Source organism: Phocoena phocoena, chromosome 8 (assembly GCF_963924675.1).
Source record: "Phocoena phocoena chromosome 8, mPhoPho1.1, whole genome shotgun sequence".
In the NCBI taxonomy this organism is placed as follows: domain Eukaryota; kingdom Metazoa; phylum Chordata; class Mammalia; order Artiodactyla; family Phocoenidae; genus Phocoena; species Phocoena phocoena.
Window position 1 is genome coordinate 13,821,654 of NC_089226.1, and position 72,089 is coordinate 13,893,742.

The window sequence follows — 72,089 nt, forward strand, 5'->3', positions numbered from 1 at the left end:
TTAGAGCAGCTTTAGGTTCATAGCAACATTGAACAGAAGGTGCAGAGATTTCCCATACAGCCCGACTCCACGTAGCTTAGCCTCCCCCATTATGAACATGCCCCACCAGATAACACACTTTTCATCAACTTCACAGGAGCGTGGTCTCTCCTTTTATAATTGGACTATTTGGAACCCATTTAGCACAAAACTATGGGGATTGAACCTTAAGACACTTACTGGGTACCTGGATGTCTGCTCCCCCAGTGGGATGTAAGTTTCACAAAGGAGGAGTTCAGTCTGGGCTTCTCAGTGCTGCATCCCTGGTAGCCTATATAATGCTTCCCAGGAGTGGGAGCTGAACTTGAGAAAATGAATAAGACCCGCCACAGAAGCAGAGATCAAGCCACGGGTCAGGAGGCCTAACCAGGTAGCCAGTGATCACAGCCACATCACTTATCCTCAGCGTTAAGGGGAGATCCAGAGGCCAGCAGGCCTCACCCCAGCCCTCTCCTGTGATCACAGGATTCCAAGAAGCCCAAAAAGAAAGACCATGACCTCTCTTACTCCCTGGGGAAAATGGCTCCACAGCTGAACTGCTGGGGGCTCGGCTCTGCCCTCACCCAGGAGCGCTGGGGGTGAGCCCGGTTTCCTCAGTACCCCCAACCTTACCATGATTTATGGAGAAGACAAACCCAGGAAGGAAGCCTCAATCAAGGACCTGCCAAGAAACATAATAAGTTAATGAATTAAGCTCATTTGGATGGCTTGGGGGTTTTCTCCATTACATTTGTATCTTGATTCCAATGGTGTGTCTCTGGTGGGAGCCCCAATACATAGGTGTTTCTGGTGGGGGGGGCCCAATAAATAGTCTGGTTTCTGAACAATTTGAGAAATAAAAGAGTAAAAAAAGAATCCACCAAGATGCAACAGTGGGGACCTTGTTCTCATGCAGGGCCATGTTCTCCCAGGACAGAGAAGGTGGGACAAGGTGACCCCTGTCACATGTGAAAGGTCAGGATAGAGCCCTGGGCGGAGCAGGGAGACGCTCCAGCTGGCACAGGGGTTGGTTTCATGTTACTTTCTGTGTTTATTTCCCCTTCATCATCCCTGAAGCTTGTGCAATGCTTTGTTAAATACCCCAATCTTGACTCAGCTGTGTTTAGGGAAATCGAGGCAATGATCCCAGTTCCAGCTCAGGCTGGACCAGCCACCTAAAGCCAACGGGAGTGGCCACGGAGCTCTTTAGTGACAGAGCCAAAGGAAGCAGAATCCCGGGGGAAATTTGAGACTTCAGAATCCATTCGTGACCTGGAAGGGAAGTTTTGCTCTACACTGCTAAAACCCTGGAGAATTGGGACTCGAATTTATTCTGAGTCAGCCAGACCCTATGTAGAAATTCTCCCGGCATTCAGGTCTGCTCCCTGGCTTTCCTCACCAGGAGATCTCCCAAGGGTCACGTCACTCATGTCTTCTTCCATTCCACACCCCCAGAGGTGGAGGCAGATGCCCTGTTCCCTCCAGGTTCTCCATTGGTAGGAAAATCCTCCTATCTTTCCTTCCTGCCCAACTCCACTCTTCCTGAAGAGCTAGCCTGCAGCCACCCAAACGTGATCTTAAATGAATACGTTCTCACCAGGCAGCTCTCCCACTGGGGGACGGGTGTCTGTCAACAAGGTTACTGTGGATTATGAACTGGATTTTCCACAGACTTCCACTAGGCAAGCAGAGGTGGGTTTCTTCCCAAGAAAGGAGGGCAAAGGAGCAAAGTCTGGGAGTGGGAAAAGAAGTAAGCGAGGCTACATAGAGATCTCATTAACCCAGGATGTGGTTTTAATTCTGTGCTTCCCTTGCAGCCTCTACCCTGCCCCCAAGTTTATTAAGGGCTCCAGATTAAATATACAAGATGTACTTGTAACATGGAGACCCTGAGACTGTCAGGGGAAAGAAAACAACCACAAATTGAGGAACAGAGAAAAAGCAGTCTGTGACTTTCAGAATCTCCTTATTCAGTTAATTGCTTAATAGAATAAATAGAAGGAGGGGTTGGCATATCAACTAGGTACTTGCAGCTCTAAAATCAGCCTTCAAAACACCTATTTGCCAGGTAGAGCATATTCTCTGTGGGCCCCACTCCCATCTGCTAACCTTTCTGGAAGGCCAAAGAAGAGTAGAGAATTTGCCTTTACAATATATTTATTAAGGAGGAGTTGCAAGCAGGAAGGGTGCTTAAATCGTTGAGTCTTTAGATAAGGAGCTTATGCCCTGAATGCTTCTATGAGTGCTTAGCTCCTGATTGAGAGACACATCTAGGGCATTAACAAAAGAGCTCTGATGATGTACCATAGAAAAAATTATCTTTGGGACTTCCCTGGCAATCCAGTGGTTAAGACTCCACGCTCCCAACGCAGGGGGGCATGGGTTTGATTCCTGGTCAGGGAACTAAGATCCCACATGCCATACGGCATGGCGGAAAAAAAAAGAAAAAATTATCTTTCTCCCCAGGGTTTAACCAGGGCCATCAACTGAATAAAGGGTCCCTGGTACCTAGCGTGGTATGAAACATAAAATGACACTCAACAATTTGAAAATCAATGGTTGCATGGATGGATGGATATGTGGATGGATGGATTCATGGATGGATGGATGGATGAAGGTGAAGTAGCTTCCCTTTTTGGGAGTTCCTTCCTTCAGCACTATCCCTAGAAGGGTCCAATCACATAGACACAGATTGGTTCAGCTGAATGAAGACTAGACAGCATATTAGGGTATGTGAAAGGAAGGAGGAGTACAGAGATAGCTTCCAGAATGTATGGAAAGAAGAGACTGTTGCCAACTTATCCTAGTTCTTCATGTATCTATTAATCTAGCACTTTGATTGTCTTTTCTTTTTCAGCCACAGTTAGGAGTGCTACCACCTTTTCCCCACCACCTATCTCCCTTTGTCAGGGGCACCAGAGACTAAGCCAGAGGACTTTATGGACCATCTAGTCCGAAGAAGCACACGGTCCTCAGACATGTTTTGTTTGGCCTCTGCAGTTATTTAAAATTTTGATTTGGATATTAACATGTAAAAATCAGATTTTATGTAAAAATACAGTTTTTTTGTTTTTCTTGGGGAAAAAAACCCCAAAGACCTGGCAATATTTCCTTGGCACTTCTCTTAGTGACAACTGACTGGTGCTGGGAATAGGTTGCCCATGCCAGTCAGGAGTACACTGTCCACTTAGCCACAAGCCCCACCTTGCTCTACTGTACATACTGCCTGCTTCCCTCATTCAACAGTTCCTGTCTGTTTGGTCCCCAAAGTATATGAACCATTTACACAAATCCAATACCCTCACTCTACAGATGAGGAAGCTAAGGCCCAGAGGGGAAATGATTTGACTAAGTTCCCACAACAAGCTATCAGCAGAGCCAGGACAGGAACACTAGTAGCTACTGGTTTGTTTGTTAGTGTGTGGCATGGTGGATCTTTGAAATACTGTGGAATAAGTGAATGTGTGAACTAATTAAACATCCATTTTTCCAGCTACCTTGAAGTTTGCCCCATCTGTGCTATTATAGCTGTACCCTCCATGCCCACTCAAAGCACACGTGCCAGGAGTTATCCTGGGCCAGCTCTCCCTGGACCAGAACTCTCCTGCCGATCTCTGTACCCTGAGATGGTCCCACTGAGATGTGGTGGCTGGGCTTGCCGTTCCAACATTCCTATTATCTACCGTCAAGTCCAAGTGTAAGGGGTTTTCTCATTTTTTGGTTGCCCAGCACCTTTCTCCCCTGCTCTGGTAACTGTCTTTCAATTTTCTCCTCCCCCATTCTCCACCTGTGAGCTTTTCCCTGGAGTTGATGGCCATTCTATTCCCAGAGGTAAGGGGTGAGGGGAGAGGCTGATTGGCTTGAACCAAGACATGGACCCTAAGAAGTCACTTGGGTCTGGTAATAGACACTACTCCATTCAAAGTCAATAAGTCTGGAGCAGGTAGTCACTGTTCCTCTAGGAAAGAGATTCTCTGGAAGCTGCTGACTGTCATTTGGGGGCCATGATGAGAATGTTTATCTGAGAATGGAGCCAACACAGAAGAAGAGGCACTGAGTAAGGGAAAGAGAAACTGGGTCCTATTAAGTAGAACCCTGGGCATAGCCTCACCTGAAGTTGACATACCCCTGGATTGTTCAGCTAGTGGGCCAACAAATTCTCTCTCTTGCCTAAGCCAAGTTGGGACAGGTTTCCTGTCATTTCCAACATAAAGAGAACTCCTGGGGACCAAGGCACTTTCCCAAATATTCTCCTCTAAGGAATAGAGGGTGTACGACTCTCTGGGTTGCAAGTGATGTATGCCACGCGACTGAGCATCGTCTTAGAGAACGTGGCACAGGTCTCTGCTCTGCACTAGGAACTGAGGTTGCAAGGATGACTAAGACATATAGCAGTCACGGCCCAGTAAGGGGAAGTCTCCTCCTGGAAAGTGGATAAGACTCAGCAGGAGAGGACATCTTTGTAAGCCATTTAAAGGAGCTTAGACTAATTTTGGGGGTGGAGGGATGGCCACGATGGCCTGAGCTCACCTCCTCTCACAAGTACACCAAAACTGCAAGTATTTACAGAACAACGATCAATGAGAAGGACCCAAAGACTAGCAGAAGCGATTTTCCACAGCTAAAGATATAAAGAACCACAATGAGATGGGCAGAGAGGTGGAGGCACAGTATGGTCAATACTCACACCCCCAGGTGGGCGACCCACAAATGGGAGGATAAATCACAATTGCAGAGGTTCCCCCCAAGGAGTGAAGGGTCTGAGACCCATATTGGGCTCCCCAGCCAGGAGGTCCTGCACTGGGAGGATGAGTCCCCCAGAACATCTGGCTTTGAAAGCCAGTGCAGCTCATACATGGGAGAGCTGGAGGACTGTAGGAAAGAGACTCCGCTCTTAAAGGAGCACACAAAATCCCACATGCTCTGAGGCTCAGCGCAGAGGCAGTAATTTGAAAAGAGCCTGGGTCACACCTACTAGCTTATCTTGGAGAGCCTTCCAGAGAGGCGGGAGGTAACTGGAGCGCACCGTGGGGACATAGATGCTGGCAGCAGCCATTTGGGGAGCTCATTCTATCATGAGAACAGTGGTGCTGGCAAGCTCCATTTTGGACTCCTCCCTCTAGCCCATTAGCCCCAGGGGCTTACCTGTCCACTAACTGGTCAGCACCAGTCTCAGGAGCCACACCCCCACCAGGCCAAGAAGCCAGACCCACGGTGACCCAGCCCCACACACCAGTGAGCCCGCACCAGCTCTGGAACCCCCTCGGCCCCTGCCAGCCACGCCAGGACCAGCCCTGCCCCCCAGCAAGCAGCCTCTGCGTAAGGCAGAGCCTGGCAGCCAACTGGGCCAGGGCAGGTCCCGCCTACCAGTGTACCCACAGCAGTCACATCCCCAGTGACAGAAGGGCCAATGTAACCCACATACAGGGCACCCCTAGAGCATATAACTCTGATGACCAGAGGGGAGTGTCTTGCCAACCCCCATAGGACATCTCCTACGTAAGGCCACTTCAAGATCAGGAAACGTAACCAACCTACCTAATACATAGAAATAAAAAACAGAGAATTAGGCAAAATAAGGCAACAGAGGTATATGTTCCAAATAGAGGAGCAAGGTAAAACCCCAGAAAAAGAGCTAAGCAAAGTGGAGATAAGTGATCTACCCAATAAAGAGTTCAAGGTAATGATCATAAGGACGCTCAGAGAACTTGGGAGAAGAAGGGATGGACAGAGTGAGAAGTCAGAAGCTTCTAACAAAAAGTGAGAAAATACAAAGGAGAGCCAAACAGAGCTGGAAAATGCAATAACTGAAAAAAAAATACACTAGAAGGAATCGACAGATTATATGATACAGAGGAACGAATCAGTGAACTGGGAGACAGAGCAGTGGAAATCACACAAGCTGAACAGAAAAAAGAAAAAAGAGTTTTTTACATTTTTATTTATTATTTATTTATTGGGGGCTGTACCACGTAGCATGTGGGATCTTAGTTCCACAATCAGGGATCAAACCCACGCCCCCTGCAGTGGAAGTATGGAGTCTTAAACACTGGACCACCAGGGAAGTCCCTAGAGTTGTTTTTTGGGGGGTTTTGGTGGGGGGGGTTTTTTGGCTGTGTTGGGTCTTCGTTGCTGTGCACGGGCTTTCTCTAGTTGCAGCGAGCGGGAGCTACTCTTTGTTGTGGTGTGCGGCCTTCTCATTGCGGTGGCTTCTCTTGTCGCATAGCACAGGATCTAGGCTCATGGGTTTCAGTAGTTGTGGTGTGCCGGCTCAGTAGATGTAGCTTGAGGGCTCTAGAGCGCAGGCTCAGTAGTTGTGGCACAGGGGCTTAGTTGCTCTGCAGCATGTGGGATCTTCCTGAGGCAGGGCTCGAACCTGTGTCCCCTGCATTGGCAGGCGGGTTCTTAACCACTACTCCACCAGGGAAGTCCCTAGAGTTTTTTTCAATAAGGATAGTTTAAGAGACCTCTGCGACAACATCAAGGGTACTAACATTTGCATTATAGGGGTCGCAGAAGGAGAAAAGAGGGCAAAAGCATCAGAGAATTTACTTGAAAAAATAATAGCTGAAAATTTTCCTAACCTGGAATGGAAACAGATACCCAGTCCAGGAATTACAGAGAGTCCCAAAAAAGATGAACCCAAAGAGAATAATACCAAGACACATTGTAATTAAAATGGCAAAACTAAAGAAAACAAGAGAATCTTAAAAGCAGCAAGGAAAAAGCAGCTAGTTACATAGAAGGGAATTCGCATAAGACTCTCAGTTGGCTTTTCAGCAGAAACTTTGCAGGCCAGAGGGAGTGGCATGATATATTTAAAGTGATAAAAGGGAAACACCAAGAATAGTCTATAGCCAGCAAGGCTATAATTCAAATTTAAAGGAGAGATAAAGAGTTTTACAGACAAGCAAAAGCTAAGAGTTCGGCACAACTAAATAGGCTTTACAAGAAATGTTAAAGGGACTTTTCAAAGTGGAAAAGAAAAGACCAAAACTACAGATATGAAAATTACAAAAGGAAATATCTCATTGTGAAATATGATGTCAAAAATATTAAATGTGGGGCTTCCCTGGTGGCGCAGTGGTTGAGAGTCTGCCTGCTGATGCAGGGGACGTGAGTTCGTGCCCCGGTCCGGGAGGGTCCCACATGCCATGGAGCGGCTGGGCCCATGAGCCATGGCCGCTGAGCCTGCACATCGGAGCCTGTGCTCCACAGCGGGAGAGGCCACAACAGTGAGAGGCCCGTGTACTGCAAAAAAAAAAAAAAAATTAAATGTGGAGAGGGATAAAATGCAGTCTTGTTAGAATGTGTTATAACTTAAGAGATCATCAACTTAAAATAGTTAGTTAGTTTGTTATAAACCTCATGGTAACCATGAGGTAATCTATAATAGATACACACACCAAAAAAGGAGAAAGGAATCAAACACAAAGGAAGAGAGCAAAAGCAGAATGAAGACCCATATATATGTTGCCTACAAGAGACTCACTTCAAATCTAATGGCACACACAGACTGAAGGTAAGGAGATGGGAAAAAGGTATTCCAAGTAAATGGAAACAAAAAGAAATCTGGAGCAGCAATACTTACATCGGAGAAAATTGACTTTAAAACAGAGACTCAACCATAGAAAAGAATGAAATCTTGCCATTTGCAACAACATGGATGGACCTGGAGGGTATCACGCTTAAGTAAAATAAATCAGACCGAGAAAAACAATCTACAGATTCAATGGAATCCCTATAAAAAACCAATGGTATTTTTCACAGAACTAGAACAAATAATTCTAATATTTGTATGGAAACACAAAAGACCCCAAATAGCCAAAACATCTTGAGAAAGAACAAAGGTGGAGGTATCATGTGCCCTGATTTAAAACTATATTACATAGTCATAGTAATCAAAACAGTATGGTATGAGAACAGACACATAGATCAATGGAACAGAATAGAGAGCCCAGAAATAAACCCACACTTATATGGTCAATTAATCTATGACAAAGGAGGTAAGAATGTACAATGGAGAAAAGACAGCATCCGGTATTGAGAAAACTGAACAGCTATATTCAAAAGAATCAAACTAGATTACTTTCTCACACCATATACAAAAACAAACTCAAAATGGATTAAAGACTTAAATGTAAGGCCTGAAACCATAAAACTCCTAGAAGAACACAAAGGGAGTACACTCTTTGACATTGATCTTAGTAATATTTTTTCGATATGTCACCTCAGGCAAGGGAAACCAAAGCGAAAATAAACAAATGGGACCTAATCAAACTGAAAAGATTTTGCACAGTGAAGGAAACTATCAACAAAACAAAAAGGCAGCTTACTGAAAGGGAGAAGATATTTGCAACAGATATATCTGATAAAGGTTTCATATCCCAAATATACAAAGAACTCACACAACTCAATGTCAAAAAAAACAAACGAAAACAAACAACAACAACAACAAAAAAAACCCAATTAAAAAATGGGCAGAGGACTGGAACAGACATTTTCCCAAAGAAGACACGTAGATGGCAACAGGTAAATGAAAAGATGCTCAATACCACTAATCATCAGGGGAATGCAAATCAAAACCACAATGAGATTGGAACAGAATAGAGAGCCTAGAAATAAACCCACTTGCCTATGGCCAATTAATCTACAACAAATGAAACAAGGATATACAATAGAGAAAAGACAGTCTCTTCAATAGTGGTGCTGGGAAAACTGGACAGCTACATGTAAAAGAATGAGATTAGAACATTTTTTCACACCATATACAAAAATAAACTCAAAATGAATTAAAGACCTAAATGTAAGACCTGAAACCATAAAACTCCTAGAAGAGAACACAGGCAGAACACTCTTTGACATAAATCATAGCAATATTTTTTTGGATCTCTCTCCTAAGGCAAGAGAAATAAAAGTAAAAATACACAAATGGAATCTAATTAAATTTAAAAGCTTTTGCACAGCAAAGGAAACCACTGACAAAATGAAAAGACAACCTAAGGAATGGGAGAAAATACTTGCAAATGACATGGCCAATAAGGGTCTAATATCCAACATACATAAATAGTTCATACAACTCAGTATCAAATAAAACAAACAACTCAAAAAATGGGTAGAAGACTTGAATGGACATTTTTCCAAAGAAGACATACAGATGGCTAACAGGCACATGAAAAGATGCTTGATATCGCTAATTATTAGAGAAGTGCAAATCAAAACCACAATGAGATATCACCTCACACCTGTCAGAATGGCTAACACTAAAAAGTCTACAAATAACAAATGTTAGCGAGGATATGGAGAAAAGGGAACCCTTGTACACTGTTGGTGGGAATGTAAATTGGTGAAACCACTGTGGAAAACAGTATGGAGTTTCCTCAATAAACTAAAAATATGGACTACCATATGATCCAGCAATTCCACTCCTGGGTACATAACCCCCAAAAGTGAAAACACCAATTGGAAAACATACATGAACCCCATTGTTCATAGCAGCATTGTTTACGATTGCCAAGATATGGAAGCAACCGAATGTCCATCAACAGACAAGTGGATAAAGAAGTGAGATATATAGATATAGATATAGATATATATAGATAGATAGATATAGATATATAAATGGAATATTACTTGGCCATAAGAAAGAATGAAATTCTGCCATTTGCAACAATGTGGATGGACCTAGAGGGTATTAGGCTCAGTGAAATAAGTGAGATAAAGAAAGACAAATACTGTATATTATCACTTATATGTGGAATCTAAAAAATAAACAAACCAATGAATTTAACAAAATAGAAACAGACTCATAGATACAGAGAACAAGCTAGCGTTACCAGGGGAGAAGGAAGGGGAAGGGGCAAGATAGGGGTATGGGATTAAGAGCTACAAACCACTGTGTATAAAATAAATAAGCAACAAGGATATATTGTACAGCACAAGGAAATACAGCCATTATTTTATAATAACTTTCAGTGGACTATGATCTATAAAAATATTGAGTCACTATACATATACCTGAAACTAATATAACATTGTAAATCAACTATATTTCAAATAAAAAAAACAATCTCATAAAGACAACAAATAACAAGTGGTGAGGATATGGTGGGAATGTACACTGCTGATGGGAATGTAAATTGGTGCAGCCACTATGGAAAACAGTATGGAGCTTCCTCAAAAAATTAAAAATAGGACTACCAAACAATCAAGTGCTTCCACTTCTGGGTATCTTTCCAATGAAAACAAAAACACTAACCCAAAAAGATATATGCACTCCTACGTTCACTGCAGCATTATTTATAATATCCAATGTATGGAAGCAACCTAAGTGTCCTTCAATAGAAAAATGGGTAAAGGATGTGTGGTATATATGTACAGCGGAATATTACTCAGCCATAAAGAAAAGAAATGAAATCTTGCCATTTGCAACAAGATGGATGGACCTGACGGGTATTATGCTAAGTGAAATAAGTCAGACAGAGAAAGACAGATACCATTGATTTCATTTACATGAGGAATCTAAAAAACAAAACAAATGAACAAACATAACAAAACATAAAGAGACTCATAGATACAGAGAAGCAACGGGTGGTTGCCCGAGGGGCGGGGGTGGAGGAGGAGAGAAATAGGTGAGGGAAATTAAGAGGTACAAATTCCCAGTTACAAAATAAATGAGTCATGGGGATGAAACGCACAGCATGGGGAATATAGTCAACAATATAGTAACTTTGTGTCTGATGATAACTAGACTTGTTGTGGTGATCATTTTCTAATGTATGGAATCTCTATGTTGTACACCTGGAACTTACATAGTATTGTAGGTCAATTATACTTCAGTTAAAAACAGTAATAATGAATAAACAAACAAATAAATAAAGGAGTTAAGACTAGTCAAAGGGTAGCAATTCAGGATTTTTTTATTTTTCCAGTATAAAAATAATCCTCGGGCTTCCCTGGTGGCGCAGTGGTTGAGAGTCCGCCTGCCGATGCAGGGGACGGGACACTGGTTCGTGCCCCTGTCCGGGAGGATCCCGTGTGCCGCGGAGCGGCTGGGCCTGTGGGCCATGGCCACTGAGCCTGCGCGTCTGGAGCCTGTGCTCCGCAGCGGGAGAGGCCACAGCAGTGAGAGGCCCGCGTACCGCAAAAAAATAATAATAATAATAATAATACTCATTTGTTTAAAATTCAAAAACTATACTAAAAAGTATAGATATTTTAAATCACCCAAAGCCCTACAAATCAGAGTAATCACTGTTAGCATTTTTTGTGTATTTCCTTCCAGTCTTTTTTCCTTTGCATAATTTTTTAAATTTTATTTTATTGTGGCAAGAACACTTAGCATGAGGTCTACCCTCTTAACAAATTTTAAGTGTACAGTAAAGTTAACTATACATGAGTTGTACAGCAGATCTCTTGAACTTATTCATCTTGCAAAACTGAAACTTTATGTCCATTGATTAGTAACTCTTCTTTTCCCCCTTCCCCTCCAGCCCCTGGCAACCACCATTTTACTGTGTTTCTAAGAGTTTGAATATTTTAGATACATAATATAAGTGGAATCATACAGTATTTGTCTTTTTGTGACTGGTTTATTTCACTTAGCATAATGTCCTCAAGGTTCATCCCTGTTGTCACATATTGCAGAATTTCCTTCTCTTTTATGGCTGAATAATATTCCATTGTATGTATAGACCATATTTTGCTTATCCATTCATTGGTTGATAGACATTTACGTTGTTTCTACATCTTGGCTATTGTAAATAGTGCTGTAATGTACAAGGGGTGCTAATATCTCTTTGAGATCCTGATTTCAGTTCTCTTGGATAAATACCCAGAAGTGTGATTGCTGGATCACATGGTAGATCTATTTTGGATTTTTTGTGGAACTGCCATACTGTTTTCCATAGCAGCTGCACCATTTTGCATTCCCACCAACAGCATACAAGAGTTCCAATTTCTCCACATCCTTCCATAGTTCTCATGTTTTGGATTGTTTAAGAATTGTGACCCTAGCCTCTTCCTTCCAACCTGTGATGCCTGAGGTGAAGGTCTGTTTTCTGAGGCCAACTTTGGCAAGGTGGTGGGAGAAATCTTAAATGGTGGCGCACACATCACAGCAGCTGGACGGAGATGGACCACACGCTGGATTGTGTTGGAAAAAGAACTTCTCCTCTGCTTTCCATCGCCTCTCATGGAGGTCGGGAGTCCTGATCTTATTCCCTAAGGAGGCCAATGCAGCAGAAAAACCCGCCACCTCGCTCCTCGCTAGCTAATAAGGTGCTCTGGTGCTTGATGCCATGGGGCCATGTTTTGTCGGCGAGTGGGCCACTGAAGCAGGTGTGGCGTGCCCTATTGCCCCTTCCCCACGTCCTTGAGCACTCCCTGAGCTCTGGCCGTGCTTTTTGTTTGCATGGGGTTCACACACCTGAGCATAGCCCCACCCTACCGTAACCCATGAGAATGCCCGCCATTCCCTGTACCTCATCTGCCCACGTGAGGCAGGCCTGCAGGCCCATTCCACATGGCTGACCCAGTGGGAGGGACACTCTAAGTCTGCTCTGTTGGCCTGTCAGAGCTCCATGGCACGCCACTCCCAAGGTTTAGATTTGTGGGGAGAGAAGGGGCCGCATCTAAACTAGAGATCTAAGCTACATCTTCAAATTTAGCTTGTATCAGAGAACCTAATATCAGATTCCCTATAGGTAGGGAACTATACATCCCAGTTTTCCTGGGATGGTCCCAGCTTATGCTTGTCCTTCTGGCATAATTATTAATAGCATCCCCTTTCACTTTCAGAAGTGTCACAAGTTGCACAATACATTATAGGGTGCTTGTGCATATTAAGAAGATATGAAATTACCTTCTCAGTGGCTGGTGTAATCTCTGGTGGTGGAGGGGAAGGGAGAGGGATACAAGTTGTATCCCCAAGCCCCTTCCAGATGGCACAAGTACCATGGCTTATCGATCCCTGGTTTTAGCAGAAGTCACTGTAACCACAGGAAGTTCCAGGCAAGGAAGCAGGACGGTTCTGCAGGGAACGATCTCAGGGAAGATATTCCTCCATTAAGCCGTCACCCAGCTCCCAGGCGGCACCCACACAACCTCAGGACCCTCTTGCTCTTTGTCTTCTAACTCTGAACCTCTCGCCTCAACCTGCACCTCAAGATTTGCTGCCAGCGCCCCCCAACTTCTGCCCTCATCCCCTTGTCTGGCTGTACTGAACCCTTCACACCTGACTCTACTTCTCAAGGCTCTCGGCCTTGGCCTCCTCCTTGACTACAGCTCAGTCCAGCTCCATCAGGGACCTCCCAGCCTAGGCTGTACCCACAGCAGGGACTTCATCCTGTGCCTCGAAGGCTCTTGATGGAGACCCACACACTAGACAAGACTGTAACCTTCACAGTTTGTCTTCTGAAATTCTGCCTTTGGCTCACTTTAAATTTCTGCCCCGTCTTTAATATTTTCCACTGGCTCCTTCCCTTCACCATTAGACCTTTGTATGTTTATTTATTCATTCATTCATTCAGTGTTAATTACAGGCCTTTCAGGGTGCCAGGCGGAGGATGCAGGTCTTCCCCCTCCTTTGTCACTGCTGTCCCTACCACCCAGCTCTCCTTCCTAACCTAACCTCTCCAGGAAGTGACCTGTTCACAGCTTCCATTTACTTGCTCCCACTTTGCAGCCTTCTGCCCCCACTGATATTCTAAAACTGCCCTTGCTATGCTCACCAGTAACCTCCGCGTTGCCAGACGAGGAACTGTCCCAGCCTCTTGGCCTTGGCACCACTGGCCCATTTCTTCTTCTCTTGGTGACCTGGACGTTGCCTCTCCCTGACTCTTTCCTGCATCCCACTTGCATCCCACCATCTCCACCCACCCAGGATCTCCCATGTGTCTTGAGAGTATACTGACCCAGTCCCTGGAATTGACTTCATTTTATGGTCCAGCTTCTGTGTCTAGGGGAAGGGGGCAGACCCACCTCTGACATACTTCACTTAGTATAATGCTCTCAAGGTCCATCCGTGTTGTCACGATAGCAAGATTTCATTCTTTTTTATGGCTAAGTAATATTACAGTGTGTGTGTACACTAGATAGATAGATGATACATACATACATACATACATACATACCTCATTTTCTTTACCCATTCATCCATCCATCACTGGACACTTAGGTTGTTTCCAGATCTTGGCTATTGTAAATAATGCTGCAGTGAACATGAGGGTGTAGATGTCTTTTCAAGTTAGTGTTTTCATTTTCTTCAGATAAATACCCAGAAGTAAATTGTTGGATCATATGGTAGTTCTATTTTTAATTTTTTGAGGAAACGCTATACTGTTTCCATAGTGACTACACCAATTTACATTCCCACCAAAAGTGCCCAAGGGTTCCCTTTTCTCCACATCCTGACTAATACTTATTATTTGTTCTTTTTGATGATAGCCATTCTGACAGGTGTGAGGTGATATTGTGGTTTTGATTTTCATTTCCCTGATGCTGTGATGTTGAGCATCTTTTCATGTACCTGTTAGCCGTCCATACGTGTTCTTTGCAAAAATGTCTATTCAGATCTTCTGCCCATTTTTTAATTGGATTGTTTGGGTTTTTTGCTATTGAGTTGTATGAGTTCTTCACATATTTTGGATATGAACGCCTTGTCAGACATATGATCTGCAAATATTTTCTTTCATTCAATAGGTTGCCTTCAGTGTGATGTCCCACTTGATTTTTGCTTTTGTTGCCTTTGCTTCTGAATCAGATTCAAAAAATCATCACCAAGACCTCGTAAAAAAGCTTACCGCCTATGTTTTCTTCAAGGAGCTTTACGGTTTCAGGTCTTATGTTCAAGTCTTTAGTCCATTTTGATTTTGTTGTTTTTTTTGGGTTTTTTTGTGGTTTTTTTTGCGGTACGCGGGCCTCTCACTGTTGTGGCCTCTCCCGTTGCGGAGCACAGGCTGCGGACGCACAGGCTCAGCGGCCATGGCTCACGGGCCCAGCCACTCCGCGGCATGTGGGATCTTCCCGGACCAGGGCACGAACCCGTGTCCCCTGCATTGGCAGGTGGACTCTCAACCACTGCGCCACCAGGGAAGCCCCAGGGCATCTATTAAAGCTCTGGGTTGGGCTGCCTCACTGAGAGCAGTGCCATAGCTCAGAATTTTTAGAGGCATAGCAAAGGTATTTACTACATTTTAAATTTTTTTTATGCAGAAATTCTTTTAGGACAGGGACTATGGCTACCTAAGGTCTCATTTTCTTGATGATGCTAAGAAACCGTGTTCCCAAACCAGAATATTTTTTTCTTTTCCATTATGGTTTATTACTATACTGAATATTACTATATACTTATTATTATATTAAATATAGTTCCTGGTGCTATATAATAGGACCTTGTTGTTTATTCACTCGGAATTCTTGTTTTCATTTGGAATTTTTTAATAAACATCTTTTTAGAGCAGCTTTAGGTTCATAGCAACATTGAACAGAAGGTGCAGAGATTTCCCGTACAGCCCGACTCCACGTAGCTTAGCCTCCCCCATTATGAACATGCCCCACCAGATAACACACTTTTCATCAACTTCACAGGAGCGTGGTCTCTCCTTTTATAATTGGACTATTTGGAACCCATTTAGCACAAAACTATGGGGATTGAACCTTAAGACACTTACTGGGTACCTGGATGTCTGCTCCCCCAGTGGGATGTAAGTTTCACAAAGGAGGAGTTCAGTCTGGGCTTCTCAGTGCTGCATCCCTGGTAGCCTATATAATGCTTCCCAGGAGTGGGAGCTGAACTTGAGAAAATGAATAAGACCCGCCACAGAAGCAGAGATCAAGCCACGGGTCAGGAGGCCTAACCAGGTAGCCAGTGATCACAGCCACATCACTTATCCTCAGCGTTAAGGGGAGATCCAGAGGCCAGCAGGCCTCACCCCAGCCCTCTCCTATGATCACAGGATTCCAAGAAGCCCAAAAAGAAAGACCATGACCTCTCTTACTCCCTGGGGAAAATGGCTCCACAGCTGAACTGCTGGGGGCTCGGCTCTGCCCTCACCCAGGAGCGCTGGGGGTGAGCCCGGTTTCCTCAGTACCCCCAACCTTACCATGATTTATGGAGAAGACAAACCCAGGAAGGAAGCCTCGATCAAGGACCTGCCAAGAAACATAAGTTAATGAATTAAGCTCATTTGGATGGCTTGGGGGTTTTCTCCATTACATTTGTATCTTGATTCCAATGGTGTGTCTCTGGTGGGAGCCCCAATACATAGGTGTCTCTGGTGGGGGGGGGGGCAATAAATAGTCTGGTTTCTGAACAATTTGAGAAATAAAAGAGTAAAAAAAGAATCCACCAAGTTGCTACAGTGGGGATCTTGTTCTCATGCAGGGCCATGTTCTCCCAGGACAGAGAAGGTGGGACAAGGTGACCCCTGTCACATGTGAAAGGTCAGGATAGAGCCCTGGGCGGAGCAGGGAGACGCTCCAGCTGGCACAGGGGTTGGTTTCATGTTACTTTCTGTGTTTATTTCCCCTTCATCATCCCTGAAGCTTGTGCAATGCTTTGTTAAATACCCCAATCTTGACTCAGCTGTGTTTAGGGAAATCGAGGCAATGATCCCAGTTCCAGCTCAGGCTGGACCAGCCACCTAAAGCCAACGGGAGTGGCCACGGAGCTCTTTAGTGACAGAGCCAAAGGAAGCAGAATCCCGGGGGAAATTTGAGACTTCAGAATCCATTCGTGACCTGGAAGGGAAGTTTTGCTCTACACTGCTAAAACCCTGGAGAATTGGGACTCGAATTTATTCTGAGTCAGCCAGACCCTATGTAGAAATTCTCCCGGCATTCAGGTCTGCTCCCTGGCTTTCCTCACCAGGAGATCTCCCAAGGGTCACGTCACTCATGTCTTCTTCCATTCCACACCCCCAGAGGTGGAGGCAGATGCCCTGTTCCCTCCAGGTTCTCCATTGGTAGGAAAATCCTCCCATCTTTCCTTCCTGCCCAACTCCACTCTTCCTGAAGAGCTAGCCTGCAGCCACCCAAACGTGATCTTAAATGAATACGTTCTCACCAGGCAGCTCTCCCACTGGGGGACGGGTGTCTGTCAACAAGGTTACTGTGGATTATGAACTGGATTTTCCACAGACTTCCACTAGGCAAGCAGAGATGGGTTTCTTCCCAAGAAAGGAGGGCAAAGGAGCAAAGTCTGGGAGTGGGAAAAGAAGTAAGCGAGGCTACATAGAGATCTCATTAACCCAGGATGTGTTTTTTTTTTTGTTTTTTTTTTTTTTTATAAATTTATCTATTTATTTATTTATTTTTGGCTGCGTTGGGTCTTCGTTGCTGTGCGTGGGCTTTCTCTAGTTGCGGCGAGCGGGGGCTACTCTTCGTTGCGGCGCACAGGCTTCACTTTCGGTGGCTTCTCTTGTTGCGGAGCACGGGCTCTAGGCGCGCGGGCTTCAGTAGTTGTGGCTCGCAGGCTCTAGAGCTCAGGCTCAGTAGCTGTGGCACACGGGCTTAGCTGTTCCGTGGCATGTGGGAAACTTCCTGGACCAGGGCTCGAACCTGTGTCCCCTGCACTGGCAAGCGGATTCTTAACCACTGTGTCACCAGGGAAGTCCCCCAGGATGTGGTTTTAATTCTGTGCTTCCCTTGCAGCCTCTACCCTGCCCCCAAGTTTATTAAGGGCTCCAGATTAAATATACAAGATGTACTTGTAACATGGAGACCCTGAGACTGTCAGGGGAAAGAAAACTACCACAAATCGAGGAACAGAGAAAAAGCAGTCTGTGACTTTCAGAATCTCCTTATTCAGTTAATTGCTTAATAGAATAAATAGAAGGAGGGGTTGGCATATCAACTAGGTACTTGCAGCTCTAAAATCAGCCTTCAAAACACCTATTTGCCAGGTAGAGCATATTCTCTGTGGGCCCCACTCCCATCTGCTAACCTTTCTGGAAGGCCAAAGAAGAGTAGAGAATTTGCCTTTACAATATATTTATTAAGGAGGAGTTGCAAGCAGGAAGGGTGCTTAAATCGTTGAGTCTTTAGATAAGGAGCTTATGCCCTGAATGCTTCTATGAGTGCTTAGCTCCTGATTGAGAGACACATCTAGGGCATTAACAAAAGAGCTCTGATGATGTACCATAGAAAAAATTATCTTTGGGACTTCCCTGGCAATCCAGTGGTTAAGACTCCACGCTCCCAATGCAGGGGGCATGGGTTTGATTCCTGGTCAGGGAACTAAGATCCCACATGCCATACGGCATGGCGGAAAAAAAAAGAAAAAATTATCTTTCTCCCCAGGGTTTAACCAGGGCCATCAACTGAATAAAGGGTCCCTGGTACCTAGCGTGGTATGAAACATAAAATGACACTCAACAATTTGAAAATCAATGGTTGCATGGATGGATGGATATGTGGATGGATGGATTCATGGATGGATGGATGGATGAAGGTGAAGTAGCTTCCCTTTTTGGGAGTTCCTTCCTTCAGCACTATCCCTAGAAGGGTCCAATCACATAGACACAGATTGGTTCAGCTGAATGAAGACTAGACAGCATATTAGGGTATGTGAAAGGAAGGAGGAGTACAGAGATAGCTTCCAGAATGTATGGAAAGAAGAGACTGTTGCCAACTTATCCTAGTTCTTCATGTATCTATTAATCTAGCACTTTGATTGTCTTTTCTTTTTCAGCCACAGTTAGGAGTGCTACCACCTTTTCCCCACCACCTATCTCCCTTTGTCAGGGGCACCAGAGACTAAGCCAGAGGACTTTATGGACCATCTAGTCCGAAGAAGCACACGGTCCTCAGACATGTTTTGTTTGGCCTCTGCAGTTATTTAAAATTTTGATTTGGATATTAACATGTAAAAATCAGATTTTATGTAAAAATACAGTTTTTTTGTTTTTCTTGGGGAAAAAAACCCCAAAGACCTGGCAATATTTCCTTGGCACTTCTCTTAGTGACAACTGACTGGTGCTGGGAATAGGTTGCCCATGCCAGTCAGGAGTACACTGTCCACTTAGCCACAAGCCCCACCTTGCTCTACTGTACATACTGCCTGCTTCCCTCATTCAACAGTTCCTGTCTGTTTGGTCCCCAAAGTATATGAACCATTTACACAAATCCAATACCCTCACTCTACAGATGAGGAAGCTAAGGCCCAGAGGGGAAATGATTTGACTAAGTTCCCACAACAAGCTATCAGCAGAGCCAGGACAGGAACACTAGTAGCTACTGGTTTGTTTGTTAGTGTGTGGCATGGTGGATCTTTGAAATACTGTGGAATAAGTGAATGTGTGAACTAATTAAACATCCATTTTTCCAGCTACCTTGAAGTTTGCCCCATCTGTGCTATTATAGCTGTACCCTCCATGCCCACTCAAAGCACACATGCCAGGAGTTATCCTGGGCCAGCTCTCCCTGGACCAGAACTCTCCTGCCGATCTCTGTACCCTGAGATGGTCCCACTGAGATGTGGTGGCTGGGCTTGCCGTTCCAACATTCCTATTATCTACCGTCAAGTCCAAGTGTAAGGGGTTTTCTCATTTTTTGGTTGCCCAGCACCTTTCTCCCCTGCTCTGGTAACTGTCTTTCAATTTTCTCCTCCCCCATTCTCCACCTGTGAGCTTTTCCCTGGAGTTGATGGCCATTCTATTCCCAGAGGTAAGGGGTGAGGGGAGAGGCTGATTGGCTTGAACCAAGACATGGACCCTAAGAAGTCACTTGGGTCTGGTAATAGACACTACTCCCCTACTCTCCACTACTGTACCACGTAGCATGTGGGATCTTAGTTCCACAATCAGGGATCAAACCCACGCCCCCTGCAGTGGAAGTATGGAGTCTTAAACACTGGACCACCAGGGAAGTCCCTAGAGTTGTTTTTTGGGGGTTTTTGGTGGGGGGGGTTTTTTGGCTGTGTTGGGTCTTCGTTGCTGTGCACGGGCTTTCTCTAGTTGCGGCGAGCGGGAGCTACTCTTTGTTGTGGTGTGCGGCCTTCTCATTGCGGTGGCTTCTCTTGTCGCATAGCACAGGATCTAGGCTCATGGGTTTCAGTAGTTGTGGTGTGCCGGCTCAGTAGATGTAGCTTGAGGGCTCTAGAGCGCAGGCTCAGTAGTTGTGGCACAGGGGCTTAGTTGCTCTGCAGCATGTGGGATCTTCCTGAGGCAGGGCTCGAACCTGTGTCCCCTGCATTGGCAGGCGGATTCTTAACCACTACTCCACCAGGGAAGTCCCTAGAGTTTTTTTCAATAAGGATAGTTTAAGAGACCTCTGCGACAACATCAAGGGTACTAACATTTGCATTATAGGGGTCGCAGAAGGAGAAAAGAGGGCAAAAGCATCAGAGAATTTACTTGAAAAAATAATAGCTGAAAATTTTCCTAACCTGGAATGGAAACAGATACCCAGTCCAGGAATTACAGAGAGTCCCAAAAAAGATGAACCCAAAGAGAATAATACCAAGACACATTGTAATTAAAATGGCAAAATTAAAGATAACGAGAGAATCTTAAAAGCAGCAAGGAAAAAGCAGCTAGTTACATAGAAGGGAATTCGCATAAGACTCTCAGTTGGCTTTTCAGCAGAAACTTTGCAGGCCAGAGGGAGTGGCATGATATATTTAAAGTGATAAAAGGGAAACACCAAGAATAGTCTATAGCCAGCAAGGCTATAATTCAAATTTAAAGGAGAGATAAAGAGTTTTACAGACAAGCAAAAGCTAAGAGTTCAGCACAACTAAATAGGCTTTACAAGAAGTGTTAAAGGGACTTTTCAAAGTGGAAAAGAAAAGACCAAAACTACAGATATGAAAATTACAAAAGGAAATATCTCATTGTGAAATATGATGTCAAAAATATTAAATGTGGGGCTTCCCTGGTGGCGCAGTGGTTGAGAGTCTGCCTGCTGATGCAGGGGACGTGAGCTCGTGCCCCGGTCCGGGAGGGTCCCACATGCCATGGAGCGGCTGGGCCCATGAGCCATGGCCGCTGAGCCTGCACATCGGAGCCTGTGCTCCACAGCGGGAGAGGCCACAACAGTGAGAGGCCCATGTACTGCAAAAAAAAAAAAAAAAAAAAAAATTAAATGTGGAGAGGGATAAAATGCAGTCTTGTTAGAATGTGTTATAACTTAAGAGCTCATCAACTTAAAATAGTTAGTTAGTTTGTTATAAACCTCATGGTAACCATGAGGTATTCTATAATAGATACACACACCAAAAAAGGAGAAAGGAATCAAACACAAAGGAAGAGAGCAAAAGCAGAATGAAGACCCATATATATGTTGCCTACAAGAGACTCACTTCAAATCTAATGGCACACACAGACTGAAGGTAAGGAGATGGGAAAAAGGTATTCCAAGTAAATGGAAACAAAAAGAAATCTGGAGCAGCAATACTTACATCGGAGAAAATTGACTTTAAAACAGAGACTCAACCATAGAAAAGAATGAAATCTTGCCATTTGCAACAACATGGATGGACCTGGAGGGTATCACGCTTAAGTAAAATAAATCAGACCGAGAAAAACAATCTACAGATTCAATGGAATCCCTATAAAAAACCAATGGTATTTTTCACAGAACTAGAACAAATAATTCTAATATTTGTATGGAAACACAAAAGACCCCAAATAGCCAAAACATCTTGAGAAAGAACAAAGGTGGAGGTATCATGTGCCCTGATTTAAAACTATATTACATAGTCATAGTAATCAAAACAGTATGGTATGAGAACAGACACATAGATCAATGGAACAGAATAGAGAGCCCAGAAATAAACCCACACTTATATGGTCAATTAATCTATGACAAAGGAGGTAAGAATGTACAATGGAGAAAAGACAGCATCCGGTATTGAGAAAACTGAACAGCTATATTCAAAAGAATCAAACTAGATTACTTTCTCACACCATATACAAAAACAAACTCAAAATGGATTAAAGACTTAAATGTAAGGCCTGAAACCATAAAACTCCTAGAAGAACACAAAGGGAGTACACTCTTTGACATTGATCTTAGTAATATTTTTTCGATATGTCACCTCAGGCAAGGGAAACCAAAGCGAAAATAAACAAATGGGACCTAATCAAACTGAAAAGATTTTGCACAGTGAAGGAAACTATCAACAAAACAAAAAGGCAGCTTACTGAAAGGGAGAAGATATTTGCAACAGATATATCTGATAAAGGTTTCATATCCCAAATATACAAAGAACTCACACAACTCAATGTCAAAAAAAACAAACGAAAACAAACAACAACAACAACAAAAAAAACCCAATTAAAAAATGGGCAGAGGACTGGAACAGACATTTTCCCAAAGAAGACACGTAGATGGCAACAGGTAAATGAAAAGATGCTCAATACCACTAATCATCAGGGGAATGCAAATCAAAACCACAATGAGATTGGAACAGAATAGAGAGCCTAGAAATAAACCCACTTGCCTATGGCCAATTAATCTACAACAAATGAAACAAGGATATACAATAGAGAAAAGACAGTCTCTTCAATAGTGGTGCTGGGAAAACTGGACAGCTACATGTAAAAGAATGAGATTAGAACATTTTTTCACACCATATACAAAAATAAACTCAAAATGAATTAAAGACCTAAATGTAAGACCTGAAACCATAAAACTCCTAGAAGAGAACACAGGCAGAACACTCTTTGACATAAATCATAGCAATATTTTTTTGGATCTCTCTCCTAAGGCAAGAGAAATAAAAGTAAAAATACACAAATGGAATCTAATTAAATTTAAAAGCTTTTGCACAGCAAAGGAAACCACTGACAAAATGAAAAGACAACCTAAGGAATGGGAGAAAATACTTGCAAATGACATGGCCAATAAGGGTCTAATATCCAACATACATAAATAGTTCATACAACTCAGTATCAAATAAAACAAACAACTCAAAAAATGGGTAGAAGACTTGAATGGACATTTTTCCAAAGAAGACATACAGATGGCTAACAGGCACATGAAAAGATGCTTGATATCGCTAATTATTAGAGAAGTGCAAATCAAAACCACAATGAGATATCACCTCACACCTGTCAGAATGGCTAACACTAAAAAGTCTACAAATAACAAATGTTAGCGAGGATATGGAGAAAAGGGAACCCTTGTACACTGTTGGTGGGAATGTAAATTGGTGAAACCACTGTGGAAAACAGTATGGAGTTTCCTCAATAAACTAAAAATATGGACTACCATATGATCCAGCAATTCCACTCCTGGGTACATAACCCCCAAAAGTGAAAACACCAATTGGAAAACATACATGAACCCCATTGTTCATAGCAGCATTGTTTACGATTGCCAAGATATGGAAGCAACCGAATGTCCATCAACAGACAAGTGGATAAAGAAGTGAGATATATAGATATAGATATAGATATATATAGATAGATAGATATAGATATATAAATGGAATATTACTTGGCCATAAGAAAGAATGAAATTCTGCCATTTGCAACAATGTGGATGGACCTAGAGGGTATTAGGCTCAGTGAAATAAGTGAGATAAAGAAAGACAAATACTGTATATTATCACTTATATGTGGAATCTAAAAAATAAACAAACCAATGAATTTAACAAAATAGAAACAGACTCATAGATACAGAGAACAAGCTAGCGTTACCAGGGGAGAAGGAAGGGGAAGGGGCAAGATAGGGGTATGGGATTAAGAGCTACAAACCACTGTGTATAAAATAAATAAGCAACAAGGATATATTGTACAGCACAAGGAAATACAGCCATTATTTTATAATAACTTTCAGTGGACTATGATCTATAAAAATATTGAGTCACTATACATACACCTGAAACTAATATAACATTGTAAATCAACTATATTTCAAATAAAAAAAACAATCTCATAAAGACAACAAATAACAAGTGGTGAGGATATGGTGGGAATGTACACTGCTGATGGGAATGTAAATTGGTGCAGCCACTATGGAAAACAGTATGGAGCTTCCTCAAAAAATTAAAAATAGGACTACCAAACAATCAAGTGCTTCCACTTCTGGGTATCTTTCCAATGAAAACAAAAACACTAACCCAAAAAGATATATGCACTCCTACGTTCACTGCAGCATTATTTATAATATCCAATGTATGGAAGCAACCTAAGTGTCCTTCAATAGAAAAATGGGTAAAGGATGTGTGGTATATATGTACAGCGGAATATTACTCAGCCATAAAGAAAAGAAATGAAATCTTGCCATTTGCAACAAGATGGATGGACCTGACGGGTATTATGCTAAGTGAAATAAGTCAGACAGAGAAAGACAGATACTATTGATTTCATTTACATGAGGAATCTAAAAAACAAAACAAATGAACAAACATAACAAATCATAAAGAGACTCATAGATACAGAGAAGCAACGGGTGGTTGCCTGAGGGGTGGGGGTGGAGGAGGAGAGAAATAGGTGAGGGAAATTAAGAGGTACAAATTCCCAGTTACAAAATAAATGAGTCATGGGGATGAAACGCACAGCATGGGGAATATAGTCAACAATATAGTAACTTTGTGTCTGATGATAACTAGACTTGTTGTGGTGATCATTTTCTAATGTATAGAAATATAGAATCTCTATGTTGTACACCTGGAACTAACATAGTATTGTAGGTCAATTATACTTCAGTTAAAAACAGTAATAATGAATAAACAAACAAATAAATAAAGGAGTTAAGACTAGTCAAAGGGTAGCAATTCAGGATTTTTTTATTTTTCCAGTATAAAAATAATCCTCGGGCTTCCCTGGTGGCACAGTGGTTGAGAGTCCGCCTGCCGATGCAGGGGACACTGGTTCGTGCCCCTGTCCGGGAGGATCCCGTGTGCCGCGGAGCGGCTGGGCCTGTGGGCCATGGCCACTGAGCCTGCGCGTCTGGAGCCTGTGCTCCGCAGCAGGAGAGGCCACAGCAGTGAGAGGCCCGCGTACCGCAAAAAAATAATAATAATAATAATAATACTCATTTGTTTAAAATTCAAAAACTATACTAAAAAGTATAGATATTTTAAATCACCCAAAGCCCTACAAATCAGAGTAATCACTGTTAGCATTTTTTGTGTATTTCCTTCCAGTCTTTTTTCCTTTGCATAATTTTTTAAATTTTATTTTATTGTGGCAAGAACACTTAGCATGAGGTCTACCCTCTTAACAAATTTTAAGTGTACAGTAAAGTTAACTATACATGAGTTGTACAGCAGATCTCTTGAACTTATTCATCTTGCAAAACTGAAACTTTATGTCCATTGATTAGTAACTCTTCTTTTCCCCCTTCCCCTCCAGCCCCTGGCAACCACCATTTTACTGTGTTTCTAAGAGTTTGAATATTTTAGATACATAATATAAGTGGAATCATACAGTATTTGTCTTTTTGTGACTGGTTTATTTCACTTAGCATAATGTCCTCAAGGTTCATCCCTGTTGTCACATATTGCAGAATTTCCTTCTCTTTTATGGCTGAATAATATTCCATTGTATGTATAGACCATATTTTGCTTATCCATTCATTGGTTGATAGACATTTACGTTGTTTCTACATCTTGGCTATTGTAAATAGTGCTGTAATGTACAAGGGGTGCTAATATCTCTTTGAGATCCTGATTTCAGTTCTCTTGGATAAATACCCAGAAGTGTGATTGCTGGATCACAGGGTAGATCTATTTTGGATTTTTTGTGGAACTGCCATACTGTTTTCCATAGCAGCTGCACCATTTTACATTCCCACCAACAGCGTACAAGAGTTCCAATTTCTCCACATCCTTCCATAGTTCTCATGTTTTGGATTGTTTAAGAATTGTGACCCTAGCCTCTTCCTTCCAACCTGTGATGCCTGAGGTGAAGGTCTGTTTTCTGAGGCCAACTTTGGCAAGGTGGTGGGAGAAATCTTAAATGGTGGCGCACACATCACAGCAGCTGGACGGAGATGGACCACACGCTGGATTGTGTTGGAAAAAGAACTTCTCCTCTGCTTTCCATCGCCTCTCATGGAGGTCGGGAGTCCTGATCTTATTCCCTAAGGAGGCCAATGCAGCAGAAAAACCCGCCACCTCGCTCCTCGCTAGCTAATAAGGTGCTCTGGTGCTTGATGCCATGGGGCCATGTTTTGTCGGCGAGTGGGCCACTGAAGCAGGTGTGGCGTGCCCTATTGCCCCTTCCCCACGTCCTTGAGCACTCCCTGAGCTCTGGCCGTGCTTTTTGTTTGCATGGGGTTCACACACCTGAGCATAGCCCCACCCTACCGTAACCCATGAGAACGCCCGCCATTCCCTGTACCTCATCTGCCCACGTGAGGCAGGCCTGCAGGCCCATTCCACATGGCTGACCCAGTGGGAGGGACACTCTAAGTCTGCTCTGTTGGCCTGTCAGAGCTCCATGGCACGCCACTCCCAAGGTTTAGATTTGTGGGGAGAGAAGGGGCCGCATCTAAACTAGAGATCTAAGCTACATCTTCAAATTTAGCTTGTATCAGAGAACCTGATATCAGATTCCCTATAGGTAGGGAACTATACATCCCAGTTTTCCTGGGATGGTCCCAGCTTATGCTTGTCCTTCTGGCATAATTATTAATAGCATCCCCTTTCACTTTCAGAAGTGTCACAAGTTGCACAATACATTATAGGGTGCTTGTGCATATTAAGAAGATATGAAATTACCTTCTCAGTGGCTGGTGTAATCTCTGGTGGTGGAGGGGAAGGGAGAGGGATACAAGTTGTATCCCCAAGCCCCTTCCAGATGGCACAAGTACCATGGCTTATCGATCCCTGGTTTTAGCAGAAGTCACTGTAACCACAGGAAGTTCCAGGCAAGGAAGCAGGACGGTTCTGCAGGGAACGATCTCAGGGAAGATATTCCTCCATTAAGCCGTCACCCAGCTCCCAGGCGGCACCCACACAACCTCAGGACCCTCTTGCTCTTTGTCTTCTAACTCTGAACCTCTCGCCTCAACCTGCACCTCAAGATTTGCTGCCAGCGCCCCCCCAACTTCTGCCCTCATCCCCTTGTCTGGCTGTACTGAACCCTTCACACCTGACTCTACTTCTCAAGGCTCTCGGCCTTGGCCTCCTCCTTGACTACAGCTCAGTCCAGCTCCATCAGGGACCTCCCAGCCTAGGCTGTACCCACAGCAGGGACTTCATCCTGTGCCTCGAAGGCTCTTGATGGAGACCCACACACTAGACAAGACTGTAACCTTCACAGTTTGTCTTCTGAAATTCTGCCTTTGGCTCACTTTAAATTTCTGCCCCGTCTTTAATATTTTCCACTGGCTCCTTCCCTTCACCATTAGACCTTTGTATGTTTATTTATTCATTCATTCATTCAGTGTTAATTACAGGCCTTTCAGGGTGCCAGGCGGAGGATGCAGGTCTTCCCCCTCCTTTGTCACTGCTGTCCCTACCACCCAGCTCTCCTTCCTAACCTAACCTCTCCAGGAAGTGACCTGTTCACAGCTTCCATTTACTTGCCCCCACTTTGCAGCCTTCTGCCCCCACTGATATTCTAAAACTGCCCTTGCTATGCTCACCAGTAACCTCCGCGTTGCCAGACGAGGAACTGTCCCAGCCTCTTGGCCTTGGCACCACTGGCCCATTTCTTCTTCTCTTGGTGACCTGGACGTTGCCTCTCCCTGACTCTTTCCTGCATCCCACTTGCATCCCACCATCTCCACCCACCCAGGATCTCCCATGTGTCTTGAGAGTATACTGACCCAGTCCCTGGAATTGACTTCATTTTATGGTCCAGCTTCTGTGTCTAGGGGAAGGGGGCAGACCCACCTCTGACATACTTCACTTAGTATAATGCTCTCAAGGTCCATCCGTGTTGTCACGATAGCAAGATTTCATTCTTTTTTATGGCTAAGTAATATTACAGTGTGTGTGTACACTAGATAGATAGATGATACATACATACATACATACCTCATTTTCTTTACCCATTCATCCATCCATCACTGGACACTTAGGTTGTTTCCAGATCTTGGCTATTGTAAATAATGCTGCAGTGAACATGAGGGTGTAGATGTCTTTTCAAGTTAGTGTTTTCATTTTCTTCAGATAAATACCCAGAAGTAAATTGTTGGATCATATGGTAGTTCTATTTTTAATTTTTTGAGGAAACGCTATACTGTTTCCATAGTGACTACACCAACTTACATTCCCACCAAAAGTGCCCAAGGGTTCCCTTTTCTCCACATCCTGACTAATACTTATTATTTGTTCTTTTTGATGATAGCCATTCTGACAGGTGTGAGGTGATATTGTGGTTTTGATTTTCATTTCCCTGATGCTGTGATGTTGAGCATCTTTTCATGTACCTGTTAGCCGTCCATACGTGTTCTTTGCAAAAATGTCTATTCAGATCTTCTGCCCATTTTTTAATTGGATTGTTTGGGTTTTTTGCTATTGAGTTGTATGAGTTCTTCACATATTTTGGATATGAACGCCTTGTCAGACATATGATCTGCAAATATTTTCTTTCATTCAATAGGTTGCCTTCAGTGTGATGTCCCACTTGATTTTTGCTTTTGTTGCCTTTGCTTTTGAATCAGATTCAAAAAATCATCACTAAGACCTCGTAAAAAAGCTTACCGCCTATGTTTTCTTCTAGGAGCTTTACGGTTTCAGGTCTTATGTTCAAGTCTTTAGTCCATTTTGATTTTGTTGTTTTTTTTGGGTTTTTTTGTGTTTTTTTTTGCGGTACGCGGGCCTCTCACTGTTGTGGCCTCTCCCGTTGCGGACCACAGGCTCCAGACGCGCAGGCTCAGCGGCCATGGCTCACGGGCCCAGCCGCTCCGCGGCATGTGGGATCCTCCCGGACCGGGGCACGAACCCGCGTCCCCTGCATTGGCAGGCGGACTCTCAACCACTGTACCACCAGGGAAGTCCTAATTAAAATTTTTTAAAATTTTTGAAAGAACTCTCTTGTAAAAGCCTATAACCTTGTTTTAATGTTATAGCACTATTCAGAATTTTGGTAAGTGACATATCTTCTAGGGATTTGTCCATTTTATCTAACCTCAAATTCATAGATGGTATTATTTGTTGACATTATTTTATTCAACATTGTTGTATCTGTAGCTACATCCTCTTTTCACTCATACTGTTAATTATATATATCTTTTTCTCTCCTTCTCTCTCTCTCTTCCTCCCTCTGTCTCCTCATTACACCAGAGATTTGTCTCTTCGTTTACCTTCTTGAGAAACCAACTTTAACTTTTGTTGAGTCTTTCTGCTGCATCAGTGTTTTCCGTTCCACTGATTTCTGCCCATATTTTCACTACGTCCTTCCTTCTGCTTTCTTTGAGCCTATTCTGTTGTTCTTTTCTCCGCCACTTACTTTGGATACTTATATTAATGTTCTTCAGCCTTTTTTCTTTTCTAATATAAGAATATAAAACCATAAATTTCCCTTGAAACATCTTTGCTGTATCCTACAAGTTTTTATATGTAGTATTTCCATTGTCAGTCTGTTTCAATTACTTTTCTTTTAACGTGACATCTAACGTTGCCAACTTTATCTTGTGCATTTGTGTAAGAACATTTAGTTTACAGGTTTCGGGGTTCTCTCAAACTGTATAATTTGCTTTGAGAAGTACACTCAATACAATTTTTTAATTGTTTAAAGCTGCATTCAACATCAAACTTACCTTGGGTAACTTTTGACATCTGTGGACAAAGCTAATTGTGTTTTTTTAAACATCAACAGCACCTTGCCTGAACAGGACTTTAAAGAAATTAATACATCGAAAAAACGTATTTGAACCCTTATTTGATTACTTTAATTGCACCATTAAAACATTTGACTTAAATTATTGGACCATTCCAGTCAGTGTACTGTTCTGATTTATCATTGTGTAGGCCAATTTGCCTATCAGTGTGCATGTCTTTTTCGCTGGTCTTATAATTTTTGTGCAATAATTAAAGGCAAAGGACCAGATGCACTATTGTGTAAAGAGATTACACATGACTGTACCCTATTGCACTTAATCAAATAGTATGTGGGGATTTACAATCGCTTGCACTGTTTCACAAAATAAATATCTCATGTCAAATACTAGATAAGCATCTAAGTTATTTCTACTTAATCCTGTTTAGATAATAGGAACAGAATAAACTGTGGTACAGAATAAACCTGGGCCCTCAGCTGCCAGTAGCAGCTTCAGTTTCTTTGGTGGTCAGGGGACCCGTTCTGTTAGAGGATCGAAAGTAGACCACACCCTGATATAAGGTAGGCGCTATTATCCTCGATTTGTATTTTTTAAAGTCCTGCTCCTGAGCTAGAGTTTACACCAACTGCCTACTAACCCTGCTAACTTGGGGCCCCCCTCCAGTTATTAAGCACCAAAGCGGCTAGACATGGCACTTGTGCATAACTGCCCTTCAACACGTTCTGCCTTGTACTCAGAAATGATGCACATTTCACCTAAATCCAGGAGGGATCGTTATCATCTAGAAAGTGGCTTACGAAGGAGTGACTGTGCATTTATTTAGGTGCCTATGTTGCGTCCCGCAATGCACAGAACCCTGTCTTTGTGAGCTGTTCAAGCTATCTGGGGCATATCCAAATAAGCAGTTGACCCTAAACGGCGGTTTTTCTAAGTAGTCCGCGAATACACCTCAGCCAGACGAGCTCAGCCCATGCAGCTCAAGGCCGGGAGCCAGTTCGTGTCAAGTGCACTACAGCGCTGTCTGTTCAAGGCCACAGCCGGATTCTCACCTCCCCTCCCTGCAGACACCCTCCACGCCGCGTTTGAATGAACCTGCCCCGTCTCACTGATTTCCACGGAGAGGACAGGACACTCGGACTCACAGGACAGGCACAGGAATAAGCAGAGACTGCAGGACCCCCGAGGTCTTCCCCCGCCCCCAGCCCCGGCAGCCTAGGGCCACAGCCTAGCTCGCTGCTAAAAGAGCCGCCGCCGCGGGACAGACGGCCCCAGTTATGCGCAAGCGCATGCTGCTCTGGCGCTGCAGCCTGATATCCCCGCCCCGCTCCCCCCCCCCCCCCACGACCGGCGCCACGCGCAGGCGCGACGAGGGCTCAAAGGCAGCGCGTTTAATTACTTTTAAATATATGCGATGCTTTCTTCTTGTTCATGAGACAGGTTTTGGTTTTTTTTCCAAATATATAGAAAATGTTTTAAATTGTCCTTTTGTTATAAACTTCTGTTGAATTGTTTTGTAAACAGAGAGTCTATTATAACGCCTACACTTTAAAATATGTAGGGAAATTTTGTCATTAATTTTTATGAATGTTCCATGTATACTTGGGGGAAAAGAATGTTTTCTAATTGTTCGATGCCAAATTTTATATAGGTCCATTAGAAAAAGTCTGTGTTGTGTTTCCATTCATTATACCATTGCTGATATATATTTTTCTACTTACCAATAAACAAGAGAGATGCATTGAAATCTTCCACTAAAATGAAGGATTGTTCATTTTTTCCTTATTGTACTATTAATGATAGATGTGACTTGAATCTCTTTGGATACTGCCTGTCCTTCATTCTTTCTCTTCTCTCCTTTAATTAGACATTTATCAGACCATCTGATTTCTAGCTTCTCTCTCTTAATTTCTCATATTCTCCATCTCCTTTTCCTCTTTGTGGCATTCTGGATAATTTCTCCAAATACACCTTTCCGTTTACTATTTTTTTCTTCAACTGTGTCTGTCAAAACTGTGCTTTTTAAACCTATCCACTGAGTTTTCATTTCAACAATTATTTTTCATTTTGAGGTGATCCTTTTTTGTGAGGTTATATTCATATAACCTGAACTTAACCATTTGAAGTCAGTAGCATTCAGTACATTCACAATATTGTACAACCACCACATTTGGTTTTTTTTATTTCAGATCTCTTTGTTCCTGATGATTTCCTATTATACGCTCTTTGTAATTATATTTCTTTGAAGCACTGCATTTTTATACGTTTAATTCTTTTTATTGTTTTTTGTTTGTTTGTTTGGCCATACCTTGTGGCTTGCGGGATCTTAGTTCCCTGACCAGGGATTGAACCTGGGTCCCGGCAGTGAAAGCACAGAGCCCTAACCTGGAACTCTGGAACACTGGAACACCAGAGAATTCTCTGTTTTGTACTTTTTTAAAAAGGAAATTCTTCTTGCTACATTTAAGATGCTGACAACAGTCCTTCTCTTGTGACAGGGCCAGGATAAAGGTGATGCAAGCAATGTGAATCGTGCAAGTGTTGACTCAGATCCAGTCTTTGTTTCAAAGGCTGGTATCTTGTTCATCATGGCTTTTTTTGCATTTGTTTTGGTTTTTGAAATATTGCCAATAAAATATTGTTTATCTCTGTCACTGAGGTTTTGGGCATCCTCTGAAATGTTGCACCCCAGACAGTGTCTTACCTCACCCTAGTCCCCTCCCTAAATTTCAACCCAGCACCATTGGGAACTGAAGGATATGCAGTCGGAATAGTAGGGGGGAGCTCGCCCCATTCTGCCTCTTCCCGTGAGAATAAGGGGCTTCCTGAAGTGCATCCCTCAGCCTCAGGTGGCACAAACAAGACCCCCACCCTTCTTCCTGACACTCCCCCAAGCCTCCTGACCCCCACAGGTTCCAGGCCCCCAGAGTGAGGCCACATTGCTCAGGAGGCAGGGACGTGAGGCCCCACGCTACCCAGTAAGGAGCTGGATAAAAGGTAGCTGCCAGAGTTTGTACTGGGGAAACCTCAGGGGGACCCTAATAAATGGGCGTGCCCTATTCCCTTCATCCTTAGCAACATTCATTTCTGGAAGTGTTGCTTTCCCTTCTGTTTTCTGAGTGGGCTGAAGTAAGTGCAGGCATCTTGAGAGTGCATTTAAGGAGATGTGTTGGAGGGCGTGGCCTGGCTTGTCCAGTTCTCTCTCTTTCTTACTCTCCTGGGGGATTCGCTTATGAAATCAGATCCTCCCAACATGAAGAAAAAGTTTAACTGTGTTACTCTCCCTTGAATGAAATAGGAATTTTTTAAGTAAATGTCTATGAAGCAGTATATATTTTTTAAATGCAGCAAAGTAGAGATTTCTCAAAAAAATGTGGTGATCTTTAAATATTCAACAATTTAGAATATCCTCTCTAGTTAATAATGGTGTATTCTATAAAGAGAAAACAATATATTTTAGGTACATATTATAAAAGACAATCTATACCACTTATAGATCTACATCTATATGAACATATATATGATATATATACTTTATTTTTAAATGGGATCAAATTCTAGAACAATGTAGTCCAACAGACATTTCTGCAATGATGGCAATGTTTTATATCTGCACTGTCCAACACGGTAGCCGCTAGCCACAGTTGCTACTGAGCACTTGAAATGGAGCTAGTGTGACTGAGGATGAGAATTTCTAATTTTATTTTATTTTAGATAGTTTAAATTTAAATGTATTTAAATAGCCACAGGTGTTACTGTGCTGTATTAAGCAGCGCTGTATAGCATTTCACAAACATTTAATTCACTTAACATTGATTGGCAAGGTCTTTCCAATTCAATAAATATGCTTTTCAAACATCAGTATCTATGTACATGATAACACTAATAGGTTAAAAAGTGTAATGTAAAACTAGGTTAAAAAGTGTAATGTAAGAAAGTGTAATGAAAAAAAACTAGATAAGTTTTTTTTTTAAGACCATACATGACCCAAATAAAGAAACCTAGAAAATCTCATTAAGGTATTTTTTAAAAGGAAGAGGAAGGGCTTCCCTGGTGGCGCAGTGGTAGAGAGTCCGCCTGCCGATGCAGGGGACACGGGTTCGTGCCCCGGTCCGGGAGGATCCCACATGCAGCGGAGCGGCTGGGCCCATGAGCCATGGCCTCTGAGCCTGCGCGTCCGGAGCCTGTGCTCTGCAGCGAGCGGGGCCGCAACAGTGAGAAGCCCGCGTACCGGGAAAAAAAATAAAAATAAAAAATAAAAGGAAGAGGAAGAGGAAGAAGATTAGTAACAGTGGAAGATGAGGTGGGACAGGACTGAAATATCCAAGGACCAAAAGACAGACTGTCAAGCGTGATGTTGGTGAGGAAGATGATGCTAGGTAAGGCAAAGAGAAATGCAGAGCCTACACATGCAGTCCCGTATAGGAATTTGAGTTTTGTTCTAAAAGAAAAGAGAAAATATTGTTATTGAAGAGTTTTATTTTTTTATTTATTTATTTCTAGCAAATGTGGTTTTTTTTCTAATATTTAATTTTTTTTTTTTTTTTTTTTTTTTTTTTTTTTTTTGCGATACGCAGGCCTCTCACTGCTGTGGCCTCTCCCGTTGCGGAACACAGGCCCCGGACGCGCAGGCTCAGCGGTCATGGCTCACGGGCCCAGCCGCTCCGCGGCATGTGGGATCTTCCCAGACCGGGGCACGAACCCGTGTCCCCTGCATCGGCAGGCGGACTCTCAACCACTGCGCCACCAGGGAAGCCCCTAATATTTAATTTTTTAAACATCTTTATTGGAGTACAATTGCTTTACAATGGCGTGTTATTTTCTGCTTTATAACAAAGTGAATCAGCTATACATATATATATATCCCCATATCTTTTCCCTTTAATACTTATTTATTTATTTGGTTGCACCAGGTCTTAGTTACGGCAGATGAGCGCCTTAGTTTTGGCTTGCGGGCTCCTTAGTTGTGGCATGTGAACGCTTAGTTGCAGCATGCATGTGGGATCTAGTTCCCTGACCAGGGGTTGAACCCAGGCCGCCTGCTCCCTCTGGAAGCACAGAGTCCTATCCACTGCGCCACCAGGGAAGTCCCCACTGAAGAGTTTTAAAGAGGAGCAGGACATGATCTGCTCCATGTCTAAAAAGAGCATTGATTTGGAAAATGGCCTGTAAGGGGCACAAGGAAGATTATTTAATAAATTTAAGGAACAGTTGAAAATAGTATTCAAGAGCTCAGCCTCATACCTGTTGATGAACTTCTCTGTGCCTCAGTTCCTCATTTGTAAAACGGGGTTAAAAATGGTACACCTACCTTGAGGGTTATTTTGAGATTAAAAAGAACTAGTGTTTGTAATACACTTAGACAGTGCCCGGCACGTAGAAAGTGCTTTATAAGCCATTTACTCTTATTATGACTGCATTAGTCCAGAGGAAAGATGATGTAAGCTTTGAGTGGTAGCGGTGAAATTATTTTGGTGGAAGACTGCAGCTGTAGGAGGCTGTGGAGTTAAAAGGTTTATGGAAGGTAGATGGGAGACGTGAGTGGGCGGCATGGGAAATGAAGTAATCATAGATGACTTCAGAGTTTTTGGCTTAAGCAACTGTGCTGATGGGGGTCCCATTTATGCAGTAGAAAAGACTGGAGGTCAATTTAGGACATATCAGATCTCCATGTGGCTCTACTAAGTAATAGTTGATCAATGGGCCAGAGCTCAGGGAAGAGTTTGGACTGAAGTTATAAACATGTTCTTCATTTTTGCAAGAGGGAAAATATTTAGTAATATAATTTGAATTGGACATTTAGTAATAATATTTAAAGGCACTCAAATCCTAAGAAATTTGATAGATCAAACACATGTAAAATTATATTTGTATAAATCATTCACTGAAGCATTGTTTGTAATAGTACAGTTTGTAAATCACCTAAATAGCCACTGATAGGGGACTGGTTAAAGAGCCTGTAATATGATCATAAATGGAATGTTATACCACTGATAAGAGAATTAGTCAAATCCATATGTCCTGATATGTCAAGAAAATGATGCTCAAGAGACATTGTTCAGTGAAAAAATAAGATGCACAGCAAAATGTATAAAAGACTATATTTGTGTGTGCTCCATACCTCTCCTCTAAAAAACAGATTTGCAATGTTATATTCATGGATTATTTCAGGAAGGATACATGATTGCTAACAACTGTAGCAATGGCTAGAGGACAGGAGTTGATCAAGATTTACTTTTTACTCCATGTTCTTTGGTATCATTGAATTTAGAACCACATATATGCATTACAAACATTTTAAGTATGTAAAAAAATTTTTTAACATGGTTTCGGGGGAAAAAAATCACTCTGGTAGCATTGTGGAGCCATGTGCAACAAACTGGCATCAGGAGACCAATTAGCAGGCTACTGCAATACTCCAAGTGAGAGAAGATGAGTACTAGCGCTAGGGCTGTGTCAGTGAGGGTGGAAAGAAGAGCTGCCTCCAAGAAGCATTTTACAGGTAGAACTCAAACTCAGAGGAAAGGCTGGTTATGGGGGTGAAAGCAAGAGAGGATGACTCCCAGGGTTTGGGCTAAGAAAGATTTTGTACTCGGAGTCACTCCCCACCCAGGTCTACCCATTCCTCTAATAGCTCCTGGAAGGTTGGATGGACAGAGATCTTCCTGGGAAGGCTGAAGAGAGGGGCTGGGGGGAGTGTCTAAGTGAACAGAGAGCTCCAGCCACCACCACTGCCCCCGCCCCCACACACACACAGCATCACACGGACTCCTGGACTGTACCTCATGCTCTCACCAGAGAAGCTGAAACACATGCTTTCCTACTCAGTGCATTCGGAAAAAAGAATACCCATCGACATTCTCCTCCCTTCCTTCCTGCCAACGAGCAGCAGAAATGCCTCCAACATAAAGAAAAGGTTTCTATTTTTTTTTTCATTTTCCCCGTCTAAGAGTTGAATTTCCCCTCTTAGAGAAAATTCCTCCTACTTTGGATTAGCCTGACCCAGAGTAGCTGCAGGATGCTGTATTTGCATGCCGCCATTCTATTGGCCGAAGCCAGCTGGAAAGGGGTGTTGAGTAATTGTCAGCCTCTTCAGAAGGAGTTAACATATTATGAGCTTGCGAGTCAGGAGGTAACAGCTTGCTTACAAGGCAGCTTTGCCCAAGATGTGTCCTGGCTCTGGAAAAGTTAAGGTGGAGGTGGCTTCAGACAGCTGTGGGACCTCTGCCCGTATTTTTTTGTTTTCCCCAAAAGCCAGTAAAAAAAATGCTAACTCTGCTCACATTCCACAAGGATGAGTCTTGTTTATCCCTAGGCACAGCGGTACCCGCCAAAAAACTGCTAATCCGTTTTCCCTTTACTGGAGAGACTGAGTCAGGACTCAGGGGGGCTATTCTCACCTCTCAGACAGCCCTTTCTGGCCCTCCTCTGACTTTGTGCAGACTGAGAAGAGCTGAGCTCAGCCAAGCCAAAACCCTGAGGTTGAGCCTGAAAAAGCCCAGCAGCCCCACAGCCCATGCTCTCGAGCATCTTTGCCAGGCGCTGCTGCCCAGGAGATGGGCACGGGCAAGATCTCACCAGCGGGCAGGTCCTGACCTTCATGGGAGACTCCAGTCCTTTGCTTTGGAAACCAGCAACCCCCCTCACCACCTCTAGCCTCCTATGAGAGAAGAGGAAACCACCAGCAGCCCCTCACATACCAGGTTCACATCCTCAGTCTTTTCCGACTCACTGCCCAACACATGACTATATTAACCAGGTAGTTTATTTTCTGTATTCTGATGCTTTGACATCTGGGGTGACCGCCCCTCCCAGGGGCAGCCAATCCCTGGAAGTAGTAAACCACTCACCCACCAGTGCACCTTTCAAATGCAAACCAACCAATTCAATCAACCAAACAAATTAACCAATCTAATTCAATTAACCAATCGGATTTGAGGGTGCCCACACCCTCAACCATCTCCTTTATCAGGCTCTCACATTCCAGATCACTAGCCACCTGCCCTAATCATCCCATGGCCAGGTACCAGCCAACTGCAGACACCCTTGTGCCCCAGAGACCACTGAGATTATTCAAACTAGCCAATCCTAAACCTGTTTAATCTGCCTTATCTGTCCCTTCCCACAGAAACCACAAAAATGGCTCTTGCCCACAATATCCCATTTGCCTCCGCCTCCAACACTGGTGCCTCCCAGTGCAGCCCCCCCACCCCCCGTAGAGTGGCGTGCATCCCTCTTGAGATCTATGAATATAACCAACTACCTTTTCAGTGGTAGTCATCTCCTCATCTGCTGGCCCTGCCATACCTAAATCATAATAAAACCTATATTTTTAAACAATGACCTCAGACCTCAGCTCCCACCAGCTTCTGAAACTGTCCTCACCCGGTGACCACCCTGTGGTTAAGTCTAGTGAACGCGTTTTAGTCTTTACTTGACATCACTGACCACTTGCCCATTCCTGGGGTGTGGCTCTCTCCTGGCTCTCTCCTGGCACTTCCTCACACTCCTTTGTGGCTTAAACACCAGTGCTCCTTCAGGTCCTGTCCTGGGTTTTGTTTTCTTCTAGGACCACGGTGCCCGCTGGGCGCTCATTACCACCTATTTGCCAACACCTACTAGACATTTGCCCTCCGCTCAGACCTTGCTCCTCAGCCCCAGCCTGGACCTCTGCACTGCGCGTCCCACAGGACCTCAAACTCAACATGGCTGACATTGAACTCATGATCTTTTGCCTCAAAGCTGCCTCATCTCTTCTCTTCTTTCAGAGCAACCACACCAAAAACCTGGGAATTCTTGCCAGACCTCACCAAACACACCTATGAAGTGCCCGTGTGCTGTGAATTCTCCCATGTGGGTCTCTTTCATCTGTCCCACCTCTTCCATCTCCACTGCTCCTGTCCCATTTCAGGTCCTCATCCCCTTCAACCGAACTCCTATGGTCCCAATTGTGCTGCATCCAGTCCTGTGCATCCTTCCAATCCCACACCATCGCATCAGTTTCCACTCATCTCTCCAGAAAGCAAGTCTCATCACACTTCTCCCTGTTTCAGAGCCTGCCATGGCTCCCCACTGCTTACTGCATAAAGTCTAAAACCTTTAGCCTTATAAATCCAGTCTTCTGTGATCTGGCTTCTTCTCCCTCCCCAGCCACATCTCAGGCACCATCCCTCCACTCCCCCTGCCCAATCCATGTGTGAACCACACAGAACTTCAGAATGTGTTGTTCCCCAGACACAGTTCACACTTCCATGCCTTTGTTTCTGAGACTCCCTCTGTTGGAAACGCCTTTCTTCTTCTTTCCAGAAAAATAACCACTACTTTCTCCCAAACTCTCCTTGGAATTTCCTCCCTTTTTTGCCTGACAAATAGCACCAACGATACTTGATTGCTCTTATTTCTTTATATGTTCATTCAAAAATATTTATTAAGAATCTGCTTTGTGCTAGGACCCGGAGGCCCTAGAGATACAACAGTAAATAAGGCAGACACAGACCCTGACCTCAAGGAAGTGTCCATCACACCACACTGTTCCCCCAGAAGCTGCCTTCTGCCGCTCTACCTCTGCTCTGAACCCACTACAAGACGAAAGGACCAGCTGAGCAGGAGACGCTCCATGTGGCCCTCTGTTAATCCCCTACACCGCCCCAGAGTAATCTTTTGAAAGAAGGCATCTCTCTGGCCATTCCACACCCTTCCGATAAAACTCTGATGACCTCACATTACCCACGTTCCTCAAATGGGTCTTCCCCGTTTTGCCAGATATCCCTCTCAACATTCATTGCCACAGGCAACCCCCAAACCACCTGTATTTTCCCACATGCGCTTTGCTTTGCTTTGTCTCTACGCCTTTGTTCATGCCCTCTCCTTCACCTTAAATGCCCTTCCTTCTCTTCACCTGGTTTATTTGTTATCTACTGCTGTGTAACAAACCACTTGGACTAGTAACTAAAGGCAACAACCATTCTGTGAGTCAGCAGTTTGGTCAGGGGTCAGCTGGGACGGCTCATCTGTACTCCATACGGACTTACAGGGCTCACCCATGTATTTGTTGTCAGTTGACAGGTGGACGGGGGGCTGGACGAACTTAGAACGTCTCACTCAATACCTGGCAATTCGGTGGGGCTGTTAACTGGAGCATTTCAGTTCAGCTGTCTCCATGCGGCTAGCTCGGGCTTCCTCACGTGGCAGCTGGGTTCTAAGAAGCAAGCGCTCTTCCCTTTTACAGCCATCGCTGAAGTGCCAGCGGCCAAAATGAAGTTCAATCCCTTTGTGACTTCTGACTGATGGAAAACCGGAAAAGAAATTTCAGTGCACCTTCCCACATTCGCAGGAAGATTATGTCTTCCCCTCTTTCTAAAGAGCTGAGACAGAAGTACGATGTTCGATCCATGCCCATCCGAAAGGATGATGAAGTTCAGGTTGTACGATGGCACTACAAAGGGCAGCAAATGGGCAAAGTAGTCCAGGTTTACAGGAAGAAATATGTCATCTGCAATGAGCGAGTGCAGTGGGAGAAGGCTAATGGTACGACTGTCCATGTGGGCATTCACTCCAGCAAGGTGGTTATCACCAGACTAAAGCTGGATAAAGACCGCAGAAAGATCCTCGAATGTAAAGCCAAATCTCACCAAGTAGGAAAGGAAAAGGGCAAATATAAGAACGAAACAATTGAGAAGATGCAGGAGTAAAGTAATCTTGCATACAACTTTCATTAAAAACCGTTAAAGTGAAAACAAAAAAAAGAAGCAGCAAGCCCTAATGCACAAGCATTTATGAAGTTTCTGCCTGATCACATTTGCTCAAATCCCATTGGCCAACGTATGTCATATAGCTGAGTCCAGAATCAATATGGAAGAGGTGTGACTCCCTGGAGAGCCATGAAGGTAGCAATCTACCACAGTCTGCCCTCTACCCCTAATGATGCACAGCCTTCCCACATGTGAAATATACACCTCCTACCAAAACACCCGAAGTAGTATCCAATCATGACAGCAGGCTCAAAGTCCTTGATCTCATAACATGCAGCAGGTCTGGATGTGGCTGAATCTCCTGGGGTACAACTCCTCGGGTGTGGCTCCTTTTGATCCAGAAGTCTGTGAGCTAACAAGACAAGAAAACTGCTCCCCACGTGCCCAGCATACAATGGTAAATCATGTAGAGGATAACCTCAATAGATGCTCCCCTTAAAAGGGGGGCACATAGCAATCATGGAATTCAAAGCCATTCTGGAATCCAACCAGGCACTATTATCAGGACCCCTACTCCAGAGGCAGGGAATGTTACTTGAATAGAGCTCAGTTCCCCTTGGCTTCTAGTTATATCCTCTGGGCTCTTGGTTCTGCCCTCTGAGAGGATTTTCTTTTCCATAAGAAAAGGCCTGTGTGAATATTGGCCAGCTTACTGTCCATAGATAGTTGGGGGGCCCAAGGCCTCTTTTCATTTTTAACTGTGTCATTCCCTTTGAGTCCAAACTGATAGAGTTTTTGCCAACACAATACTCTTTAAAACTTTATGGGTTTTCTGTGAGTATTATTGGGTTCACTTTGTGCACCAAAAGTCACATGCATAATTAGTTTCAAGAAGACTCTATTTCTGCTATGGGACAGCATCCTTAATTTTCTCAGAAACCCTTTTTCTTAACTGAGAAGGTCTACTAAGCACCGTCTTAAATCTTCCTGGAGTCTGAACGAAGTTTCTACAGTCATACGCTTGATTTAATCTTTACCCTTAGGCTAGTTTTCACTTTGAGAATCTATTGCCTGCTGGAGAGACTGGAAATGAGACCAGTTTTCTTTTCCATCTCAGCAAACTGGACAGCTCCTCATTTAGCTCATCTCTCTTATAATACCTTATCATGCCAGCTAGAAGCACCCAAATGACACTTTCAGCATTCCGTCTCTAGATCCCTTTAGCTAAATCCACACTCAGTAGGTGCGTTTTCTGTTACCAAAAGCAATGTTTTTGCCCATTGTTTCTCCACCGTATATAACATGAGTCGCCCTTGGTCCAGCCTCCAAACAGTTTCCTTACTGCTTTCCCAGCCTCTCCCACTAGTTCATTCACAGCCCCTCCGGCCTGCACTACAGCCTCCTTGCTGCTTATCCTGCAGACCTTTGCCCACCACCCAGCTCCAAAGCCACTGCCCCATGTTTAGGGTTTTAAAGCATGTTTAGGTACCACACTTCTAGGTACCAATTTATGTATCAGGTACCTATTGCTACATAACAAATCACCTAAAACAACAGCTTCAAACAACCACCGTTTTATTAAGTTCACGGATTCTGTGGATCTGGAATTCAGACTTGTCTCTGTCCCGCACTATCTGGGACCTCAGCTTGAAAACTCGAACAGTTAGGCGGACAACTCAAACAGCTTGGGGCTGGATTGTCTGGAAGCTTCTTTATCTACATGACCGGAGCCTGGGCTGAAATGACTCTGAAAGCTAGGTTCACGTGGGTCTAGAGTGTTTACATGGTGCCTCTCCACAGGACGGGGGCTTCAACAGCATAGCCTTAGGGTCGTCAGACATCGCATATGGCGGTTCCAAGAGCAAGTGTCCCAGAAAACAAAGTAAAAGCTATATGGCCTTTCTAAGACCTAAATTCAAAAGTCTTTTAGCATCACTTCTGTCATATTCTGTCGGTGGGAGCAGTCACAAATCCATTAAGACTCGGGTGGGACACAGACTTCACTTCTTGAGAAAGGAAGATCAAAGAATTTCTATCCAGGTTTTAAAACCACCTTCGTAAGCTTATTGGGGGTGGCTCATTTCTGTTCTTGGTGGCATCAGTTAGGATTACACGTGTGTTTGTGATCATGTGGCAGGTTAACTGGGGGCTAGCTGATCCCAAGTGGTGGTTGATACAAACTGAGGCACCTCAGTTCTCTACGTGGTTTTGCTCAAACTTTCTCATGTGGCAACTGGATTCCAAGAAGGCAAGTCCCAACTACAAACACTTAGCAAGCTTCTGCTGGCATCTCATTTGCTGACAGCCCATTGGCCAAAGCAAGGCACATGGCCAAGTCCAGAGTCAATGAAGATGGAGATCACATGAGGGCATGGATATCAGGATACATGATTCACTGGAGGGCAGTACTGTAACAGTCTACTACACCTGGGTAACCCCCATTTTTCTTTAGACTCAGTTCATGCCTCCCCTCTTCCAACAAGGCCTCTCTTGACAGACTGGGTCATTAGTTGTCCCTTCTTTGAGCTGCCACAATACTTTACACACATCTCTACCTCTGCACTTACCCTATTGTTTTCTAACTATCTGTTTACCATTTTCATCTCCCCCACTGGACAAGCCTTCGAAGGCAGACTGTGCTCTATTGATCTTTGTATTCCCAGGGTCTAGTCCTGTGTCTAGAACATTGTGCCTAACAATAATGTCTTTCAGGACTTCCCTGGTGGCGCAGTGGTTAAGAATCCGCCTGCCAGTGCAGGGGACATGGGTTCGAGCCCTGGTCCGGGAAGATCCCACATGCTGCGGAGCAACCAAGCCCATGCGCCACAACTACTGAGCCTGCGTGCCACAACTACTGAAGCCCACGCACCTAGAGCCTGTGCTCCACAACGAGAGAAGCCACTGCAATGAGAAGCCCGCGCACTGCAATGAAGAGTAGCCCCCGCTCACCACAACTAGAGAAAGCCCACACGCAGCAATGAAGACCCAAAGCAGCCAAAAGTAAATAAAGAAATAAAGTTTTAAAAATAAAAAATGTCTTTTAATTATTTGATTAAACATTCATGAATAAACCTTCTTAAATAAATGTTGAAAGTGTTATCTCCATTGGTGCTTTGACCTCTCGCCCTCTGCCCTGCATTCTAAGAGAAACTTCTCTTTTTTGTCATACTCTCCAACCAAACATGCATTTCTTCGGGGAGTGACCTCACTCAAGGAGTTGACCTCAACTAGAGATTAGGAGAGGCAGCAGAGGGTCAAGCAGTGGTTCCAAGATTTTTCAATTACATAGACTACTCATATTTCCAAAGAAGTTTGGGGAGCAACAGAAAGTTACCACTTTTTGTGCCTAGAAGGGACATTAAAAACACACCACCTACCACCATCAGTTCAAAAAAAACGGAAAGGTATAACCTTAGAATGAAAAAATAGACCATTGCAAAGAAGGGCCGGTGTGTGGCCTCAATTAGCCCAAAATTAGAGCTCAAAAGCTGTCTTAACATGTGATCCAACTGGGAAGGTCTCAAGTGGCCTAACCACAAATTCTCCTTCCCAATTATCAGTTTCTGCTGATAAGTTCTTCTGGTCAATTAACCCTCCTTTTCACAGGGACCAGGTATAATCCCTGCTTATCCCTGAGAATCAGGCTTCCGTTCCCTGCCAGCCCACAGAATTATTCAAACAAGCCAATCATATCCTCCTGCGGGAAATGAGCATTCCACCCTTTGGGTACGACAAAGCCTGCCTCACAGCTCCCGCTTTTTCACTGTTCCTGAGTGCAGCTCCTGAGTGGCAGTGCCTGGCATGTGGTGTCTTCCTCCGGGCTGTGAGTACAGGTGACTAATAAACTGCTGTCAGTCACATCTGTCCAGTGTCAGGGGTCATGTGTTCAACCATCTCCAAAACCCTAGGGTGGGAATCTGGGAATCCTCCCTTATCAACAGAGTGAACAGGAGGTGATCAGAACAAAGCAGCAACCTGACAGCTATGTTCAGAGCACCCCACATCGGCCTCGTTTCTCTCATCTCACCATGCACCAGGGAAGCCAGTCTAGCAGAAGTCTGAAGACCCACCCTGGGAGCAGTGGAGAGTACTGTACATGGAGTCAGGGGATCTGGGATCTAGCTAGTCTTGCCTGTGCTCCAAAATCTTTGTCTGACCTTTGACAAATCATTATCCTTTGTGGGTCTCATTTTCCAGCTATAAAATGATGAGATGGCTTCTGCCACCTCTGTGATTAAAAAGACAATCTGATGAAATAGGGAAATAAAAAGAGTGAATGGCTGGTAGTCCCTTGGTCATCCTAAAGGAATGTGCATTTTTATTACTTTGTGGGTTGTTTTTTATATTTATTTATTTATTTGGTTGCGCCGGGTCTTAGTTGTGACAGGTGGGCTCCTTAGTTGTGGCATGCGAACTCTTAGTTGCAGCATGCATGTGGGATCTAGTTCCCTGACCAGGGATCGGACCTGGGCCCCCTGCACTGGGAGCGCAGAGTCTTAACCACTGCGCCACCAGGGAAGTCCCAGAATGTGCATTTTTAGAGGTGTATTTACTCCATGTGTCTCTAGATGAGGCAACTGGAGATGATGGGAGAGGAAAGATCTGAGGGACCAACAGGGCAGCCACAGTCTGCCAGTAAATCTTGCCTTGGGTGGATTCCTCTAAAGCCTTCCTGCTTTCAGCACTCCTATCCTGTGCCATTAGCAAATGGGAGTTTTAAATCTCCTCCCCAACACCACCCTGTGTTCCATCCCAGCCCCTAAATGTCTCACTTGAGCCATTAACTCCATCCAGCCGGAGACCTTGCTTTAGCAGACACACAATTGCCGCACTCTCTAGAGTCCACACTCCCCACCCCTTCCTGAAGTGAAGTGCTTGGGGACCCAGAAAATAGGCCAGGTCCTCATAAATTTATCAAAATAGCACAGCTAGGCCTTCCAACCAGCAACAACACTCAGAGACTGGGCCATAGAGTGGAAAACAGAGCATGCAGGGTCTTGTCCAGACAGAGCCCAGATATCTCCAGTAGTTAAGGGGCCTCTGGGTATCCTCATGTCTTGCCAAAAAAAGTAACCACCTCCAGCCCCATCTGTGTGTGTGTGTGTGTGTGTGTGTGTGTGTGTGTGTGTGTGTGTGTGTTCCAGTGGCGGGGTGGGGGTGGTTAGGCTGAAGCTAAAACAACTAAAGCAACTGAGCTCTGATAGGAAAGATCCCTGGACTGAGAACCAGGAAGCCGTTAAGCAGGAAAGACACTGCGTGGAGTGCCAAGGAGGAGGCTAGCACGTATTGAATGCAGCAGGAAGATGAAAGGGAAAGATGAGGTGGTGGTGGAGGTCGGCTGCCAGAGGCCAGGACATCCAGGGCCTTAAAAATTACCCTCCAGACAATGAGAAGCCAGGTCACCTGATCTTTGAAGAGGGATGGTCCCAGGCCTGGGAGCTTGTGAAAAGTGCAGACTCAGGCAGCTCTACTACTAGACTAGGGAGATCCCAGGGGGGCAGGGGCAGCTGCATTTCTCATAAAGTGCCCCAGGAGCTTCTGTTTTTTAGCAGAGCCAAGGGCCCCTGGACTTGACCATCTGTGAGGCTTGTTCCAGTGAGAAAATTCCATCATTGTAAGCGTTGGGAGGCCACCTAACCTCCAAGGGAGGGAGAGGGAAATGAATCTCCCACTTGCAAGCCCAGGGATGGCTTCCAACAGTGCCATCACACTAATGGAAACTGCAGGGAAGGAGCCAGGACCAATGTCTATGAAAGAATAGGAGAATGGGTAGGCGGGGGTGCAGAGCCAGCCCACAGGATGTCCCCACCAGAATTCACAGAGGCCACAAGGATGCAACTCAATCAAATAAACCTTTGTTCAAAAAACTTCACCTCACCTGTGGCGGGGAGAGACAAGTCATTAGCACTGGCTGTTAAAAAAAAAAATCCAAGGGCCTCTGATGACTTCAAATTAATGGGGCAAGGACAGGTGCCCCAGGGGATTAAAAGCGTGGTATTCCTTTCTAGTTGGTCCTGTCTCCTCCCCTTTCCCACAGTTCCACAATTTCCCCCTCCCACCGGTCTGGGGTGCAGCTGTGGAGTGGCTCAGCACTGAGGACTTGGGGCTCCACACCCCAAGTTGACCGGCCAGCTCTCCCACTTACTAACCATGAAGTGGGATGGAGAGTGGGCTGAGATGAACCCAGCAGATTGTGGCCATGGATGTAATGTGCCCATCAGAACGCTTGATAGAGGGTGGCACCCTTTCCCTTGTCTGAAGACCAAGAAGACAGTACTCAAGGACTTGGGTGGGAGTGGGGGCAGGAGGGGTACATGAAATTGAGAAGAACCTTCTAGCTGTCTGCACCAGGAAGTGCCAGCCCAGGAGCTGAGGGAGACAGTGCCCAAGAGCAGAAAGCCTCTGAGGGGCCGGGTGTTCTAGGTTGGGTGAGGGGGTGGAGCAGGGCTGGGGACCAGGAAAGACCAGTGCTGCCTTGCTTCTGAAGGGCTGTTCCAATGTGGAAAAACACCCTACCATCTTCCTTTGGAGAAAACCTGGACTATTGCAACACCAAAAACCTCTCACTGGCGGCTCCTGTGGAGATGGGCTCCAGCTGAAAAGGAAACGAGGAGGCATGGGCGCTGCCTAAGGGGGCTCAGTTGCCGGCCTCCATCATCCATCCCTTACCCCTTGGTTTTCCCACAGGCTTGTGAAGCCTAGGTCAGAAGAAAGGATTAAAGCCTTAAAAGGGGAGCGATCTTGGCGGGGCTCTGGGAAGCGGCTAGCGGCCCCACCCTGATCTCCAGGGTCCTGAACCCCTCCATCCCTGGTCAGGTCCGCCAGCCACAGTGAGGGCCCCCTTTGGCTGCGGATGGCCACTCTCCCGCACCAATATCGGACCGCCTCCTCCTCCCTCTGCCACCCTTTTTCCGCTACCCACTCAGCCTCTGATTGGCCGAGCCCCCGGGCCCTCCCCGCTCCTCCTCTCCCACCCCTGGTGAAAACTGCGGGCGCCGGGCAGGGTGTAGCAACTGGAGGCGGCAGCGCGTCTGGAGGAGGCTGCTGCGGCCGAGAACCGGAGCCCAGGTAGGAGCCAGAGGCAGGGCGGGACCCGGGTCGCGGGGATAGTAGGCCCCCTGGCGCCCAGGCAGGCCCTCCCGATCCGAGGCTTCGGAAAACGGTCGGAGGGCGCCCTGGGAAGGAGCCGCTCAGTGCTTGAGGAGGGGGCTGCTTGCCAGGCAGGGGCAGGAGCCGGACGCAACTGCTGCAGGCCGGGGGCCGCGGAAACTTTCGCCCGCTGGGGAACGTTCGCCTGGGGCTGGGGTGCTGGAAGGAGAACCGGGAGGAAGGGCGCTAAGGAAAGCCTTGCGTTCTGCTCTCCAGCCAGACGTCCCCAAAGCCAGCCTGCGAAGGCGGGACCAGGGTTGGGGGGCGGTGAAACTGGGGGAGCAGACGACCGCAAACTGAAGGATATCTCTGCCCTGCGACCTCGCTGCGGGCTGGGTGCGGGGCATCCAAGGAACGGGAAACCGCAGTGCCGCGGGCGGGGGCTGGGGCGGGGACTGGGAGGAAGGCTGGCAGACGGGGGAGGCGAGAACTGGAAAAGGATGAGAGAGGGGGAAGAAGGACCTCAATTGGGAAAGGAGAGGATTGGAATAGGGACACGGAATAAGGGTGGGGTTAGTCGAACGCGGGCTGGAGAGGAGGGAGCGCAAAGCTTCTCCGGGTTCTGAGCTGCGGGGACGCAAGGCCGAGGAAAGGCAGACTGCACCTCCCCTCCAGCTGTCTACCCCTCCCTTTGGCTCTACATCCCCTTGAGTCCCAGCCCCATTTCTTCCTTTCTAGTTCTAGCCGCTGCTTCCCCCGCTTCCTCTCCTAGATCCCAAGCTCGCCACCCCCTCTGTAACTCAGCGTATGCTAATCTAAACCAGATGTCGACCCCCCTTTATTCCCCAACGGCACCTCCGGGTCCCTCTCAGCAGGGGTCTGAGAGGGAACCGACTGCAGCCGCAGGCACCCGGCAGCCTCAGTCTCGCCCCTCCCTCCCCCCCTCCCCCCACTGGGCTGAGCGCCTGGGACCCTAGACGCGGCTAGCGGCGCGCCCTGCACAGCAGGGCGCACGCACCAGGGCACGGCCCCGCGCACTCGCAGGCACACGCCCCTGCTGTGGCCTCTCCCTGGCGAGCACTGCTGCAGACGGGCTAGGCTACCCGCTCTGTGTCGCCTCGCCGGGGTATAGATTCAGCCTAGGCTGCAAAAAAAAGACAGGGCAGAGAGCCTAGGCAGGGAGGCTACCGAAGCTGGACTGGAAAGCTGCAGGCCCAGGAATCCTGCCCAGAGAGCTGGACAATTGGAAACATCTTGGTTCTGATGCAGAGAACCTGTGCAATAGGATGGTACTGTCGCCTTCCCCACACACAGTCGGGAACACCCTTAGCGGTGTGCCAAGTACGGTCCTACCTGGGGCCCCACACATACCTGACCACGCTCGTCTAAGAGGCCCGCGACTAAGGCCGTGGATCACTTACTCTCCAGCAGGGCCAGATGTTTGTCATTTTTCTTAATCCCCATCACAACCCTGTGGGTATCTAAAGCCCAGGTTCATTCAGTACCTTTCGGGCATCTGTTGTATGCCAGGAACTGTTTGGGCACTGGGGATTTTCTTCTGAACGAGAAATAGGTAGGCCCTGAATGAGGAGTTTTTGTTTCATGGGTAGAGAGTTCTGATTTTGCAAGATGAAAAGGGTTCTGGAGATTGGAGACTGTACACTTCAAAGTGGTGAAGATAATAAATTGGGTGTTCTGCAAATTTTACAATTAAAAAATTAGGAAGTTCCTGACTTCCTGAAAGAAGAGGAAACGGTCAAGTTAAAGTCACTTACTCAAAGCCACCCAGCTAGTAAGTGTTCAGCACACATATACACCACGGAAGAGTGTGTTCTCCAACCACCTTGCTTTCCCAGATGGGGAAGGGCTGAGTGGCAGTGTCACATTCACTGAGAGGTGGGAGGGGAGAGGGCTGTAGAGAGGGGCTTGGATGCCCACCGTGGCCGTTATGGCATGTCTCCCAGGGGCCCCCAGCCCTGGCAGTAAGTGCGGGCACACCTGCCCCACCTCCTGGCTGATTCCCATCCTGTTGCACCCCCAGATCCAGGACTGAGCTCTCGGCACCATGAACCCTACCACTGGCATCACTCTCTTGCTGACAGGTACCGGGCAAGGGGCAGGGCTGGGATTCCAAGCACCCTGGCTGCCTTCCTTTCAGAGAAGCTAGCTTCTTCCTCGTGACCTCAGAAAGTAGAGGTGACTAAGGGAGAGAGAGGGCTCCTTTTATCCCTAAGTCAGCTGAGCAACCTAGTTGATCTTCTGACTGCCTGGGATGGTTTTTGGAAACTCAATTCACTGAGCCTGCCCCATACTGAGTTGGAATCTCCAAGTGTGAACCAGGATGTTGCATCAACTTCCCCCAAGGGCTCCTGCCCCTGGAACATACTGGTGGGACCCACAACTAGAGTAGAGGGAGGTAGGCTGGGGCCTGCAGTAGGGAAGGTAGACTGGCCCTCAGGGACCTCTGGGCGGGGAGAGGTGCTCAGAGAGCAGACCCTGTGCCCTTCCCTGGCCAGGCCGTTCTCTACTGTTAACGTGGATGGGAGGCCCCCTGCTCTACAGGTCCTCACCAACTTGGAGGGGGCACTGCTGGTGCCAGTCTTACAGGTGGCCCGTGGGCAGAAGGTGACCAGCCTGACAGCCTGCCTGGTGGACCAGAGCCTTCGTCTAGACTGCCGCCATGAGAATACCACCAACCTGCCCATTCAGTACGAGTTCAGCCTGACGCGTGAGACAAAGAAGCACGTGCTCTTTGGCACCATTGGGGTCCCTGAGCACGCATACCGCTCCCGAACCAACTTCTTCAGCAAGTACAATCTCAAGGTCCTCTACCTGTCGGGCTTCACCACCAAGGATGAGGGGACCTACACGTGCGCACTCCACCTCTCTGGCCAGACTCCCATCGTCTCCAACAGGAATGTCTCTGTGCTCAGAGGTGAGGCAAACCCCCAACAAGACCAAGGAAGCTGGGAGAGGCAGGCTGGGGAGGAACGGGCTGGCTGGGACAGCTGGCAGTCCCCTTGGCTGGGCCACAATAGGGAGTGGCCCCATAATTTCTCTCTCCTTCCCCCCACTGCTGCCTGTGCCTGGGGGAATCGCTACCTTCAGCATGAATGGGGGAAGGGCTAAGGGGACAGTCAGACAAGCAGAGTGGTGTGGCAGACGCTTCCCCCATGACTGCGGGCAAATCACTTGGCCTCCCCAAACTTCCTTCTCCCCACCTGGAAAACAGGACGGCACTAGCTACCTCACCCACAGTTTGCTTGTGATGATATTCGTTCAAAGTCTCAGGAACCTGCAAACGGGAAAGATGGTTGGTTCTGTCAGACCAGGTTGGCCCTGGTTCCAGCCAAGACATCATGGCGCCACCCTCCCCAAGGGAAAGCAGCCTTGCCCTGGGCCTGGGCCTGGGCCTGCCCGAGTCCCGGCCGCTCTTCATTCCCGCCCTGCCTCTCTGCCCCGTCCTCTGTCCACAGATACACTGGTCAAGTGCGGAGGCATAAGCCTGCTGATCCAGAACACCTCGTGGCTGCTTCTGCTTCTGCTCTCGCTGCCCCTCCTGCAGGCCATGGATTTCATCTCCCTGTGACTGGCTGGGCCCATGGAGAATACAGGAAGCCACAAGGCCCAGTCCAGAGACCCTGCTTCTCAGAGTCAGTTGACCCCCCTCCCCCCAACCTCCCACATACCTTGGGGAGAAGTGGGGACCCCACCGCCCCTAAGGAATCCCACTGCTGCATGCCATTATCTCCCATCCCCCACTGCCACCCCCTACCCTCTCCGCACGCCACTGCCTATTTGTATCCTTTGTTCCAGAGCTGCTTCTGTCTGGTTTATTTAGGACTTATCCTACCTTTTCTTTGGCAGTTTGCGAAAAGGGAAGCCAGGGTTGGGGACCTGATGGAGAGTGAGGGGATGGGAGGGGTATCAGTCCCTGGGGCCGGTCATCCTTGCCCACCGGGACTAGAGGCCTGGGAGAGACCTGGGCGAGGAGGGGAAGGGGTGTGTTTGGCCCTAGCACATCCCTCAGCAGTAGGGATGGCGCCTGAAGACCCCGGATGTGAGGGCGCTGCCAAGCGTTTGTGGCCCATCCTGTGAGGAGAGAACCGAGCGTCTCCACGAGCACTTTCCGTCACAGAAAAAAGCTGCCTTCTTACCCTACAGAAGTCCCCAACGGGCCTTGGGCCCGGCGTCTGGTCCAGTGAAAATGCAGATTCTGCCCGGGAAGCAGTGCTGATGGGCTGGTGAGGCAGGTGGAAGGCAGGGTCCATCATCCCTCCCCCCACTGAGGAAGCTAAAAATGGGAGCTAGTGTCTCTCACTGGCTCGGCCAGCAGTTGGGAGGTAGCAGAGGAGGACAGGCCCCCTCCCAGGCTATCCCAAGCTCCTAGGAGCTTCCAGAACTCAGACCTGGAGGCAGTAAATCAGGTGGAGCCCCTGGTTGAGCCACACAGAGTTCGGCCCACGTGTTCCCCCAGGAGGCTCTTCCGTCTTCCCCCAGCAGTGCCCGAGCCTTCAGATAGGCCCCCGCCCCAGAGGCCTGCCTTCTTAGGGACCTCTCGGGGGCCTGGGGCTGGCCGTGGGGTGATACCCATAAGTGGACATGCCTCGAGGGGTGGCTTTTCCCAGCAGCCAGCTCTGCACCCGGTGGCTCTTCCCCGTCCTGTGACCGTGTGTAGTGCCACCCCAGCTTATGGCGTCTCACTGAGGAAAAAGAATACTGTACAATAAAACCAAGCCTCTGGAATCTGTCCTCCTGTCTGTCTCTGCTTTGCTCCTCTCTCCCCCAGGCCCGCCCCCCTCCCTTAGCCTTGAGGGCCGACCCACCACCTCCTCGTCTCCCCCATCCCTGCTTTCTGCAGCCCTTCTCCTCCCCCCTGCCCCCCAGGGGTGGACCACTGCATGCCTGGCTTCTCAGAACCACTCTAACACGGCACGTTTGCCCAAATAAACAAATGTTCCCTCTCTGTGGACTCACCTGCCCCATGTGTGGGCCAAGCCGCATGGCGCTGGTTCCAGAACGTGCTAACAGGCACTAAGGCACGGAGTCTGCCTTCTTGGGTCTGGATGTCCTCAGAAATGCCCCGTCAGCTTACAGCTGCTATAGAGAGGGGCACAGAGGGGAGGCTCGGGAAGCGAGGCGGTACGCAGGAGCTGCCGTCATCATCAAGGTGTGAGGACAAGCATCTCTTCTTAACTCCAATATGGCCACATAAAGCACTGGGGGTGGGGAGAGAACACTGAGGCCCGTCCCCAGCTCCCTCCCCGAAAAGTCACTGAGTAGAAAGCGCCCCCTGGTAGAAGGGACTAGAACAGCATCACAGGGTGGTTCTGGGTCTCAGTTGCTGCCAGAGTGAGGCAGCCCCCAGAAGGGAATCTGGGGGAGGACAGTAGTGACTACCCAGAAGCTGACTCATTTGGTATTTAGCGCTGGGTAGGATGGTTTTTCTGAGCATTTACTTAAAGGCCCAGGATCTAAACTCACGCCACTGACTCCCACTCTTGCGACACCTCCCATTGATACCTGAGCTTTGCCAGTGACCCCCGTAGTGGCCAGGCCGGAAGAGGGCAAGAGAAGCCCTCAAGGAAGAGAGGGAGCTGCCCGAGTCACCGACCACGGGGACCCACCCATCCCCACATGGGCTGTTGGCCACTCAGGACAGTGTAGCCAGCCTGGACACAGGGCCCTTTTGCTCTGCCCTGCTTGCAGCCAAAAAATGAAGAGCCTTTGTAGGGGAAGGGAGCTCAAATGCCACCCTCGGGGCAGTAAGAGCTGAAGCTGGAAGGTCTTTCTGGAAGGAACTGGGAAGCCAACTGTGCAGCCTCAACTGTGAGAAGCCATGAGGCCCTGGCACCTGTGTGAGCCTCCTGTGTGGTCTTTGTCACCCTGGCACTGTTCCCCTGAAGAGTTTAGCGGCCCCTCAACATGGGTCTCTTTGCAGCCACGCCTGTGGGAGAACAGCTTAGCTTCAGAAGACACAGAGGCCTCTGAGGCCCAGGGGCTATAGGAAGGCTGGGACAGAGAAGAAAGGAACAGGCCTGGACCTGGGAAGGGGCTCAACGATTTAAAGGCAGAGCCGTCGGGCCTCACAGCACAAGCCAACCCAGAAAGACTGCGGGCCAGGGCTGCGGTGGGCTCCCGGGGCCAGTCCACGACGGCAGCCAGTTCCTCCCCGGTCACGTCAGGAGAGCTGAAGAGGGCTGCGGCACGTCTGCAGGGGCTTGGCTAGTTACAAAGAGGGCTGGGGCCGGCCCTGGTTCCTGCACACATGCCCAGAGCCCACCCCACCGAGCCCCTTCCCATTCCTCCTCACCCCTCCCCCACATCCCCCTTGGCCATCTTGGTCCTTACCTTAGGGCATGGAATCCTTGCTCAGTAGAAAGAGAAAGAAGCCCCTCTCCACACATCCGTCCACTGAGACAGGAGCACCTGCACACGGCGCAGCATGAGGGTCTTCCCAACACCTAGGGGCTCCCTCGGGAAGAACAAGGGGTGTCACCGTGGGGAGACGCAGGGACTTTCTCTAGCCAACCAATAAATGTACCCAGCGTCCAGGGGACCCGTGACACACATCCTCCAGCCCCTGCCCCGCCCCCAGCATGATGTCCCTGTCCTCACTGTGTCTGCAGCTCCCGTGTTGTGATGGGCAGGTTTGTCTTTACATGTGAAAGAAGCAAGTCCCAGGTTAGGAGTAAAGCACTTCCTCATCTACCGCTGAGGAATCAGTGGGCCTGGAGTCCTTCAGAGTTCTGGCAAAGCGTGAGGGTCGTCAGCTGCCTCCTGCTAACCCTGAAGCAGGGCTTCTGGACAAAGGTGGGATTGCCTCCTGCCCAGGGCTCTCAGGCCCCGGATGTGTCCCACCCCTCGGGAGTATCATGTCACGTGAAGACTCCCAGGAGGGGTCTTTGCCTGGCAAAGGGAAGACCTGGGGGCAGGGAAGCTATGGAAGTGGGCACATGCTGTAGAGGGCAGTGTAGGACCAAGGGGAGAGTTCTGCGGAGACCAAGTGTGGCTCTACACCGGAAGGGGCCGTTGACGGCTGGAGCCGCCCAGCTGCAGAGGCAGGAGTGCCTGGCAGTGGGCATGGTCAGTGGAGGCCACCTGTCCAGCCTGCAGGAAAGCAACTTCCTGAATTCAGTGGGAACCTGGGCTAGATGACCCTAGTCATTTCACCCTTCAGTGCCTCATTTTTCTGATTTCTAAAATAAGATGGGGGACGGGAGGTACATCTGGTGGTGCAGTGGTTTAAGAACCCGCCTGCCAATGCAGGGGACACGGGTTCAATCCCTGGTCTGGGAAGATCCCACATTCCACTAAGCCCGTGTGCCACAACTACTGAGCCTGCACTCTAGAGCCTGTGCTCCGCAACAATAGACGGCACTGCAACGAGATGCCCGCGCACCACAATGAAGAATAGCCCCCGCTCGCTGCAACTAGAGAAAGCCCATGTGCAACAACAAAGACCCAACGCAGCCAAAAATAAAATAAATAAATAAAAATAAGATAGGGGAATTCCCTGGCTGTCCAGTGGTTAGGACTCCACACCCCCACTGCAAGGAACTAAGATCCCGCAAGCCGTGCGGTGCAGTCAAAATTAAAATAAAATAAAATAAAAAATAAGATAGTAGTGCTGGAATGATTTATTTGTACAAAAAACGTTAAGTACCTGGCTGTGCTAAGAGGTAAAAGACATAGCCCCTGGCTGAAGGAATCTACAGCCCAGTAAGAAGTGAGGAATTGATTTCAGTGCAGTGATTGGTGCTAGGAGGCAGAGAAGCTGTGGCAGACACTGCTTGAGGGTTTTCCAACATGTATTCTCTCTTTCTTTCTCAGCAATAGGACCCACAAATTAGAACTAGATTATATGGTCCAGAATAAAGACTACATTTCCCAGCTCCCTTGCAGCAAGATATGCACATGTGTCTAAATTCTGTCCAATGGAACATTAGCACAAAATAATGTGTACAATTTTTATGAAGTGCTCTTAAAGGGAGAATGTGTGCTTTTCAGACCCTTTCACCTTCATGCTGGCTGGAATGTGGAGTCAATGGCTGGAACTGGAGCAGCCATCTTGGAACATGAGATAGAAGTTTTATGTTACACATCACAAAGTACAACAGCCTGGATTCCTAGTGATGTTAGAACTGTCAGAGCAGCCATGGAATACCATGTTAGAGTTACTCTTATTTGGATTTTCTGCACTCACAGTTGAACCTAAATGTACCTTAAAAAGAAGCTGTTATTTAACACAACTAAACTGTACACTTAAAAATGGTTAAGACAGTAAATGTTACCACACACACACACACACACACACACACAAATCAAATTTAGAGAGACAGAAAGTAGAATGGTGGTTGCCAGGGGCTACAGGGAGGGGACATGGGGAGTTATTATTTAGTGGGTACAGAGTTTCAGTTTTGCAAGATGAAAAGAGTTCTGGAGATGGATGGTGGTGGTAGTGGCACAACACAATGTGAGTGTATTTAATGCCACCAAATGGTTATATGTATTTTACCACAATTTTTTTTTTTAAAAAAGGAAACAGCCAAGGCACAAGGGGACTTTTTGGTGTGCTTACACGAGCACTTACATTTGTCAAAATTCATCAAACTGTACACTTAAAATGGGTGAATTTCCTCAAATGTAAATTTTACCTCAGTAAAGTGCTATGAGAATACATATGTAGGGCCCCTAGCCAGGCTAGAGGGCTTCCCAGAGGAGGGGTCATGGTAGGAGTTAGCACGAAAAGCAGGCTCTACTATTTCGTAAGCTGATCACAAAGAAAGCAATGTTATTTTATTTCTTCTATATCCTGAAAGACTTGGGGACGGGAAGTAGAAGCCATTGCGGGTTTAGTCCGAGGACAGGCCTCAGTCCCTCTCTCAGGCAACACAACTGCTGGCTGATACAACAGCCCTCAGAGCACATGGGCCCTTCATCAGGGTCCCTGCCCCAGTCATATCCATTCAAACATTTACTAAGTGTGCACCCCATGCCAGGGAGTGTAACTATCCGTGCAAGGTAATGAGAAGAGACCTGTGAATGGTACAGACAAGTTCCTTCCCCATAAAACTTATATTGTGGTACAGGAGATGGACATGAAGCAAGTAAACCAATCAGACGGAGGGAACACGAAGGGTTCAAGGTGTCCAGGCGAGGAGGGGTACAAGATGTCACTGAAGGCGAATTCTCTGGAGATCCAGTGGTTAGGACTTGGCACTCTCACTGCGGGAGCCCTGGGTTCGATGGTCAGGGAACTAAGTTCCCACAAGCCACGCAGAGCAGCCAAAGAAAAAAAAGTCACTGAAGAGGTAGGCGAAAGCCAGGTCCCACAGGGCCTTGGAGGTCATGGTGAAGAGTTCGAATTTTATTCTAAGGGCAATAGGGAAGTGATAAAGGACTTGTTCTAATAATGTTTTTAGAAGATCCCTCTTGCTGCTTTGTTGAAGATGAACTGGAAAAGAATAAGAGCAGAAGCAAGAAATCAGAAGGATACTGCCATAATCCTAAAAGAGATGATGGTAGCTTGGACAAAAATTGCATGGCAAAAACAGAAATGGTGACTTTGAGATACGTACAGAGTTAAAACTGGGAGGACTGGGCTTCCCTGGTGGCACAGTGGTTGTGAGTCCGCCTGCCGATGCAAGGGACACGGGTTCGCGCCCCGGTCTGGGCCGCGGAGCGGCTAGGCCCGTGAGCTATGGCCACTGAACCTGCACATCCCGGAGCCTGTGCTCCGCAACGGGAGAGGCCACAACAGTGAGAGGCCCACGTACCGCAAAAAAAAAAAAAAAAAAAAAACTGGGAGGACTGGTGAATCTGAGTAAGGTCTGTGGATTTTACCAATATTGATTTTCCCAGTGTTGATACTGTACTACAGTTGTATTAGATGTTACCACTGGGGACTTCCCTGGTGGTCCAGTGGGTGAGACTCCATGCTCCCAATTCGGGGGGCCCGGGTTTGATCCCTGATGGGGGAACTAGATCCCCGCATGCATGCCGCAACTAAAACAAAAAAGATCTCACACGCTGCAACAAAGATCCTGCGTGCCACAACTAAGACCCTGTGCAAACAAAATAAATATGTGTGTAAATATATATATATTTTTTTTAAATGTTACCATCGGGGGAAATTGGATGAAGGGTACGCAGGACCTCGTCATACTATTTTTGTAACTGTTGTAAATTTTTAATTATTTTCAAATAAGAGTTTTTTTAAATTCTCAACAACCAAAAAAAAAAAAACAGATGGCAAGTACTAACTCCAGAAACGCCAGAGGGAGGAAAAAAAGAATTCTAATCATATAGCACATTACACAGCTTAGATGTGAAATATTTACAGAGTCATACTAATATAAACACTACACAGTGATTTTAACCAAAATTTGTGTTAAAGCTATATTGGAGGATGGGAGAAGGCTAAGTATATGTGTTTAGTGGGGGAGAAAATGGGCATTAAGAGAGCTAAATCTCATTTTCCAGAGGTGAAAGTCTTAAAACTGAAAAATCAAGAAATAGCTAGCTATATGAGAAAGTTTTAAATATAAAAGTAAAGTAAATAGCAGAAAAGCTAGCTGAAATAGTTGAGAGTAGTTGCTTTGGGGAATGAGAATGTAGGATGGGGTAACAGACTGCTTTTACATTATAAACCTAGTAATACTTTTAGCCTCTGTTAGTTTACCAAGCAATGTAAGTCAAATGTATTTAAAGAAATATATTAAAGCCCAACCCCAAAAAACAGAGAGGACTTGCTTACTAGTGGTTTAGATGGAGGTGGAGTGTTGAAAGGAAAGGAGACGAAATCCTGGATGACCCTTGGGTTTTTGCTTGAACAATTAGTGGATGGTGGTGTCATGTGTTGAGACAGAGAAGGATGGGGAATACTGGGGTGGAGAAGTGGATTTGTTAAATCTGCGATGCCCATTAGATATCCAAATGGAGTATTGAGAAGACAGCTGGCTCTCCCAGTCCTGAGCACAGGTGAGAGATGGGGGTTAGAGAAAATTCGACAGACATCAGCATTTGGGTGGTAGGCACTGACCGTGGGACAAGTAAGATCATGCAGGGAGGTGTTATAGAGAAATAATTGAGCCCAGGCCTAGAATCTGAGGTGGTCCAATATTTAGAGTTTAGGGGGACACAACGGAGATTAAAGAGCAGCCAGTGAGGAAAGAGGAAAGCCAGGGGTTAGCGGAGCCGGAGAAGGAAAAGTTTTGAAAACGCAATCAACTAGGTCCACTTCTGTTAAGAAGTCAAGTAAGACAAGGACCAAGTTGTTGGTGACTATGGTAGCTAGTCTCCAAAGATGACCCCCTAAATAAAATATGCCCTTGTGTAATCCCATTCCCTTGGGCCTGGCATGGCCTGTGTCTTGCTTACGACCAATAGCGTATGATAGACATCATGCTACATGACTTCCAAAGTTAGGTCGTAAGAAGCCTTGCAGCTTCCACCTGGTTCTCCAGGAATGCTCACTCCTGGGACACACCCTCCTGGAACCCAGCTACCATTCTGAGAGCTCAAGTCACAGAGTGGCCACATGCAGTCACTCCAGTCACCAGCCCCAGGTAAGCTCCCATCCACTGCCGGCCGAGTCACTACGCCATCTTGGACATCCAGCTCAGGTGAGCCTTTGGATGACTCCCGGCCCAGCAGTTGCTGACTGCAGCCTTGTAAGAAAGAAACCCCAAGTGAGATGTTCCCAGGTAACCAGAGCAGCATGAAACACATTAATAAATTTTTTAAAATAAATTTATTTATTTATTTTTGGCTGCGTTGGGTCTTTGTTGCTGTGTGCGGGCTTTCTCTAGCTGCAGCGAGCGGGGGCTACTCTTCGTTGCAGTGCACGGGCTTCTCACTGCGGTGGCTTCTCCTGTTGCGGAGCACGGGTTCTAGGGCATGAAAATACTGAGCGCGGGCTTCAGTAGTTGTGGCATGCAAGCTCAGTTGTTGTGGCTCACGGGCTCTAGAGCACAGGCTCAGTAGTTGTGGCGCACGGGCTTAGCTGCTCCGCGGCATGTGGGATCTTCCCGGACCAGGGCTCCAACCCATGTCCCCTGCATTGGCAGGTGGATTCTTAACCACTGCACCACCAGGGAAGCCCATCAATAATTTTTTTTTTACACTTAAAAAAAAATCTTATTGAAGTATAGTTGATTTACAATGTTGTGTTAGTTTCAGGTGTACAGCAAAGTGTATCAGTTATACATATACATACGTCCACTCTTTTTTAGATTCTTTTCCCATATAGGTCATTAGAGAGTACTGAGTAGAGTTCCCCGTGCTAGACAGTAGGTCCTTATTAGTTATCGATTTTCTACATAGTAGTGTGTATATGGCAATCAAGTTGATAAATTGTTTAAAGCCGCTAAATGTTGGAGCGGTTTGTGATGCAGCAATAGTCACTTTAACAAGAGCAGTTCAGTGGAGCAGGGGTAACAGAGGCCAGTTTGGAGGGGGTGAGCGAGTGAATGGGAGGGTGTAGACTTCTCTTCCAGGAAGCTGAGCTGTGACTGGTGTGGGAAGCAGAGTCAAGGGGAGTTGTTTATGGGAGAGGCTAGAGCATGGTGTACGTTGATGGCAATTACTTATGAAGACAGGGAGAGACTGCTGAACAAGGGGGAGAAGAAAATGAGGAAGCAGAGTCCTTGGGGAGGTGAGAAAGGAGGGATCTAGATGAGAAATAAAGGCAAAGGAGATGGGTGTGGAAGAGGGGAGGTTTGTGAACTTGAGGGTAGAAGTTCAGGGGGTTCCACACGAGTAGCAAGGCCATCAGCTAAATAAGAGGGTGAGGAGATGAAGGGAAGATGCAACAGGTTTGAAAAAAGTAGATAATAGAAAATAGACATATCAAAAAGTAGGAGTGGTTCGATATTTTGTAATAACCTATAATGGAAAAGAATCTGAGAAAGAATAGATACAGGGGCTTCCCTGGTGGCGCAGTGGTTGAGAGTCCGCCTGCCAATACAAGGGACAGGGGTTCGTGCCCCGGTCCGGGAAGATCCCACGTGCCGCAGAGCGGCTGGGCCCGTGAGCCATGGTCGCTGAGCCTGCGCGTCCGGAGCCTGTGCTCCGCAACGGGAGAGGCCACAGCGGTGAGAGGCCCACGTACCACATACAAAAAAAAGAATAGATACAGACATAGATGTATGTGTAACTGAATCGCTTTGCTGTACATCTGAAACTAACACAACACTGTGAATCAACTATACGTCAATAAAAATTTTTTTAATTAAAAAAACCCATATGAAAAGACGTAGACACAGAGAATGGACTTGAGGACACAGGGTGGGAGGGGGAAGCCGGGGCAAAGTGAGAGTAGCATCGACATATATACACTACCGAATGTAAAATAGTTGGCTAGTGGGAAGCAGCGGCATAGCACAGGGAGATCAGCTTGGTGCTTTGTGTCCACCTAGAGGGGTGGAATAGGGAGGGTGGGAGGGAGGCTCAAGAGGGAGGGTACATGGGGACCATGTATGCACATGGCTGATTCGCTTTGTTGTACAACAGAAACTAACACGGTATTGTGAAGCAATTATACTCTAATAAAGATCTATTAAAAAAGGAAAGACTAGGGCTTCCCTGGTGGCACAGTGGTTGAGAATCTGCCTGCCAATGCAGGGGACACGGGTTCGAGCCCTGGTCTGGGAAGATCCTACATGCCACGGAGCAACTAGGCCTGTGAGCCACAACTACTGAGCCTGCGCGTCTGGAGCCTGTACCCCGCAACAAGAAAGGCAGCGACAGTGAAAGGACCGCGCACCACGATGAAGATTGGCCTCCGCTTGCCGCAACTAGAGAAAGCCCTCGCACAGAAACCAAGACCCAATAGAGGCAAAAATAAATAAATAAATAAAATTTTAAAAAGACTATAAGGGACCTGCAAAGACCAAAATATTTACTACCCATCTCTTTATAGAAAGAGTTTGCCAACCCCATTTTTAGTGGATTCTTTTTATTTCTTTTAATTTTTATTTATTATCATTTAGTTTTGGCTGCATTGGGTCTTCATTGCTGTGCACGGGCTTTCTCTAGTTGCAGCGAGCAGGGGCTACTCTTTGTTGTGGTGCACAGGCTTCTCACTGCGGTGGCTTCTCTTGTTGTGGAGCACGGGCTCTAGGCGCGTGGTTTCAGTAGTCGTGGCACACGGGCTCAGCCGTTGTAGCTTGTGGGATCTAGAGTGCAGGCTCAGTAGTTGTGGCACACGGGCTTAGTTGCTCCGTGGCATGTGGGATCTTCCCGGACCAGGGCTCAAACCCGTGTCTCCTGCATTGGCAGGCGGATTCTTAATCACCGCGCCACCAGGGAAGCCCCAGGGGATTCTTTTTAAGATGCAATATGCACATTTAACCTATCAAATTCTTAAATTAATCAAATTTATCCTTTATCCTCTTTATGGATAAATCAAGGCCCTTAGGATATTATAACTCTACTTACCCCTTCCCACATACATGTTACTGTAGTCAGAAATTTTAATTTTATTTTTTTAAAAACTTTATTTTGAAAGCTACCATATGATCCAGCAATCCCACTCCCAGGCATATATCCAGAGAAAAACATGGAAGCAGAGTCCCTGGGGCACTCTGTTCATGGCAGCGCTCTTTACAATAGCCAAGACATGAAAGCAACCTAAATGTCCATCAACAAAGGAATGGATAAAGACGTGGGGTACATATATACAATGGAATATTACTCAGCCATTAAAAAGAATGAAATAATGCCATTTACAGCAACATGGATGGACCTGGAGATTATCATACTAAGTGAAGTAACTCAGACAGAGAAAGACAAATATCATACGATACCACTTCTATGTGGAATCTAAAAAAAAAACTGATACAAATGAACTTATTTACAAAACAGAAACAGACTCACAGACTTAGAGAATGAACTTGTGGTTACCGGGCGGGGAAGGGTTGGGGGGAGGGATAGATGGGGAGTTTGGGATTGATGTGTACACACTGCTATATTTAAAATAGATAACCAACAAGGAAAAAAATAATAATGTATTATGAATAACTTTATGACAATAAATTTGACCTTAAAAGAAAAAAAAAACCCATATGAGATTCAGACTGAAAAAAAAAAAAAGGTGGGAGTGTGTAAGGAGAATTCTAAAAATAGCCTCCCAAGATTGTATACCCCTAACCCCTGGAATCTGTGACTGAGATGAGATGTCACCCCCGTGACGGTGTTACGTTAAATGGCACAGTTGATCTTAAAAGAGGAATACTGTCCAGGTAGGCCTATGAAATCACGTGAGTCCTTAAAAGCAGAGAACTTTCTCTGGTTAGTGGCAGAAGAAGAAGACAGAGATTTGAAGCACAAGGGTGACTCAACGTGCCACCACTGGCCACGTGAGAAGGACTGTGGGCAGCCTCTAGGAGCAGAAAGCAGAGCCCAGGCAGCAGCCAGCAAGGAAACAGGGACCTCACACCCATAGCCATAAGGCACTGGACTCTGGCAACAACCTACATGAGCTTGGAAGTGGAATCTTGCCCCGAGCCTCCTGATAACAGCCAGCGTGGTCAGCACCTTGATTTTGGCCTTGTAAGACCCTGACCAGAGAACCAGCTGAGTCTACCAGAACTTCTGGCCTACAGACTGTGAGATAATACACGGGTGTCTTAAGCCATTAGGTTTCTGGTAATGCGTTACACAGCAGTAGAAAACTAATACGGTGGGGAAATAAACATACCATGGAAACATAATAGAAGTGCCGGGCAGTGCTGAGTGTGACCCATCTGAGGTGTGTGGCCATGAATATAAAGGGGACTTAATTGGGTGAACTTCTCCAGGGTCATTCACCTGCATGGGTGCAGGCATACCAAGGAAGGGAAGATGGCCTCAGGGAGGGTCCAGGTTTTTCCAGGCACGAGCAGCAGAGGGAAGGAGGGGCAAAGGAATAGAGGAAGTTAGCAAAGGAGTGATTAAAATGATCCATTGTAGGGACTTCCCTGGTGGTCCAGTGGTTAAGAGTCCATGCTTCTAATGCAGGGGGCGTGGGTTCAATCCCTGGTCAGGGAACTAAGATCCCACAAGCTGCATGGGGCAGCCAAAAAATAAAAAAGAGTCTTAAGTGGGTCAGGATGTGAAGAGGTCAGAGGGTGGGCAGATTACACATACAGAGAGGAGGTAAAGGGGGCCAAAAGCTGACAGGCCAGAGGGTTGCAAGGAGCATCCACATGGCTGCTGAAATCATGCAGGATGATGAAAGAGAAGGGGGAGAAAGGAAGACAGTGAGCCAGGAGACAAGTGACCTGCAGCCAGCACGTTGACAGCAGTGAAGAAGGGTGGCAGTAGGGTAACCAGGTGCCTGGAGATCCAGCAGGGGCGCTTGAAGGAGAGAGCAAATGAGGAAGAACACTTACCCGACCTGTTGTGGGTTGAATTGTGGCCCACCCCCCAAAACAAACGTACGTTCAAGTCCCAATCCCCGGTACCTGAGAATGTGACCTTATCTGGAAATAGGGTCTCTGCAGATGTAATCAAGCTAAAATGGAGTCATAGGACTGAGTGGACCCTAAACCAAAGACTGGCGTCCTCATAAGACAAGGGAAATTTCAACACAGAGAAACAGGAGACACAGAGAGAAGACAGCCATGTGAAGACAGAGGAAAGATTGGAGTGATGCTGCCACCAGCCAAGGATCACCTGGGGCCACCAGAAGCTGGAAGAAGCCAGGAAGGATCCTCCCCTAGAGGCTTCAGAGGGAGCCTGGCCCCAGCAACACCTCGATTTTAGACTTCTGGCCAAAAGTGTAAGAAAACAAATTTCTGTTGCTTGAACTCACCCAGTCATGGCAGCCCTAGGAAACCCAAACCCCACCTCCTGACCCTGAGGTGTGTGAGGGTCAGAGTAAAAGCAGACTCCACTGAAGGAGGCTTCAGGGGAAAGGGTGTCCTCAGGGAACAGTGAGTTTCATTTAAGGCCGGAGCTCAAGAGAACCTCTGAAGAAGAGGCTAAGGATGAAGCAGAGCTTGCCCACCCCAGAGCAGTGTCTGGGCACAAGGGGGTTTAGGGGGTGGGGCGGGACCTGGCCCAGGCGAGGAGATGCTACAGGAGAGGTGCGCTGATAATGGATGTGCTGGACTCTCTGGACCTCTGGGGACTGAGCCAGACAGGTAGGACTGGCCTGACGCAGTCACCGGGGAACGGTAGGCAAACAGCTTAACTATGGCCTGATGCCTGGTCCCACCGTCCTGGGCTCCCGGTGTGTCAGCAGCAGGAGGGGCCCGCTCTCTGGCAGCCTGAGCCCTGGCACATTCAGTACACCACCCCCTCCTGCTGCGGGGCCTTCTGGGGCAGCTCCACCCCTCACACAGGGTGACACAGCCTCTTGGAGCCTCCATGTCCTCTGATGACAACAGCCAGCGTCACAGCTCTGGGCTCAGGCTTCAGGCTTTACAGCTTCATGGTTTCCTGCCATCTAGACCCGAGCTGTCCAATATGGTAGCCACTAGCCACATGTGAGTATTTAGACTTAAACAAATTGCACTGAAGTAAACTGAAATTTCAATTTTTCAGCCACGTCAGCCACATTTCAAGTGCTCAGTGGCACATGTGGCTGGTGGCGTTCCGTCCTCACAGAAAGTTCTATTGGACAGAGCTGGACCAGACCATGGGCGGGAACCACGGTTGTTTGAACCGCTGAGCTATCCCACCTCAGGCAAACTCATGAAGGGGAGGCAGGGCAAGGACAGGAGGGCCCTGAAAGGAACACTTCTCAGCCTCACTCCCTGAGGCAAGGGTCAGCTCCAGGAACGCTCTGAGCACACCAATGCCTCAGAGCCCAGAACACAGTGTCAGGAGGCCTGGAGAGGGGAAAGCCTCTCACCGCGAGTCTAAGGTCCACCACCTCCCATTCTTTACTGCCTGTCTCAGCACAACTGACAGTCGAAACTCCACTTCCTTCCGAGGCACAGGCTGGGGTACGCCTCTAACCCGAACAGCCACTCACCCGGACTCACAACACACGCCAACTCATTTCATTCCAAAATGTCCATGTTAGCCAGCCGTGTGCCCCGTGAGTAGGCCTGTAGGACGTCCACCATTCGCCCCGCTCCCTCTCACCTTCCATCACCTCCAGCCCTCCGTGCCCCTGTCTCACACCTCGGCCCCTGTACACACCCGCGGGGCCCAGACCCAGCAAGAGTGCTCGAAACTCAGAGCCAAGAAATGCTTTCTCCCCACTGCCTTCTAAAGAGCAAGAAGGGCAGAAGACAATTCCCATCCATCAGATCTAACATTCCTCTCAGCTCAGTGCTGGATACTTGCTCTACATCTAGGAAACTACAAGCCCTTTGTGGTGATTTTCCCAACGTAAAGAGTCAGCCACAAGGTGAAGTCTCTCCCTCTCTAGAAACTGAAAACTTGCAACTTTTAAAGGATGGTTTTGGGCTTCCCTGGTGGCGCAGTGGTTAAGAATCGCCTGTTGGGCTTCCCGGGCAGTGCAGTGGTTGAGAGTCCGCCTGCCAATGCAGGGGACACGGGTTCGTGTCCCGGTCCGGGAAGATCCCACATGCCGCGGAGCAGCTGGGCCCGTGAGCCATGGCCACTGAGCCTGCGCGTCCGGTGCCTGTGGTCCGCAACGGGAGAGGCCACAGCAGTGAGAGGCCCGCGTACCGCAAAAAAAAAAAAAAAAAAAAAATCATACGATCCAATCTCAGATAGGCACCCTTTATAGAGGGTTCCCCCAAATGGCTCGAAGACCATGATGGGACCAGTGGGGGCCATAGCATCTGGAAATCCCAAAGCTCAGAAGGCATCACTTGCCTGCAGAAGGTACCTGGTGTGAGGAGAACTAACTACACATCACCTGCATCAAAACAGACTAGATTTACCACCCTCTTGTTGAAACTGCAGGGAAAGCCTAAAAAGATGAAATCACCCAGGGATGATAAGTAGAAATTACAATATACATATTACTGCTAACTTCAGATCTGTAAAATGTTACTGATATTTCCTTTACTACACGTGCTAAATGTTAGTGTTGATTTTAGTCAGGATAAAGTATTTACTGGGCATTAAATAGGTCACTCAGTCTTCCTAATCTTATTTTTTATCAGAGGTCTTCAAGTGTAAAAACCTCCTACTGTTCCAGCAACTTGACCCTCAGGGTTGGGGAGAAAATTTTGCCAAACCAGGAGAAAATTTTGCCAAACCAGGAGGTTTATAAGAATGAAACTCTGAACTAAGACAGAAGCAATGGAGAGAGGAGAACCTTAGGGGAACAAAAGAAAGAAAATCAAAAAGCTATGATCCCCGGGGACTTCCCTGGTGGTCCAGTGATAAAGAATCCACCTTCCAATGCAGGGTACACAGGTTCCCACATACCACGGGGCAACTAAGCCCACGCACCACAACAACTGAGCTCGCACGCCTCAACTAGAGAAGCTGCGTGCCGCAACGAGGAGTCCACTCACCCTGGAGCCGTGCGCCACAACTAGAGAGAAGCCTGCACACCACAACGAAGATCCCACGTGCAGCAACCAATACCCGATGCAGCCTAAATAAATAAATAAATATTTTTTTAAAATAAAAGATATGATCTCCATGAGATGTAGTGAATACGGTAATATTTTTAAATATTATTTTTGTTGGCTTCCCTTTACCCCCATAGCCCCACTTTAACCAGCCAAGCTTTTGTGTTTATGCTTCAGTGGAAGGATGTGACAGCAAAAACCAGGGGAAAAAATGGGAAGCCACTTCTGGTTTTACATCTCATTTGCCTAGACCCTTAATAAGACAGAAAGGAGCCACAGCCTGGACAGAAGATGTGGAGAAAATATCTTGGGTAGAGCCGGGCCTCCCATTAGCATGCCTACCAGCAGACAAAAGCCAGAGGAAAAGCACAGAGACAGCAAAAAACCCAGAGAGGGTTTTGAGATCTGACCACTGTGGGTCCCCACCGCCCCATCCTGGGTAGGTCCTCAGATAGGGGACAGGCCCCCAGAAAGAGGAAATGACTGCAGAGTGCAGCCTATTTTGGACACAGCTGGAACCCTGGACAGCATCATATTTTCTCATGCTACTCTGGGGCCTGGAAGCTGCAGAATAATTCTCAAGCGTCCCAGAATGACCCAGAGGTAGCAGAGACACATCAAACCTAATGAGGCCACACAAGCAGCAACCAGGAAGCAGACATCCCAGTGGACACTTGGACGGCCACTTAATAACAAGGGCCACTTCCTCCAGGGCTTTAGCAAATATGTATGGGACACCCCCTGGAGTTCAGGCAATCCCTGGAGAGAGAAGGGGCAATTCCATCAAGTGACTGAAACTCAGTGTTCACCCCTGCAGTGGAATAGGGGTTGGCTCCAAAGAGAAATGTAGTTATATTACAGAAAAACAATGTTATGTCTCCTGAGTTGGTAGACTAAGAGAATACCTCTGTTTGAGAACTATGGGAGGAGAGAACTTGGAAACTAGCAAATTTCTGGTAGCAAACTGGATGATGCCACCGTTCATAGATGTGGGGATTAAAGGGAGGGGAACAAACGGTTGGAAAATGATAAGTTTAAGGTTTGGATGTGCTGAAATTGAGATACTGACGTGATGTCCAAGGGTATGTCAGGAGGCATTTGGATAATTATGACTGGTACTCAGGAGTGAGGTCCACCTGAAAATACAGATTTGGGCATCGTCAGCCCATACAAGTAGTGGCTGACGGATGAGTAGCAGATCACAGTGGTCTTAGGCACTCACTACATGCCAGGCACTACTGAGAGCTTTTCATATATATGAACTCATTTTTTGTCTTTTTTTTGGCCGCTCCACACAGCTTACAGGATCTTAATTCCTCGACCAGGGATTGAACCCGCGCCCTCGCAGTGAAAGCACAGAGTCCTAACCACTGTGGACCGCCAGGGAATTAGCGAGATTTTCATGCTTTTAAGGGGAAGAATTGGGAGACTTATATGTCAAAGGGAAAGTTGGCAGAAAATGAAAGTTTTAAAGACAGGACTCTACCCAGGGACAGTGACTGAATGTGATGGGAAAGAATACTGAATGGAGACACTTCCAATCCACGATTTCTAACCTCGGATGGGCCCCTGATGCTACCTGACAACCCCACTGTATGTCCACAATTCATTTGTTCACTCTCCCACCCACTGGCACGTGCTCTCAAAGGGCCGACCCCAGACCAGCAGCCTCAGCTTCACCCCGAAACATGTTAGAAATGCAAATTCTCAGGCCCACCTCAGACCTCCAGAATCAGAAACTCTGGACGGGGCTTTAACAGACTCTCTAGGTGATTCTGATACACACTCAAAGTTAAGTGCCCCGAGATGGCTAGTTTATTAACTACCACTCCCGCCCCCCACGCACACCTCTCTAAATTTCCAGCCCTTCCTCCAGCCTCACTCTCAGCTGACCTTGCTTCCTAATTCACTGAGGGAAAAGAGGCCATCGGAGAGAACGTCCACTAGCTCCCACCACATCCGTCCACCTGCCTACATCGGTGCCCAAACACTGTGCCTTCTCTCTTCTTACTCTGGATGTACCCTTTGTGCCCTGGCCAAAGCCAAGCCCTCACTCCTGTACTAGATCCCGTCCACTCTCATCTCATCACGGACGTTGCTCCACTGATCTCTCTCCCGCATCGTCTGTTCTGACTCTACTGGCTTTTTCTCATCAACATCCAAACATATAATCTCATCAACTTAAAAAATTTTCTTTGTAGCTGAGCAGGACCCTATGGGGCCCTCCCGGGACAGACCTTCCCATGTCCTCTGCCTGCCTCTTGTTTGTAGAAAAACTTTAGCCTCCTAGGGCTTCCCTGAGTTCCAAAGAACAAATTTAATCAGAGAAGTGAGAAAATGCAGAAACAAAGGAGAACAGTCAAACAAGACAAAATAATTAGAGTTTAGCCGTTAAACCAAGTCAAGTACCTTTAGTTCCTCCTCAAGGGCTATAGATAGTATTCTGGGCCATGTCCTTTGAGCTGTTTTGCAGATACTGAAACCCTCACCAGGTGGAAGAAGTTAACTGCATGCTGACCACAAACACTTAGACCCCAGACAGTTGGAACCAGAAGACTGATGATAGTAACTCCTGATCATCTCACCACCAACCAATCAGAAGAATGTTTACCAGCTGATCACACACCCCCCCAACCCTCTCCCTCACCCCATCTTTAAATCCTTTTCCTGAAAGGCATCAGGGAGTTCGAGTTTCTTTTGAGCGTTAGCTACCTGTGCCCCTTGTTTGGTGTCTGCAGTAAACATTGCACTTTCCTTCACTACAGCCCAGTGTCAGTAGACTGGCTTTACCGTGCTCAGGAGAGCAGACCCCAGCTTGTTCAGGTAACGTCTTACCCTCACTTCTCCTTTTAGCTCCCACCCCATCTCTCTCCTTCCTTTACCACAAAATTCCTCCACAGAGTTGTCCAGGGGACTTCCCTGGTGGTCCAGTGGTTAAGACTCCGCCATCCCAATGCAGGGGGCCCAGGTTCGATCCCTGGTCAGGGAACTAGATCCTGCATGCCGCAACGAAGATCCCACACATGGCAACGAAGATCCCACGTGCAGCAACTAAGACCCGGCACAGCCAAATAAATAAATAAATATTTTTTAAAAAGAGCTGTCTATACCTTGTCCCTCCCTCTCCTCCCATTCTTTCTTGAACCACCCACAATCCAACTTTCACTCCACCACTACCAAAACCATTCTTGTCAAGGTCACCAAAACCTCATCTTACTTAACCCACGTGCAGCATTTGACACAATTGATCTTCCTCCTTGATAGGTTTTCTTCTCTTGGCTTTCAGCATACCATCACCTCCTGCGGTTTTTTCCCCTACTTCACTGGCCATTCCTTTCACGTCCTTTGATGGTTCCTACTCACTTCTAAAACCATTTAATGTTAGAGAGCTCCAGGATTCAGTCCTTGCACATCTTTTCTTTTCTGTTTATATTTGCTCCCTTGGGGACCTCTTCTAATCTCGTGACTTTAAATAACATCGATATGCTGAGCACTCTCAATTATGTATCTCCAACACAGACTTTGCCAAACGTGTATGTCCAGCCTCTTTCTTGGCATCTTGACATGCCTAATAGACATCTCAAACTTAATATGTGTTAAATCAAGTTCCTGACCTCCCTGCCACTCCCAAATCTGCTCCTTCCACAGCCTATACATCCTCAGTTCATGTTCAGACCAAAAAATCCTTTTTTCTCACACCACCTAATCCATCAGGAAACCCTGTGGGCTCTACATTCAAAATACATTTAGAATCCAACCATTTCTCACTTCCTCTCCTGCTACCACATTAACCTGAGCCACCATCACCTCTTAGCAGATGATTGCAGTCTCCTCCTTCTACTCTGGCTCTCTTCAGGTCTGTCCTCCATATAGTAGCTAAAGGGACTCTGTTAAAGCAAAACAGAGTCCCTTTAGCTACTCTTCTGCTCAAAATCCTCCAATGGCTCCTATCTCAGAGTAAAAGTTAAAGTCATTGAAATGGCCTAGGGCCCTGCAAGGTGAGGTCCTCCCTTATCTCTTTGACTTCATCTTCCACTCTCTCCACTCCAGCCACACTGACTTTCTTTTTTTTTTTTTTTGCGGTACGCGGGCCTCTCACTGTTGTGGCCTCTCCCGTTGCGGAGCACAGGCTCCGGACGTGCAGGCTCAGCGGCCATGGCTCAAGGGCCCAGCCACTCCGCGGCATGTGGGATCCTCCCCGACCGGGGCACAAACCTGTGTCCCCTGCATCGGCAGGTGGACTCTCAACCACTGCGCCACCAGGGAAGCCCTCACACTGACCTTCTTGCTCTTCCTCGAAGGTGGCAAGCGCATGCCTATCTCAGCACATTTGCATTTACTGTTCCCTCTACTTAGAACATTCTTTGCCCAGATTTCTAGATGGCCCACTCCTTCACCTCTTTCAGGTCATTCAAATGTCACCTTCTCATTGAGACCTCTGATGGCACGTTATACACTCTGTATCATCCCCTCTGCTTTATTTGCCTCCATAGCTCTTACTGCCATCCAATACTATATATTTTACTTATTTCCTTATTTGGTTACTGTCTTCTACTTCTACTAGAATGTAAGCCCCTTAACTTACTTTGCCTGTTTTATTCACTGTTACATCCTCAGTTCCTAGAAGACTACCTGGAGTGCCCAGTAGCTGTCCGTAAAATGCAATGGAATGAGGGTCCGAAGGTAAGCAGATGGGGTAGAAGGTCCCTGGAGAAAGAGAACTAGGCATGGCTTTCTTGATGGAAGAGATGTCATTTTTGGCTTAAGCTATTTTGTGATCTAAGCCTGGCCACAATGCCAGCCCTTGAACAAGTCTCAGTAATTAATGAGATTAAGGGAAGGGAGGGAATGCAGAAACAAAGGAAAAGCAGTCAAGAAACAATAGTTCAAACAACGAAAAATCAAAAAGAGAAATTAAGGAAACACTCCCATTTCCACTGCAACAAAAAGAATAAAATACCTAGGAATAAACCTACCTAAGGAGGCAAAAGACCTGTATGCAGAAAACTATAAGACACTGATGAAAAAAATTAAAGAAGACACAAACAGATGGAGAGATATACCATGTTCTTGGATTGGAAGAATCAACATTGTGAAAATGACTATACTACCCAAAGCA

The 72,089-nt window shown here is 46.4% G+C and overlaps 1 protein-coding gene, 1 non-coding gene and 1 pseudogene across 2 annotated transcripts; 2 read left to right on the top strand and 1 right to left on the bottom strand.

Annotated features, from left to right (window-relative positions):
• Nucleotides 1-30,924: 30,924 nt before the first annotated feature.
• On the bottom strand, nt 30,925-31,089 carry LOC136127694 (small nucleolar RNA SNORA76). The gene has a single exon (XR_010656152.1). It is a non-coding gene; the product is annotated as a small nucleolar RNA SNORA76 (small nucleolar RNA).
• An 8,865-nt stretch (nt 31,090-39,954) lies between these two features.
• On the top strand, nt 39,955-40,391 carry LOC136127097 (large ribosomal subunit protein uL24-like; annotated as a pseudogene).
• Nucleotides 40,392-49,545: 9,154 nt separating this feature from the next.
• Nucleotides 49,546-51,304, top strand: THY1 (Thy-1 cell surface antigen). The gene is made up of 3 exons (XM_065882808.1): nt 49,546-49,582; nt 50,080-50,415; nt 50,957-51,304. Exons 1-3 carry the CDS (start codon nt 49,546-49,548, stop codon nt 51,067-51,069), a joined length of 486 nt encoding a protein of 161 aa, XP_065738880.1. The 3' UTR covers nt 51,070-51,304.
• Nucleotides 51,305-72,089: the final 20,785 nt, after the last annotated feature.

Excerpts from the sequence above, each read along its gene's own strand:
- THY1 (XM_065882808.1), top strand. The coding sequence starts at position 49,546 with ATGAACCCTACCACTGGCATCACTCTCTTGCTGACAG. Across the intron at positions 49,583-50,079 it reads CATCACTCTCTTGCTGACAG|TCTTACAGGTGGCCCGTGGG; the intron begins GTACCGGGCAAG and ends TGCTGGTGCCAG. Across the intron at positions 50,416-50,956 it reads GAATGTCTCTGTGCTCAGAG|ATACACTGGTCAAGTGCGGA; the intron begins GTGAGGCAAACC and ends CTCTGTCCACAG.